The sequence below is a fragment of the Vigna unguiculata genome, chromosome 6 (genome assembly GCF_037176805.1).
Source record: "Vigna unguiculata cultivar grain cowpea cultivar isolate G323 ecotype 2 chromosome 6, ASM3717680v1, whole genome shotgun sequence".
Taxonomy (NCBI): domain Eukaryota; kingdom Viridiplantae; phylum Streptophyta; class Magnoliopsida; order Fabales; family Fabaceae; genus Vigna; species Vigna unguiculata.
This window is the reverse complement of record NC_140797.1, coordinates 44086885-44147832: the sequence shown is the minus strand read 5'-3', so window position 1 is coordinate 44147832 and position 60948 is coordinate 44086885. Positions and strand designations below refer to the sequence as shown.

The 60948-nt window shown below is 30.2% G+C and overlaps 3 protein-coding genes across 3 annotated transcripts in view; 2 read left to right on the top strand and 1 right to left on the bottom strand.

The window, feature by feature from the left end:
* Positions 1–12732: 12732 nt before the first annotated feature.
* IPT5 (isopentenyltransferase 5) lies at positions 12733–14432 on the bottom strand. Its single transcript, XM_028075480.2, has 2 exons — positions 14185–14432; positions 12733–13928 (listed from the first exon to the last, which is right to left on the bottom strand). The coding sequence occupies exon 2, from the start codon at positions 13912–13914 to the stop codon at positions 12928–12930; it is 987 nt and encodes a 328-aa protein (XP_027931281.2). The 5' UTR covers positions 13915–13928; positions 14185–14432; the 3' UTR covers positions 12733–12927.
* A 34052-nt stretch (positions 14433–48484) lies between these two features.
* Positions 48485–51495, top strand: LOC114189146 (uncharacterized). The gene has a single exon (XM_028077852.2). It carries the CDS (start codon positions 49368–49370, stop codon positions 51225–51227), a length of 1860 nt encoding a protein of 619 aa, XP_027933653.2. The 5' UTR covers positions 48485–49367; the 3' UTR covers positions 51228–51495.
* A 4677-nt stretch (positions 51496–56172) lies between these two features.
* Positions 56173–60948, top strand: part of LOC114188949 (uncharacterized) — a 7166-nt gene continuing 2390 nt past the window's right edge. Inside the window, exons 1-6 of the mRNA XM_028077628.2 lie at positions 56173–56621; positions 56707–56768; positions 56873–56927; positions 59156–59254; positions 59507–59593; positions 60426–60542. Coding sequence (XP_027933429.1) covers positions 56526–56621; positions 56707–56768; positions 56873–56927; positions 59156–59254; positions 59507–59593; positions 60426–60542 — 516 coding nt within the window. The 5' untranslated portion in view covers positions 56173–56525. The remainder of the gene's footprint in view (positions 56622–56706; positions 56769–56872; positions 56928–59155; positions 59255–59506; positions 59594–60425; positions 60543–60948) is intronic.

Genomic DNA, 60948 nt, shown 5'->3' with positions numbered 1-60948 from the left:
GGAGAAGAAGCTCATGCAAAAAAAAAAAATTCCTTTAAGAATCAGAGACGAGAGAAGTAAAAAAAAAAGGAAAAGAAATTGTTGTATTTTTTAATTATATTTCACGTTAAAATAACGTCATAATTAACGGACTTTAAAAAAATTGTTCACATATTCTTGAAATAGTGAATAGTATAAATAATAAAAATCAAATAAAATATTATTATTTTAAAAAGAAATTCCTCATATACTTTTTTTTAACTAAACAACGTTTTTTTCTACTCTTCTCATATTTTTCTTTGTATTTGTTTGTTCTTTATCAAACGGAACATTAATTTAATTTTATGTAGTTTCACCATTTTTTTCTTTTCTCAAAAGAAATGTAAAAGACTTTACTGTGTAGTTGATTACATATGTTGCCTTGAACGTCCCTGCCAACTTTATTTGACTGAAAAGTTTGTTATCTCATATAATCATGTCACTGCATACGTCGGTATTATTAGCCGTTTCTGTTGTCATTTGAATTTGGAGCGTAGAGTTGTAGATTCTAGTGCCTCCAAAAGCGTGAATTTTTTTTTCTCTCTGATCTCGTAGAATCTGAGGCTAAAAGCTTACGCGCTTATTATTTGGTAGGGAAATGAATCAACTAATGTGGACTACAAATATCAGCCTCACCCACTTGAGACACATGCTAGGAAGAAGCCCTAGCAAAACGCCAGAAAGCTACCCCAAAGTGTGGGGTAGAGAGAGAACAGCACCTAAAGTATGGTTTGGTTTGGATAGAGTCATTATTGAATATATAGAAGAAACGAAAGAAGTACAGAAGGATATACCAAGCTGCAATGGAATGCTGCATCAAGTTACTCAAAATAGAGACGAACACATGACCCGAATTGGAAGTTCCTAGACACACTTTTTGACTTTTTAATCTGTTTCTTTTTGTGTAAGCATCCACACGTGTAGTAGTGGTAGTATTTTTCTGGTTGATGTATTATGATGTTACGGGGTGGTTGGAGGGTCAGATCCACATCCAAGTATGCATTTTGAACAGGCTATTAAATTATGTATAACTAGCATGCACATACTTAGAACCTGCTCCATAATCGACTCTCTCATCACATCCTCGTGCCAAAAATGCAACAAAAACTGTCCTCTCATCTGCCCAAATTCTATACTCAATTATTGCACTCACGGCTTATAGGCTGCGAAAATTATTGCAATTATAGGGATCCAGATTTATTTTAATGAAATGGCAGTGTCAAATCCACATTACATCACAAATGAGATTGTTGATTGTGTTGGGAGACATCGAAGGCCGTGTTTCATTTTCAAAACAAAAACCGTACGATTCCGTTAGTTGGGTTTTTTGACCTATTTCGCTGATAGAAAATATTGTGTTTTAGTGACAAGTTGAGATTGTGAATTCAGGCACGCTTCTGCCTTCGTATCATTATCATCAGTCATGTACATAAACTACTGCAGATGCTTTATATTATGTATATTTTATCTTACTGCAACATCGATCACTCGTTGCAGACATTTTCATCGCTTCAAAGTTTACGAAAGAGAACAACTTAACCTATATACAAAACCAGGATATCTCAATATACAAGCCAAGGATACACCCTAGTCTTGTGTAGGTTGATTAGCCCTTGTAAAAAAAACTTCCTGTGAGACTTTTCTTGTTCTCAACAGTATTATCCCAAGATCATCAAGAGCTGGATCCAGAAGACAAAACTAGTCTCCCAAAATATCTTAAATTAGGTTTCGAACTTCTGTTGAAAGAGATATATACCTACATTTCTAATAAATTTGTTTTTAAGAATGATATATTGGTTGTTGAGGGAAAAAAACAGTGCCTGAACTTAGACAAGAATATCCCGTAACACGTTTCTTGTTTTCTTAATATTGGCCAAGAATCTTATAGCGAAGAGTACATAAGTTAATAGTACTTTTAAGGTTGAATGTTAATGGACTTCATGGGGAGGGCTTTGGTGACTGATATAGATAGGTTATGCTATTGAAATGTCTTTAGGGCTAAAGGTTGATAATTAATTCGAAAGTAGTTTGGTTGATTTTCATCTGCGTGGCCATTCTTACTTACTCCATGCTGCTACCTACGATTCTAATTTAACGTTGGGGTGTTTCGTTGAAGAAGTTAGGTCTTTCTACAGAAAACATATCCAAAACTTCTACTGCAAAATAGTGCAGAAACACAACTTTATCATTCTCGTCAATGTTGATCATACTTATCTCCCAGTTCACTTCCTCTCCTTTATCAAAGCACTAGGGTATAATGGATTCTCCAGATATCATAAAATTCAGTGGCGCTAGTTTAATGCGGAGAGAAGAAACAAAGAAAAACTCATTGGTTGGATGAGATGTACTGTGGCAGAAGGATTCGGGTGGTGATGGTGGTACACAAACACCCCATTTTTTTCTCAATCTCCATATAACATAAAAAAAAAATAACACTTTTATATTAAAAAAATTAAAATCAAGATGAAACTCCTCAAAAGTACAAAAAGTTGTTTTTCTTTTTAAATTAATGTTGGATGGGTGTAAAAAAATTAAGAGTACTACATAATTTTTTTTTCCAAACAATTCAGGCGAAATTAAATACTATAGGGAAATGGAAATTGAAAAGGGCTAGAAACTCTGGAAGAGATGCAAGGATCAAAATCTAGAGGAGTGTGAGTGGTAAAGAAGATTTTTTTGAGGGAATTTACTTTTTTTTTGACAATCGATCTTTTACAAATGACAATATTATTATTTTATTTGTATAAAACATTATATTAAAGAAACACAGCAAGCATATTAATAAGAAAATATATTATTTAAAATTTAAATTAGTTGTATAGAATAAATTAGAATATCATACTCTTTTATTTTATTTTACTTTATTGGTGAACATAATAAGGATGTCTGTATATTTAAGAAGTAAACAAAAATGGTGGGTTAAGCAAGAGTAGTAAAAGAAACCCAAATCTCTTTTCGGGAGGAAGATGGGTAAATCTCTTTTTGCATGCATGAATTTGTCTTAAGTAGACTTGTTTATTTTCTATAGAGACGTTTGTATAGATAGACTTTTAAAGGAATTTTTGGCTTTTAAATATTGTTGTATTTCTTTTAACAACTTTTTCTTTTTTATATGTGTTGAAACATGTTAAAGTCTCGTATATACGTGTATATATATATATATATATATATATATATATATATATATATATATATATATATATATATATATATATATATATATATATATAGAAAACAGATATGGTTAATACTTTGAAGTTTAATTATTGGATTAAAAGGTACAAATCTTTAACATTTGTAATAATTCTATATAACAGATTTTCTAAATACATACTCCTTTTCTCTTTTATGCTTACAATAATTTGCTAACACTTTGTTACCTGATAGATGATATACCGATTGCTTAACTTTTTTTTTCTAAAAATTTAAACTTTTGTTAGATTTAATTATATTTTAATTTTTAGAAACATTAAATTATTAAAATGAAAGAGAAACGGTTAAAAAGAAATAGTATAACAATATTAAAATTATTTTAATATGTAATTATTTTTTAACTTTTTCTTTACGCATTAAATAAATTATCAATTGGTCTTTAAATTGTTACTAAAATAGTCACTACAAATATTGGTTACTAAAAGAGTCACCATTATGAATAAAAATTATAATTGATCTCTAAATTAGTTTTTAAACTTTAGCTACCAACGTTTTTAGCTACCAAAGGAGATTGATAACTAAACATTAGTGACTAAGGTTGTTGCTATCAAAGAAATTGGTTTCTAAATTAATCTCTAATTAACTAATGACAAATTTAGCGATCAATTATAATTTTTTATTTTGTAAATTAGTATATAAATTGGTCTTTATAGTGACTAACAACTTTTGAATACTAAAATTGATTATTAATGAGACATTTTCTCATAATAATTTAATGTCACAATTAACTATGAACTTGTATAAAATTGGATCTCTATTGATTATTCTTAACCAATATTCTAAGGAACCTTATTTTCTTTAAAAGGTAAAGATGTTTTCCATAGTTTATTTTAAACATTTTACATTAGTTTTCGAAAATAAGACGATATTTTTGCAAGTTCACCAAGATGGAAATGTAAAGGAAATAGAAAAGAAGGTTACATATCAGTCTTATATACTACAATTTTTTTCTTTATATACATTTTTTTTATTTTGTATGTGGATTAGAATATCTCAAATGTTCTCTTTATTTATTTATTTATTTATCATTATTGATAAAAGAAAAACAAAAACAAAATTTACATGTACTTTAAAATTGAAATATCAAAATAAGTAACTGAATAATAAAACTTTGGACTGCCACTAAGTAAACCAATATAATGTGTTTGCATGGTCCCAACACTTGTAGTGTCATTGGAAAAGGAAATAGGACATGTTTGATTGATTAAATGATATTTTGTATGAGTAATAGTAGAACGATTGATGTTATATATGTTAAATAATAGAAGTAAGTGAAAGATAAAGGTATATGTAAATATGACTAAGTAAACGGGAGGAACTTGGTAATAAATATAATTTTATTTGTATATTGGTTGGGATAATTCAATTATCTTTTAAATATACAAGTTTAAACACATGCGCTACCGCGTATGTGTGTATGCATTTTTTAAATGTGTGTGATATTATATTAGTAGTAATAATATTGTAATATTATTAAGTTAATATATAAAATAAAATTATATTTATTAAAAATAAAGTGAAATATATCATAAAAGATGAGAGAATAACTATTGATAAATAGAAAAAAAAAAGTAAAGATAGACAGTTTTATAAAAAATTTGTAAAAATAACGATCAATTTTTATAAATTTAATAAATAATTACATCTTAAAGAGTAAAATTGAAATTTTGAAAAGTGGACACAAAAGAGAAAATCTCTTTATATATTGTTATAAATTTATTTTTACTTATCTAAACAAAAATTACTTATGAAAAAAAAAAGTAGAAAGAGAGTAGAAATTTCACTTTTCATTCACAATTTTACATAGATTATTAGACAAAACTAGAAATATAAATATGTCAAACTATTTATGAATTATTGAGACATAACTGATTAATTATTCGTTTAAATCAAATGTTAAGTTGAATAATCAAGCACAAACTTTCTCTGTTTTTTAATAAGGTGATCGCACGTTATTTAAAAACTTGATTTTAATGGTTTATGAGTACGTTTTTCTATTTTGAAAGATCATGCAATATGTTTTATTTTTACACTTGTTCCAAAATTTATGTTGTATAACTTAATATTAAGATGCATTTTTGCAAAATACTAATTTAATTTTTAAGAAAAAAATTATTCATATCCTTTTATTGGTTAATTATTATTAAAATGACATTTAAATGCATTTTAATCAAATTAAAAATTAATTTAAGAAAAATAATATTATTGTAAGAAGTCAAAAGTTTGATTCCACTTTTATATATATTTTCTCTATTGTAGATGTTTCCTCTCATAAATAACAAAAATTCTCATACACCATGACAAACAATTCTAAATATAGATTTATATATACATGAAATCACTTCTAATATATCTAAGCCAATAAATACTAAAATTTAACAACACATTCTAACTTAAAAAAAATCCTAAACTCTGTGACATTCAAAATTGAATATTGAGGTTATGCAAAATGCTAAGTTATTTTTCTAAGAAAAAAAAACGTTTTTAACTGGTAGATTATTATTATTATTATATGATATTTAGATGCTACTTTAACCAAGTTGAAAATAACTTAAGAAAGTTTAATATTTTTTACCAAGTCTAGAGAGTCAAGCCTTTAGAAGGTTTAATTCAAGAATTAATTTTGATTTGCTGTAAATCCAATGCAGTTAGAGAAACACTTTATATTATTATATATATAGAATGTATCAGTTTTTGTGCATTATAGGTTTCGTTGTTGACCCTTTTATCTGCTCCTTTTTCCTTTAAGAAATGTTTGTTGTTGCTGGTTTTGTGTACAGCATTTTGTGTGGAATCTTTGCAGCAGTTGAGTCCAACACTTTATGTTGTTTTGCAGAAAATCACATAATAATAAATGATTTTGAAAGAAAGAGAGAAATACTGTGGTGGGTGAGACTTTTTAGAAGTATGGTAAGTGTGAAAGAGATGAGTGAGAGACACTGTGTTATGGAAGTGTTAGGAGCAATAAATTGGACAAGATCTTTGGTTGAAGAATTAGTAGGGAAAGTGTGGGTTTCTCCTTCGTGTGCTAACATTGGTTCGAAAGGAACAGTAATAATTGAAAAAAAAGTCTCCTCTTGATGAGCATTTGTATGACATTGAACGTAAGTAAGAATCTTTTGTGCACTGAGAAGATTAGGAATTGAGAGTGGTGGGATCATTGTCATAACTAGCTAGGATAATGTTTGAGCTTCTAGGGACATTGTTTGTCTATTACATTTCATACCTTTTCAACAAGTCATTTTCTCCTTTCATGCCCTTCCATTATTTCCTTACTTTTTCTTTCATTTCATCACAAGGTTGCATGTTTTCAGTTTCTATTTGCATTCCATTCTGCATTCTCATTAGCTACATCAAAACTTTTTTTTCAAATAACTATGGACCCGACAAGTTGATACTTAGGTTAATGTGAATGAACAAATAACTCTCCGGAGTCTTTTATTTAGGGTTAAATATATTTTTGTTCTTTTAATTTTTAGTGAAAATTGAAATTAGTCTTTATCGAAAACTTTAAACCAATTTAGTAAATACGTAAATTTAGTCTTTTAAACCAAATTTTATTAAGTTGATGTGACGTTCAAATACATTTCATAATAGTATTTTAGTTTGTTAAGACGGTTTGACACAAGTTCACTTCAATGTTAGATGAAAAATACGTTTAAAGCGTCAAATAAACTTTAAAAAATAGTTTAAAGACTAAATTTACGCATTTCTAAAAATGAAAGACTAAATTTGTTCAAAATTTTCAAAAAGAACTAATTCCAATTTTCACCAAAAAGTTGAAGAAAAAAAACATATTTAATCATATTTAACCATTTTTTTATAATGACATTAAATTCAAATAAATCCAAATATTCGGTTAGATTAACACATTAAATAATTTGTTTAATGCCGAGACAAACTAAATGACATGTATTCTGTTAATTGTGATTTATTAAGGACATCATCTAATCGAAGCTTCAAGATTTTCTTTAAGCAAATAATTAAGTGTTTTCTTCAAATGATATTGCAGAATTAATAATTTAGGTCTCAAGCGTTGTCAGTGCAATAAATGCATTTGAGACACTTGACATAGTTCCCTGAAAGTCCCTTTTATAGAACAAACAAAGCTTTTGTATTCTTCATGTTGTTGTTGTTTTTTAAAATGTATTTACAGTTATTATCAATTTTGCAGAAGCGAACCACAACGTGGTGGTTTTGAACTTTTAAACTAAAGTATATTATTATCATTTATGTTACTAATACTACTACCTTTTTAACAACAAATGAGCCTACTTAGTGTGACGTTTATTATTCTAAGAATTAAACTATGTATGTTGATGCTAGATGTAAAGTGTTGCACATAGAGACAAAATTGGTGGGATTGTTGTTTTTTTCAATATATATTTATTATGTTACATTTAATAAGTTTTACATCACTACATCACTTACGAATTGAGATTTAGGAGTTGAAGTCAAACGCAGTTTAAATATTTGTTTCTTCCTCCATTTTCTAACACGCTCTTGTTACTGACTTGGGTGGATCGACAACAATATTGTTGTTAAATTTTGTATTTTTTTAATTATCAAAAGCACATATATTAATAGGAGAAAATTGAGTTACATCTACATATATACAACAATAACCAAAAAAATAAAATAAAATACTACGATTTTCCTTTACCATTATTCACATAGAGCAGTATCTCACCACCCATATAAAAGCAAAGATATATACGTCCAAACAAAAAGCAAACCCTTCATGACTTTGATTTAAATACAAAACTTAAACATGCTATTAATCAATGATAAATTGATATTAATTTAAAAAAATTATATATAAATTGTTATATATTAACAATGATATATTGTTAAATTTACCTAACCAACCTTATTATTTTAAATTGTTAGTAGAGACCGAACATATGACATTTTCTTCTCTTCTTTTTCATTTAATAACTGAGTTACCTTATCACTCTCATACAATATTTATTAATGTATTATAGTTTTTATAGTATTTATTAATGATTTGTATTACTAACTAAGAGTAGTTATTTTAATGTATGTATTTCCGATGTAATACGTTTTTTCACTTTTCTCTGTTCATAATTAGACTTTTGAATCTCTCTCTTTTTCAGACACCAGTTCTATAAAAACTCATTACATATATAAAAAAAAAACCCTCAAATAACTACCCATTAGGCAATAATTGAGGATTACTCTTTTAATTTATCAAACTTTATTTTGTCTCTCTTTGTAATGTCTTCCAAATAGGTTGTCATAAGGAATACTTATTTCATGCACCGTATATTTATATATACTTTTATATTCTATTTAAAGCATTAATGTATATATATATATATATATATATATATATATATATATATATATATATATATATATATATATATATATATATATATATATATATATATATATATATATATATATATATATATATATATATATATGAGAAGGATCTATAATGTCAAACTGAAGTTGAATTTATGTTTAAAAAAATAAATTTAAAATAATACATGACTTTTTAAAAATAACTAAAAAAAAAAGAAACCAAGTCATCATCAAGTGAACTTTTTTTCTTAAATAAAATTTATAGTACTTTTTAAAAAAATAAAAAGATATCACCCTAAGAAACTTTAAATAGCTTATATAGTTACTTTTTTTTTTCGAAATGATATATAGTACAATGAGGCTTCTTAGAAGTTCCTTTCGGAACACTATGTCGGGTTGGCATAGGACAAAGGCGCCATAACATTTATTATACGATGAAGTTTCAGCGTTTTTCATGAACAGTAGAAAAATATATTGTGTCCTCTTGTGTATACTGGAATATGATTGCAATCACATGGATAGCGACTGATGGAGACTCTGTATTATGATTACATTATAGCCTTTGATTTTTATGCAGTGGAATGCCGTAAAAGTGTGATATATGGCTACGATATACACAAGTTCACTTCAACATATATACTTGTATACGCACCATAGAAATGCGAAACAACTCACTCGTCGATAATTCCGAGACAAATGGGATTTTTGGATATCCTATCTCAATCAAGCTTTAACTTTGTTATTTTGTGATCACTCCGGATAAGAGGACAAAATAAAAAACAACAACAACAACAACGGAGGGAGAAGGAGGACAAATTCATAGTACTCTCTTTTGTTTACCCTTCGTGGCTACCATTTTGTACCGTGTCGAACTCATGACCTGCAAAAAGATATATTCTATTTATCCATGCATATATTGCTTTCTGTTATTATGAAAAAAGTGCAATGGAACTGATTACTATACAAGATATATGCATATAGAATGGCTCGTCTATAATTACCAAGATTCATTCATTCCCCATTTTTTGATTCTTTAATAATGTCTTACTTCATTAGTCCTTTTGTGATGACAGATGGCAGAGATGAGCATGCATGAAAGCTGTAGGGCAGAAGTGTTTATATATCTTCTTTCTCCTTCATCTTTTACTTTGCTGATTCCCATCAAGCATCTTTCAAATCTGGGAGCACACTTGTTAAACACTAATTATTCTTCCCAAACAGAACGTGTATGCATGCATGTCAAAACTTTACTTTATTCATGCTCAACTTACTCGCATTCTATACAACACAAAACTTGAAAAAACACAAGTTATGTATTGTTAGGGTTTTTTGACGTTTATGGTTTGTCATATACACGTATGAAGGATATTGTTTGTCATTAAGTGGCTGGAAAATGATATTGGTTAATGCACCAAACCCTAGACAAGAAAAATACATTATCGATATCATATGATGCAGCACTAAAATGCAGGGTCGTCAGCATAGTTGTTCAGAAGAGTGACATATTCATAAGTTTTTAAAATCTCTGGTAATATACAATAAGAAGGTTGTTGGTGTATGGATAATATATTTTACATTTGGTTAATGATATTTTGAATTGACGTGAATATAGAGAAGTAATGATCGATCCACCGAGGGTTGTAAGAAACCCCCGTTGGCTGCGATGTTATATTGATTATATATACTACAACTTGTGTGCACTGCAGCATTTACAAATGTCAGGCAGAAGAAGTGTTATATAGTAACCTTATAAATTGATAATGATATCTATTAATTAAAATATAGATAATTTGATAGTGATGAAAGGCCTATAAATCACTTTCATACAGTTACTGAACTGATAAGAACTGATACTATACTTTTATATTATAACCTTTGGAAAATATATATTCTATGCATGCTTGATGTGGACCAAGATGCTCGTGGAAGCGTTGGAAAATCATTACTCATACTGTCTCTTTTCCCTTTTCTTTTTATATGGGATGCAAAGCCAAGACTTTACTAAAGGTGATTTTGACCATACAATTGAATTGTTAAACATATAAATATGTAACGTTTTCCTTTTGTCTAAATTTTCAAGGATTTCCCTGATATAGTACTAGCAAATTTTTTGTGAAATTCTCCATACTCCAAAGGGGAGGTAGGGGAATTAAAAGCAAAAGTGCTTAAGAACAAAGGATGTGTGTATATATATATATTTTAAATATGCCCTTAATATGGGTCCACTTTAACTTTTAAAATATGGGGTGGTGAGTGGGAGTATAAAGGCAAGCTGTGTGTTATATATTGGTTGGAATCATGTGAGATGAAGAAGACATAGAGGTTATTCAAGGGCATTGCCCCCACCTTTTTATTTTCTAACCCTTTTGTCTCTTTTTCTAGATTCCCAATAAACACTTAGCATAAGAATATGGTGGGTAATTGTTTGCTTAATTTTTTACTACCCAGAAAGTAGTGTTTGAGCAGTTAAGGTTTAATATTATATATAAAAAAACATGATAACTATGGAAATAAACGTGAATAATTAGATATTGGAGAGAGGAATTGTATGCCGCATTGAAAAGTTTAGTATCTATCTATCAACTTTAGAGGAATATTGTGGCCATGATTAGTTGAAAATGGTGAACACATCATGGCGTTGATCTGTGTATTAAGAAGAAGTAGGTTGAGTTGAATGAATGAAATGATGTGTTGGTGTTTGTTGAACTGGGGTTGGGGTTCCTCACCCGCTGGATCTTGAATAGACGGTGATTGAGAATTCATTAATTTATGTGAGTGAATGAATAATATTAATAATAATATAGTGGAGTACATGTTACGATGACTTTTTGATGGTGGGCTTAGCCAAGTCCAACACCAAATCCAATCCAAAGGGCCGTAATGAAAAGACGAAAAGGCCATTCTCTTGTCTGGCCCCCACCACCGGTAGTGGGGCATGGGACTTATACTCCCATTCTCATCACACATCAATCACTAACTGTGATCAAATTCAACCTTTTAAATTGGACCCACCAAATACCCCTACTTTCAAATCCATCATGCTCGCCCAGGCGCACCACAAACTATCAGTACGGAACACCACCAAAAAGTAAATAAGAATAAAACCCATTCATCTTTCATCTTCTTTCATCCTAGTTTACACTTACCCCACAACCCATCAACTTCAAACCGTTTTTCACCAATAATGCTTCTCCTCTATACTACGCACGCAGCTACTTCACACACTCCAACGTTCACCACAACATCATGGCTTTAGATTAAAACACCCATCTTTAAGAATGTAGCAAAAAACTTTTCCCCGTCGTCTTTCACTTCATTCACTTACTTAACTTCCTTCAGAGTCAATGTGAACTCTGAACTCTCTCACTCAGTGCCTTCCATCTCTTACTGTATGCTTCACTTATTCTCTTCCCTCCTTCTTCCAACAATATCGATCCCGGGATTAAAACAAAACCTGTTTCTCACCTTAAAATTTGTTTTAAAACTGTTTTCTCTTGAATGTCACACACAGTCAACTGTTTCAAAAACCACTAGTACTATTACAGAATCGGAGCTACTGTCACCAGCTAGAAACAAGATTTGAATGCAGAAAAGATAGCGCAACTTGCTAGTGTTTTCGTTCAGGCTATATACTACGACAGAATCGATAGGTACACTTCGTCAACTGTTTCTTGTCATGCTGCGTACACTTTTCAACAAAAATTTACTATCAACTAGCTAGACACAACAGAAGTAGAAAAAAGAAGATTTGTTATGCATTCTTTTTTTTTTTAACGTTGATAGTGACAGCAGCTTATCGCCCTAGCTAGCTTCAAATGTTATTTTTTTCTTCAGAATTTTTCCTAATGATTATTATTAATCACAGCGGCAGTGGCTGGCACAATATGTATGCAGTAAGAAGATCATAGTTTATGCGCCAAAATAAAAAATAAAATTCCGTCACATCAGTATCTAATTTAACAAGCATTTCCCGAGTGCAGCGGTTACACTGTAGGTCCACAACGTTAGCCAACAAAGCTAGGATCGTATATGCTATTCTCCATTAACAACATATTTAATTAATTTATACAGAATACACTTAAGTATTCTTGATACTGATGTAACCCTAAAGATTAAAGAACCCTCCAAATAAAGAAATACATTCATATTTCAATATAACCTGTCATGAAGTTAAACAGAATATATATTATATTATATATATATATTTTTTATATTCATATATATATATAGTAAAACATTTTCTACTACCAATGACATGACCTGAAATATATATATAAATAAAAAAGATATGGAATGCCACAGTGTGAAGCATGCGCCAATGGTGAGGCCTTTTGTGTATAGATTCTCTGGCCCTACTTCCTCCCCCTAATGGGTTGCTGCCATTGCTACCGACGGCGCAGAAACAGCTGCAATTACGTCTTTCGGGGACACGATTCCGGCGGGGACGTGCGTTTTCTTTTCCTCGAAAAGGAACTTGTGGAGGACGACCAAGCTCTTGGCGAGCACGTGGTCGTGCCAGGCGTCGGGGGAGCCGAGGAAAACCTCTGTGGCGTCGAGGCGGTGCATGTTCCGTTTCCACAACCCGTGGAGGCGGTGAATCTTTTGAATCTGGCGGTTGGCGAGCGTGCAGTTGTTGATCTTGATCCTGGCAATGGCAGCCTCCAGAAGTCTCTTTGTGGTTGTGTGGTCCTCGGTCCCAGAAGCTTCGGCGCGTAGGAAATCGTGGAATTCGGGCACCCCAATGGCCCTTCGGATCCCTCTGGTGTAATCGGCGCGGGGATCGAAGAAGTCGCGAACCTCGTTGACTTGACCGGCGTCGATCATGCGGTCCACACGTGCCTGAAGAGAGGAATGGAGCACGGGGAGAGAGACGTCAACCCAGAGGAAACAACACTGGTACCTTAACCTAAACTCGGCGTGGTGATTGACGAGCGCGTCCAAGTAAGAATTGGAGCCTCCAGCAATGATGGGTAAGCCATTCCTTTCCACAATGGAATCGATTGCGGAAGTGGCGTGGCGACAGAAGTCGCTGGCGGTGAAATTTATATTAGGGTCAACAGTGCCAAGCAAGTGATGTGGGACCCCGCCACACTCTTCTTCGGTGACCTTGTTCGTGGTGATGTCGAGGCCCTTGTACACTTGCATTTTGTCGGAGTTCACTATCTCCGCTGGTTGGAAGTGTTTTGCCACGTCGACGGCCAACTTCGTCTTGCCGGTACCCGTGGCCCCCATTATCACTACCACCTTGTCCTTATTCCGATGATGAAACAACGACTCCATCGTTAGCCCCTTTTGGAAACTTACTAGGGGCAGCTCTTGCTTGCAGGCACAGGCTGATATTGAGATCTTCATTTTTTAACCACAACCTGCAACAGTTGACAAAACCTTTCCTTCTTAATTCACTTCCACCTCATACTACCATTAATTTATAAACAAAATTCATTTTCAATTTAATCCACCACCAAATGGATAACTAACACAATTAAATTTATATCTTTGAGAAACAGAGTGGCTAAAGCAGGGGATAAGCAAAGTAACGAAGGGTATATAGTAAAAGGGGAAAAAATTAAAAATTACAGTAACCCAGATGAAATTTAGATGGACCACGGTAAGAGCACGTACCGTCAGTGTCAAAGACGCGGCGAGCGGGGGCAAAAAAAAAAAGGGTATAAAGGAGTAGTGTTGTGCACAGAGGTTTGGTTGTTGAAGAAGGAGGAGGAAGAGTAGTTTGTGTGTGGTGAATATGAAATGGTGTGGGAGGAATAGGAGGGTGGTGTTGTGTGAAAGGGGTTGAATAGAATTAGAATAGAAGGTTTTGTTTGGATGGATGGATGGATTAGTGAGTGGATTTTCTGGCATGAGAAACGAAGACACTGGTATTTATAACTTATAGAAGAGGCCCACATCGGGGCTTCGCATGAAAAGTTGAAGACCTTGGTATTTCAACAAATTAAAGTAATGAAAGAAGATAAGAAGTTAATAAGTCGTAAAAGGAACACGTAAGGAGCACTATTAGTATTAGTTTTAGTGTTAGTGTTATGCGTGAACTAAACTAACACTCACTCCTGGTCCACAGGGGAGGACCCAACCAAAAAGTGTCTGCGCCTCTCATCCAGTTTTCTCCAAAAAGGAAAAACAAATCACATCTTTATTTGTTCATTTCTCACACAACAAATTTTCATTTTTCTTTACAAATTAACATTATTCACTTTTTTTTAATTCTTTAATGCCTCATATTGCTCTCCATATTCATCAAAAATTTTAAACAATATTTTTCCTTCGTATATCACACCTGATATCACATTCTTACTCATTTTATATCTCACTCATCTTTCTTAATTTTACTTTAACAAAAATATTTTTTCAACTCATATTTATATTTTTAATAGCTTTTTCTATTTTTTTAAATTTTGAGCTTCACAACCATAAACTTTTTTTCAACTCATTTATACCGTTAACTGTTTCTGATTAAGTCTACGTTGGATTTTACCACCACACAACGGATATATCGAAGTTCTGATGCCATTATTATTATTTTCTTTACTAAAATAAATTCAAAAGATTTATTATTTCTAATATATGATTTGTCCCGATGAAAAACTATCTAAAAACTAAACATTTATATATATCACTTAACTTTTTTTTACTTCTATCCGTGAAATCCTTCCGAGCTACACATTACAACAGAATGTCATCCATGATTAAGGATGAGGGATGTTTATAGATAACAGATATGAGTATTTTTTTTATATTTGTAAAGTTAATGAGACGAGTACGAATATCATAATATCCATATCCGTAGATATTTGTATTTATTATATATATTTGTTAAGAATTTAAGTCTAAATCTAAGTCTAAGTCCCACTTTGATTAGAAATGAGAGAGTGAAGCACTATAAAAGGATAAAGACCCATAAATTCATTGTCTTAAGGTTTTGGGTTGAAAGTGGTGTCAATATCTTATATGGTTGGACTTTAGGTCTTATTGATATTGTATCTTCCTAGTAAAATTCCCTTTGTAGATCTAACAATACTCTCTCGTTTAAATTAAGAAAATATGATTAAACTTCAATACATTAATTTTTAATGAATTATGTTTTATCAATTAGTTTTAAAAAATCTTAATTTTTTTATAAACAGTCATTCAACATTATTTAAATAGGTTATTTGTATTTTATTTGAGATTTATAAATGTTATGCATTATATTTCTATTTGAATTTATAGTTAAAATATGTTGTTAATTAATATTTAATTTTCTTTTTGTAAATACTTGCGGGTACCGTGAATATTAAAAAAAGATGTGAATACTTACATGACAAATACTCGCATGTATATGGATATAGATACATATGCAGAATGAATATTTATCTAACAAGTAAAGCACAAAAGAGTTATTATTACCCACGTCTTATTCACATTCCTAGAAATTCAAAAATTTGAGCTAATATACATTAATATTTTCTCAAGAGAAACCATCGTGAAGTCATCAAACATAAATCATAGATAAAACCTGATAGGAAAAATATTAGTTCACACAGTAATTATCATTTAACAACTTTATGTATAATAAATGGACAAAAGTAAAAATTTTGTATTTTTAAAGTAAAAAAGAAACTAAAAAATAGTTAAATAATGTTAAATGGGGATAAAAAAAAAATGATGTCAAAGTAACATTGTTCAACCGGATATTGTGATAATTTTAACCAGTTCACGGGTCAAACAAGATATCAAAATTTTCCGATTATTCATAACTTAAAATTTTCACGTATTTTATTTTAGATTAATAGTTTGTTTAAATATTTTGTTTTTACACTTCATTTATAACTTTGAATATATTTTTTATTTCTTCATTATATTATAACACACGATATAATTTTATAATTAATTTTTCTCATTTTATTTGTCCTTAATTATTTATTAATACCACTATTTCTTTATATATATATATATATATATATATATATATATATATATATATATATATATATATATATATATATATATATATATATATATATATTTAACCTAGAATTTTAGTATCTAAATTTAATTTTTTTGAATAATTAATGTATTAAAGATCTTAGTAATAAATCTTGATTTTCTAAATTTTAACCTATTATTTTCTAAATATCCTCATATTAGTTAATACTAATTTCTCAGAATTTTTTTATATTTTATTTTATTTTCCACCCATTATAAGTAAACCCTATTATCAATCATTTAAAGTGTCTACTAAGAAAAATATATTGACATGACGTCAGGGAGGTAAAAAGTTTAACTTGATTTACATTTTGGTAAACCAAAATTGTTGTTTAACTCATGAATTAAATATGTATAATTCAATTTAATTCACATTTATAAAATTAAATATTTTCTAATTTAATCCGACTCAAATTTGTAATAAACTGAATTAACTTACGCACTTAATTCGTTTTAACATGTCTATATGCTGCTGCTAAGAGTATTAGGTTTCATTTAAAAAGTACAAAAAAAGAGTATAAGTTATTAGTTTTTGAGTGTATTTGACACTTTTTATACAATTAATCATTTGATAGATTATATACAACACCGAATAGGGAAATAATGAAATAAAATATTTTAGTTCTCAAATTAATTTTGTTTTTCTTTTGGCTATGCAGAGTAAATTCAGTTCCCTTTCCTTATTCATTTTGCTTACTGTATTTGAATTGATTTGATTTAAAAAAAACATGGAAATTTAATTCACAAGTATTTCGTTGCAAGAAAAAAGAATGCGATTGTAAATTTTTTACATACTAAAATGCATTTCAACTACGGTCAAAAAAGCCAAATATTCAAAATACAATCTATAATCATATTAATTATAATTAATTTTTTATTTCAAATTCAAATTTATACTTTTTATATTTTAAATTTAATCAAGTTAACTGAATTTAAATGAAATACCTTTTTAGATCTTTAAAATTTTGAAATTAATTTTCATCCTGAAATTTGTGTGATCAAGATAATTCTTTTATTAATCTAGATTGGGATAATTTTACGGATCGAGATGTTATCGGATTAACCTTAAATGGATATTTTGAATTAGTTTCATTTGAAATGCAATCAATTTGGTTAATAAGAAAATAATCTATTATATATATATATATATATATATATATATATATATATATATATATATATATATATATATATATGATAGAAAAGAAGAAAATAAATTAAAATCACCAAACACTCATATCCTAAAGAAAACAACTAAAATGTATTACATATAATAGTCTTGATTTTAATGTTAATTTTATCTAAATTAAATAGATATAGATGTGATATAATTTATTTTAAAAGTAGATTAAAGATATCAACATCCTTTATACGTAATTAAATGAATATATGTATTTTATTGAATTTAAATTTTAGAGTGGATAGTCAGATAATAGGAAATTCAAATTAACCCAATAGAAGCAATTGAATTAATTATGCTGAATTAACTGGATCCCACAATCAAAACAATATTCTCAAACACTTAAGTAATGAATATACTTGAATTGTGGCTTATATCATGTTTACAACAATTTTTTCCCGCAATATTAGCTGGTGTTTCAACATTACTTTACAGTTATGTTTTATTAAGTTGATTTTTGACATGACAATATATTCTCGTTGACTATTTGATCACAAGTTTTCCTATTTTTTTATTGGAATAATTGCTCAAAAGTATATTTCAGCCAAGCAATTAATTTCACAAATACCAAGTCTATTAAACTCTATAGCATTAGAACTTACTGAGAAGTATATAATAGATTTTATCCCAGTGACTAAAATTTGGTTAATCGAGTGTTTAATTAATATACTATTGGATTACTAGTGTTTTAATAAAAATGAAGTAGAACTATGGCTACTTTATTTTAATTGTCATTTGAAATTAAAAGTCGATATAAAAAACAGAGTAATTATAATTGACAAATCGCACATACATGCATGAGGGAGATAGATGGCTATCATGTGGATTTATGAAATAAAATTATAAATTAAAAACCCTACGACAAATTGTGCACATTTAGTTCACGGTGTGTTTAATTGGATTTGATAGAATTTTTATTTCATGGTCATTTTTAATATTTGAATATAATGGTTCGGTATGATCTAAAGTGTTAATAAATGAATCAAATTAGTTTCATCGATGTGGGCTCTTTTGCACAGCAAACTAATGTTTTTAATCTAAGATAGAGCTTTGGTAGTTATGAATCTACTATTAACACAAATTTTATGAATAATTTGCCTATATTATGAATTAATCTCATAAATATATTCAAATCATCAAATTCTCCCTTAATATATATTTCAAACAAGAATACCAGCATTTCTCTTCAACAACCATATTTCTTTTGTATTTAGAAATGAAATAATGGGCTGAGATATAAAAAAAGGTAAAAATGGAGAAGAAAATAAATAAAGATAAAGGTATGCATGGATGTAAATTGTCAAAAGTAAAACAAAAATTAGTAAAGAAAATTTATGAAAGTGGTGACTCAAATTGTTACAACCAATTTATCAGTTTTCTTCTTTACGGTGTTATCAGAATGTTTAAATTATATCTACAAATCGTCACCACTATTTTACATTAGTTTGAATAGTTAAAGTACAAATTTATAAGAAACAAATACATTAATGAAGTAAATGAACTTTCCACATTAGGCCATGTGTGCCAATTCTTTTTGTGTTTTGTAGCATCTATTATAAATAAATAACTCCTCTCTCAATCTAGTTTTAGTTATTGTCTCATTCGTACTTTTCTCGATGTCTTTTCTGTCTCAATCATGTTCTTTTATCTTGGTATATTTCTATTGATCTTTAGTAATAATTTCTTTTGATCCTCTCCTTAATCTTACTCGTTTTGGTACATCCCTCGTTTACTTCATCATTTCACTTCCTTCGATCTCCTTGTGTCAATTTGCTTCTTTATTCCTTTGTTTCAATTAACTTCTCGATCTTCTCAATAGATTTCAAACTACATGTACTAAGTCTAAAACCTTTATATTTATATTATTATTTAAGTGAACTTTTTATGTCAAAAAATTATAATATTAATTTAATTTTATACATAAATTATATATAAAAAGGTAGAAGGTATACATTTGAGAAAAATCCTATCCTTATTTAATTAAAAAAACTTGTAATATTTGTATCAACAAAAATCAGTATATACTATAAAAATATCTCTCTATATATAATTGAATCCGACTTATTTAGGATAAAATAAATTTTTACAATTTCTTTTATTATCTTTTATTATAATTATGGATCGAGTGAACCCTTTCTTGTTATATTATAATAACTTTAATTGAATTTACTATTTTAATTATTTTATATATGATAATGCATAGTGGACCACGCGGACCAGTTTACAAGAAAAAGTGTGGGACGGATTGAGTAAATTGGTCCACTGGTCCATTTTAGCCCACTCCATAGTCCATGCGGGCCAACAATGGTACTACTTAGGTAGTTCGCATTAATTTAAACTTCTATAATTTGATTTCTTCTTCAATCCATCTAAAATAAATTCTCTCTTTCACATTTCTTTCTTTATTTCAATCAAATTCAAATTCATTTTTATTTTCTATAAGTACTTTTAAATTAGAAATTATAAAATTGTGATCATTACTTATTTTAAAAAGTAGATTTATAATTTTTTTACTCTAATTTAATTAAATAAAAATAAAATTATTAAAATTAACATCCTAATATTTCATGTATAATAAAAAAAATTATAAAACAAATAATTTTTTTTGGGTCGCAAACCAGTTCACAAATCTCTGCAGACTAAAAAATATGGAGGATAAAACAAAAAATATAGAGGACACACCGAAAAAATGAGTCCATATTTTTTATGTACAATTGATAGACCCAATCCATTTTTTACTGGCCAAATACGGAACTAACCCACATTATCATGTACTACTTTATCATCTTTAATTATTTGTCATGTAGATATTAACAATTTAATATTTATTATTTTTCAAAATAATTTGACATAATGAATTTGTAAGTTTTTTTTTCATCAGCAATTTATATATATATATATATATATATATATATATATATATATATATATATATATATATATATATATATATATAATGAAACACTTGAAATGCTCTAATCGTATGTAAAAAATATTTAGATAATTTTTGAAAGCATATCTCACACTACAATATTGTAAATAAAATATAGGAAGTCTGACCCCAAATAACAAATAGGTAAACTTTCTAAATTTTCTGCCAAATTTAATTTTGTATATCAATTATTTCATTTTTCTAGACAACGTTGACTTGAATGTTGATTTTTGATGCATGTTAAATAGCTATTTCTTTTGTAATGTTTGTTAAAAAACAATATGAAACAACTTTAACAAAATAAAGTTTACACATAAATACTGTGATATTTGTTTGATTTTTTAATTTGTTCAGCATATTATTTTTAACAAAACAGTGCCTATTTTTTTGGATGGAAAATGTTGATTTTTGATCCATGTTAAATAGTTATTTTTTTTTTCACCAATATTGTGACTATCATTATTTTATTTTTGTCAATTATTATGATTAGTACTATTTTTTTTTAAAAAAAAAACAGTCTACCATGCTGTAATTTGAGAAAAAAAGCTTGTAATAAACATTAAAAATCTGCCCATTCTAATGACCAATGTTCAAATTCATGAAAAAATAGAACATATTAATGTTGTCTTCTAAAGAAAAGAAGGCAACTACAGCAAATATACGAGAGAAAAAAAATTGTTACAAAAACATTATTAAATAACAATAAAATTTCAAGATAAAAAATAATTAATAATTTTACCGATTAAATTAGAGATATTTTATGAACTTAAAAAATATTAATATTTCAAATGATTTTTAATATTGATAAAAAAATATAATTGATTTATGGATTAAAGTTTAAATTAATTTCAAGCATTGGTAATTTTAAGTTAGCGTCTATTTTTAATTTCACATATTTTACCGAATTTTTAAAATTTAGCGATATTCAAAACCAACGCCGTTTCATAAAATTGGAAATAGAATCCTGTAGGTTACTCTAGTTTTTTTTTTTTTTAAAATATGTACGAAAGTCGAAAACGTTGATGGTAAAATATACGAAAAATACTGGAGTGATAAAATTCGTAAAATAATAATAGCCGAGTTGTATAATATGCATTAACCGGAAATGTATAATAATGGTCATAAAGTGATCACTGAGGACAGAAATTATTCAATGAGAGCTTAATATTGAAGCTGAAAACTTGAACAGTTTGATGAATCTTTCTCGAATTAACATGTCCACCCAGATCGTACATAAGTTTGTTATTCATCAAAATCACAATGTCCCTCTTCAACGTAAAAGTAATCTATTTTTTTAAATGGAGATTGAAATTGATCATAAAGAGGTAGGCAGAATAATTAATAAAAGATTATATCGTTAAGGAAAGCATACAAATCTCAAAGACAAGACAAGTCGGTGTTTGAACTTGTGCTTTACAAAATACTAAATATTGGTTTCATCTGTAAATCATTATAAATTATTCTAGTACACTTAAAATAGATCAGTGAAAATGTCGAATGAAATAAGAAAGATGAAAAAAAATATTATAAAATAGACATAATTTATCATTTTTTTTAAAAATAGTTATAATTTTTTTAAATTAAAATTCATCACTAACCAAAAATCCTTTCAATATTTAAATATTTTAAGGATTAAAAGTTATAGAAACTAAAGTCTAAGTTTGTTAAGATTTTGGATTAGAAGTGAAATAGGTGTGAGTCAAGAGCAGTGGCGGAACTTGAAGAAAAAATTTGGGGGTGCCAAATTATATTATATTATATATATATATATTAGTTAAAAAAACTCTTCATTTTCTTTTTTTATTTTTTTTATTTAAAACAAACACACATAATAATAAAATTCAGAAAAATATGACTATCATTCGTTATTATATCATAATACCAAACTATGAATATCATTTTAGATAAGTCCTTCGTACCTCATCAATTTTATTTGGTGAGTATTGTGAAATTTGAAGATACTTTTCTCGGATTGCGTTCTAATGAATTTTTAAATTCATTATATGTAACTTTAGGAACTTTAGAGATTTGTTTTTCACTGTCTTGAGTTTTTAGTTCTCATGAAATTTCTCAACGTAGATGCAATTTTTTTTCTCACCTTTATCACAAAACTTTACTCCGTTAAAAAAAAAGAATTAATTTTTTTACTCTTTACTATAATCTTTCTAATATAAATTTATCATCTCTCCTGTATAGATTCAAAACTTTACAAAATTTACCATAGGCAGGAAAACACAAAATCCCTAAATTTCATAATTAAATATTATACTAATTTGGAAAAAATTATAAGTAGGTTTCATACTAATTTCATAAAAGAATCCCTAAAATCATAATTAGGGTTTATACTAATTTGGATAAACATCCTAAGAAGAATCATAAATCTAACATACATAAATCATTATAAGATATTAAGTTTGATATGTTAGAGATCATCTATAAATGTATATTTCAATCTCAATCTATGTGTTCTCCAACCTCTATTTCCAATCTATCTCTTCATATTTTTGTCGCCCTCATACACTTTCATAATAACTTACATGGTAGAAAAATTTTATAGCAAAAACAAAACCCTAATCTCAACCCTAATCTCTTTTATAAATCAATGTTTTCATTACATTTGTTATTTTATTTTTTATTATTATTTTTCATAATATAAACTTAATAAATAATATATAATTATAATTTAAAATATATATATATATATATATATATATATATATATATATATATATATATATATATATAAATCCAAAAAGCTTCCCCCTGTCCCTATGATGGTTCGCCCCTGGTCAAGAGCATTGTTCTTTATAATATTTTATTAAAATTATTACTAAGTATATGAAAACAAGTAGGGTTAAATATGTTTTTAGTCCCTTAACTTTTACTTAATTTCAAGATTGTATTTAAGTTGTTTATATTGTTTTACACATTTTTGCTTTAATGTTAAGTCAAATACTATTATCAAATGCGGTTGAAATATCAAATAAATATAATAAAATTTGATTAAAATGACTAAATCCACATATTTCGAGAGATGAAGGACTAAATTAGTCAAAAATTTCAAAATATATTAATTATAGAATTCACGGAAAATTAAAGGACTAAAAACATATTTAACAAAAACATTATTTTATCTCTCTTAATCTTATATATTTATCTCCTAATTTTATTCTCTTAATTTTTTACTTTTACTTTATAAAATTGTTTGATTGAGATTCAAATAATTAGAAATTATTTTCATACTTCGAGTCTTAAATCCACTTATTAAGCTCATATCTGGATGACATTGTACTTTTCAGTAATTTTACTAAAAATTTAAACCATATAATTTCCTGTATATTTCACATAAAAAAAAAAATAGAGTGCAAAACTCATTTGTTCTTAACATTTTTATCAGATCAAACATGTTTTATATTTCATTTGTAACTTTTTTTTCTTCGCCCAATCACGTTAGTCAAACGCAATGAAAAAAACATGTTACAAATGAACCTAGTCGACATCAACACTTGATTGGCAATGATGAACAACAATTATAAGTCCGTAACCTCGTAATAAGAAGTAAAAAAAAAAAAAAAAAAGAATAGGCACGTGTTGTACGTTGTAACCTCGTACTGTCGTACAGAAAATAAATTACAACAGTTTTCATTAACTGCTAAGAGGGACATGAATTTAGCAATAGAGGAAGAACCATGTCTCACTTTAGAGTTAATATTTATGGCATTCATCTTCATCATCCTTTTCTTTTATTTCTTCAGAAGTGACATATACTACTCATGACGATTGAATTCTTGGATCCACTCATGCCGAGGCAGAGTCTTCAAATGCTGCTATGGCTAATAGTAGCAAGCATGAACCTCCGCAAAAAAAGGTAGGTTCAACATTTTCTGCCCAACAATTATGATATAAACTATTCAATGGTTCTTTCTTCCGAAAAGAAAAGAAAAGTATTATGGATCAAAGATAGAAACAAGTTGTGTCATCAATAAAGCAATTATGTGCATGCTGGGATAACGGAGTCTAGGTTAAATTCATGACCTTATCTTAACGATATGACACATTATTTTTTAGTCACACTTATCCTCATAATTTAATGCTTGGAGTTGCAATCTTGTTTTGACAACGCACTTTTACGTAGTCAACTTCTTTAGTGCGAGATTAGAAACTTCAGAAAAAGGGAAAATTTTTATCTATACTTTATTTTGTTGTTGAGTGTATAATTATTTGAAACTTGTGGAGGTGGCAAATTAAGTGGCTAGTAATTTAGCTATGCACGTACAGCAGTACATGTGACTTAGAAAATTTCCGGATAAGAAAAGTTTGTGTTGACATTAAATTCCGATTCAGTGCTAATTGAAAATAATCATTTGATTATTGTGTGTAAAGAAAATAGAGGCATCCGTATTCCTTGAAAGTTTCTTATAGAAAACAAATACTTCAAAATTTTAAGAAAAAAATAATAAAAATAACATTTTTTATTTAAGAATTCGTTGATCTTCTTTCAACTAATTATTGGTAAGTTCTTGACTGATTTTCTCTGCTGTTTTTTTTTTCCTCTTTAGTTTTTGGTCAGTTCAGTTTAATTCGGGGTCATTTTATTATTTTAATAAATTAGAGACTAAGTTTGTTCATTATTTTTTAGTTAAATTGACTAGTTTAATCAAAATTTTCAGTTAAACCTATCGATCTGACCTAATTTGACCTAAGAGTGGAACTTACTCATTCACAATCATAGCTAAATAGATGGATATTTCCTCCTCCATCAACTGGGAAGGGAGTACATGAGACCACGTGAGCTTGAAATGTTGAAGAAAATTTTCCCACATGATATGTCAATGTTCACCTAACTATCAATGATTTGACTTGGAAACTTACTTCTATTTTTTTAAAACATACAAATTCGAAGTTATATAAAATTAATGGTTGAAGTAATGACATTATACTCTCCTCTTGATAGGTTCTCCGGTTATATATTATAATTTGTGGTAGTTTTTTTATATAAGAGTACAATCTTCATAGTCATTTTGCTTAAACTGCAAACTTATCTATAGAGCTGTCAAAGTGGGTCAGAATCAGTGGGCCAATTCGGTTCATCATGAATTTGGGCCGGGTTGGGTTGACATTTTGTACAAATGTCAGTACGAGTCAATTTTTGACCCAATCTACCAAGAATCCGGCTCACTCGGGTTGAACCCGTGGTAAGCCAGGTTAGCCTACCAACCCGTATAGTCACACACATTTATGTTGGGCTGTTTTGTTAACCAAACACATTAGTGAGTTGACAAATGAAAACATATCTTCAACTTCAAATAGATAGGGATAAAGAAGATGCTTCAAAGAGATGAAAATGTTATGAAATTATCCATTCAAGACTCTAATATTATAGTTGGATAAGTGACAATAATGTTTTGATCTTATATAGTAATTTGTTTTTCTTTTTTTTAATTTGGGTTTGTATTGGAGTTTAACATCATATTGGAGTTTAATCCGAATTATAATTTATGACAAGAAAAAAATTATATTTTATTTTAATTAAGTGGGCTAGTGAGTCAACCCGTTTAACTCACCAACCCATGGTAGGCCGAGTCGAATTCGAAGTTTTTTTAACTCGTTTATAAGTGAGCTGAATTGGGTTGACTCACTAAATGATCAACCCGTGGTGGATCAGATCGGGCCGAGCTACATTTGGATAATCTTGTAAATGTGTATAAGGGTTAGCATAATCTAAATATTCTATTATATATTTATACATGTTTTTACCGACAAAAAAATATATTAAAACTAAAACTTATTCTCCAAAATATTGAAGAAACTAAGGGAAATTACATTTAAACAAAATAAATTGGGTGTATTTTTTAATAAATTTAATATATATATATATATATTAAATAGATTTAAATTTATATAAATATATAAATTTTATAAACAAAAGGAAATATAAAATATAAATGACTATATGTGATAGTTGAAATAAATATTTTTCACTACTTTATGATAGATAATATTATTTTGTAAAAATAAATAAACATATTAAATAGAGGCAATTATTGTCCCAACACAAATATATCAAAATATATATTTATTATAAGAAAATGTCTTATTAATAATCAATTTTAGTGATCGAAAAGTTTTAGTAACTATAGTGACCAATTTAAATTCTAATTTACAAAATATAAAATTATTGGTTAAAATAGTTACTATGAATAAAAAATTATAATTAGTTTCTAAATTGATTTATAAAATTTAGCTACCAAAGGAATTTGACTACTAAAAATTTAACTACCAAAGTTTTTGTTATCAAAAGAATTGATTTTTAAATTAATCTCTAATTAATTAATAACTAATTTAACGACAAATTATATTTTTTTATTCATAATAATAGTGATTATTTTAGTAATCAATAATTTTTTATTATCTAAATTGATATATAAATTAATTATTATAATAAGATATTTTCCTTAGTGTTAAAAAGTAGAAAAGTGTTCTTGTAGACTTATTAGTCATCTTCAACTCAAACCTCTATTCTATATAAGTCGGAATAACGTTGCACATAAAAGGTCCTATCCTTTTGTCCAAAAACAAAGGCAACATATATACATTCAAAAGAAGAATTATACCATGCTTTCTTCCATCCATCACAACCCTGATTCAAGAGATCAACCAATTGTTTGTGCCTTGGATCATGTGACCCATTTGATAAATCTGCACCCAAAAATGAAAAAAAAAAAAAAAAACACAGCCACCATCCACACAACAAAAAATAGACCTGTTTATAATTATGAAATTGTGAAATTCTTTTTAAAATATGAGTATAACCACACATAAATACAAAAAATAGCGAAAAGTATATTTTTCATTTAATTAATGAATATGGGTAAAGAACGGGTAATTTTGAAACGCCAACAATTTCTTAAACTATGATCAAAAGAATTTTAAAATAATTACAGAGTAAATTATTACCTTAACAAAAGACATAAGAAACAATTAAGTCTATGTTTTCAAATCACAACATCTAAAATTGAAGAATCGGTACTAAAAATTCTCATATATTTCATGAGATTTGTTTTTTAAATTTGTCTTAATATTTTGTAAGAAAAAACTATTTTTTTTGTTATTTTATCTAAAAATTTTAATTGATAAATAATTTTTTTATGAATAATCATTTTCTACAAAATTATAAAATTCACAAGTATTTTTAAATCAAATTTGTTGCAAAAAGTGTTTTAAACAAAACTTTTTGTAAATTATTATTCATAACAAAATTTTTAAGTTTTACCTAAGAAAAATTTTCCAAAGAAAATTGACCGGGAATACGTGTCTTTTAGCAGTGAATATGAAAAATAACTTTATATTTCTCAACTACCGATAAAAATAAAAATAAATTATGAAACATTTTTAAAGAGTCTCAACAATATTTTAGAGAGATTCAATAATTTGTTAAGTTATTTTCATTATGCGTATAAGTTCTTTATAAGTATTCAAAAAGTATTCTTTTAAGAGATGTTGACAAGATATAATGAGAATATGAAAAATTATTATTGTTCATTAAATAACATTTAAGCATTTTACAAATTTGCTTTTGAAATCTTACTTTGCGCAATGAATTGGCCCTAACAAAACATATATAACAATGATAGTTATAGTAGTTATAATTACGGGAGAAATAATTGGTGACAAAATAATTCAAATACTGATAATAAAATATATTTTGCTATTTATAACTAGTGAATTTGAAAAAAAGAAAAAGAAAAGAGTAGAGATAAAAAATTATCTACAAAAAATTGTTCTTAGATGAATTCCTTTTATTTATTTAGATATATATACGTGCTTCTTATATATTCAAGTTGCATGAAACCCCTTTTGTTATGTGCAAATTGAGCACTATAAGCTGGATCGAGGACAAAATTCTATGCAATTGTATTTTACTCAAAAATAACAAAGCAACTACCACTAACAATTGTCCATGCATTTTCTTTTTTCTTTTTATGTTTCTTAATCCCTATTACTTATCATAAAAAAAACCAACATCATGTAGTAAAATCATGATTCTTTAACTGGTATATAATGAAAAGTAAAGCACTCAAATGAATTGGTCATGATACCATTTTGATAATCATTAAAAGATAGAATAATTTATGTTATCTGGAGGTACCAACTTGTTGTAAACTTTGATAAATTTTTAGTCAAGTAATTGAATTATCAAGCCCATGCGAGAATTTAGTTTAAAGACAGAATATCTTGCACAACAGAGTAACATAGAAAGACGATATTTAATGATTAAATAGATTATGTGCGCATAATCTTTTCTAAAATTAATACAACTTCATATATTCATAAATATAATTATATATTTAATGAGTGTAGACCAGAAAAAAATGTTTGCCCACTTAATATTTTTCCAATTGGCCATTTGAGCGAGAGTGGACAAAAATAACTTTGTTCCATTTCAAATTCAAATCACTTTCATATATTCAAATACAAAAGGACATATCAATCACTAATTATGTGATTATTTATTTATTTATTTGTGTTGAGTTTGTTTGATATATCTATGTTTCTCTCCCGAAACCCTAGGTTAATTGTTATCAAGGGTTGCTTTTGAATATTCCGACTCATGAACCAAAGAAACTAAATCGTCAATCATAAACTCAGTTGGGGGCGTGAAAATTATATATTACATTATCTCATTATAGAATCCCAGTTAGATGCTTTCTTTTCCTGCTGATTGATGTGCATTTCTTTTCATGGCTTGCATCATATCTACTGCTATAGACAGAGACATATATAATATGTGAGAAGTTTTTCCTCCAAAAACCACAAAAATAATTTAAACTCTCTCAATTATATTTTGTATGAAATTTCTCATTCACTAATCCATTCATAGAACTAATAACTCCCAGAATTTTAAACTTAAGTCAACTTCATACAATTATTTTGTAAGATTTACATTTATTTTCAATATCTTTACATCTAGACACCTTTCAACATTTTTAAACATATTTAAACATAAGAAATGGTTTGACAGTGGATAATATAATAGGTTTAATACACAACAAATTTAATTACGATAGACTCAAATTTATAATTTTGATACTATGTTAAAGAGTGAATGATACGATAAGTTTAATACAAAACAAATCTTACTAGGATAAACTCAAACTCATAACTTTGATATAATGTTAAAGAGTGAATGACACAATAAGTTTAATACAGAACAAATCTTACTAGGATAAACTCGAACTCATAACTTTGATACCATATTAAAGAGTGAACGTTAAATCTAATCTAAAACTAATTTGTAAGATAAGATTTGCATACACTTGTATATTTTAAACTCGCCTTATTTTTAGTTAATATGAGATTTTCAACACAAACTGTTGTTATATGCCGAAGAATGAAAAGAACTAATTATTTAAAATTATTATACTTAAATGAATCTTGTCAGATCTCTAATATAAGTATTTAAAAAAAAAGACCATATTTATCAATTAAATTTTTTAAAAGAATTATACATTTATTTTCATCTTTTGACTCTCATATTTTATTTTCTAACATGACTTAATATGAGTCATTAATTCGTTTAAAGAAAAAAATAATAATACATTAATCAATTATCTATTAGGTCAGGAAAGTAAAATACATAGTCATGGAAATTACAGTATGATTGTATTTTTTTAAATCGTGGTTAATTTCAAATGATTTATAATGAAAGGTAACTGTTGGCAGCATTAATGTCATAATTGGTGAATACACATGTGAGAAAAGAGTGGTGAGTGGTGAGAAATTTGTAGTTGTGTGTAAATGCAATTGCGTCTGGCATAATTAATCTTGCAATCTGCATAAGGCAATGATTTCCATTTGTGGTCTTTTCAGCAGTTCACATCCACCAAATCAAAAAGCAATACAGTCATCTCTGGAGTCTACTTTTGAGATTTAGTAACAATAAATATATATAGATATATAGATAGATATAGCATGTAAAAGATGACCAATTCATGGTATCTTAGCTAATAATCAATATGCGGCTGAAGTGAAAGGCAATCATGGGAATTGTAGAGTCAATAATGGTATTTTCATCAATCATTTTTAAATTTGTAACTCATGATAACCCCAAAGGCTCTACCCGTGCAAAACCCCATTATATTCATTTAAATTCTGAATGACTTAAAGCAGAGGGCATATTCATATCAATGCATACTTTAATCAAGGGTCGTTTCTTCACACTTCACTCACTTTCTTCTGATTCTTCACGACCCCACAATTTTTCAGTGTATTCTTCCCAGCTAGACTTCCATTTTTGTATTCTCTCTCACTCTCTCTCTCTTATGTTATTATCTTCATGCTACTTAAATAGTTGCAGAACCTGGTTTAACCTTAAAAAGTATGCATTTCAATGACAACAAGATATTTGTGCCTATTTCGCCAGATTCCCCAGACTTTTGCTACTTCTCTCCCTTAAATACTTGTACAAACTTCTTTGGCTACTCATTAAAATAACTCAAAATCAATAAATCTCTGCTCTAGGGCATGTCAATATGTGCAGATTCCTCACTCTTTACCTTCTCTACTTGTCTAATTTTATGCTGCTATCTATATAACAATATTATCACAACACAACTATTCAATTGAGTTAAAAATATACAAAACAAAAGTTAATTGCGATTACGTTTTATTTAATTCTAATACTAACCCTTTCGGCAACCGTTTAACTGTACAATTAAAGATTCACTTCTCTTATTTTTCATATTTTTTCCTCAGACATGTCGCTGTCATCAACACTCTTGATCGTGTATGGGTTTTATTCTTATATATCAGTTAAGATTAGTGAGTATTTTATGCAGCTTTCGCTTCCTTGTATCTGCCACAATTTCTTTAAAAGGCATGTGTTATCATGATCAGAGTATGCATGTCAAATTGCGTGTTAACATTATGCGTATAATTAATTAGCAAACTAATGATGATTAGTTACATCATGCGCATGCAGCAACAAGCGATGGTATCATGATTTATCACACGTATCAATCAGATGCATGTTACAGCACGTACTAATCTAATCTATAAGTAAATTCACATTAACTTTTATTACCTTTAGTTTATAGAAATTCATTCTCAGATCCAAAGTTAACTAAATAGGATTTCATATAAACCCTAAAAGTAATTCACCACGTTAAAATCTCCAATTAAACTACCATGGACTCAAAATCAATCGTAATACACCAAAATTCCTTCCTAATTTTGTGACATCTACTTACTTTTTTTCCATAAACATCCTATCCAAAAGTTTTTTGACTCTAAAAAAATATTCAATTGATATTTTTTTATATTGGTATATAATTTGAGCAAATATACCAACAATAATACTAGAGTAAAAAGGTTGACTTTTCCAATACTTATTTTAAAATTAATTTTAATATATAAAAATGATTAACTTAAGGTAAATAGCATAATGTTGAAACCCTCATTAAGCTTTTAACAATCATTTCAACTCATTTCTGAGTGATTAATTCGACTACAATTATTTGCGTAAAATATAAAGATAAGTATTGGAACTTAAATCATGGTCTTGGATAGTGTATAAAAATTCTAAATCAAATTTTTCATATTCTGATTGGTATTTGTGTCCAACCATGTGTTTATAATCTTTGTGCCTTTAACAGATATTAGGCTCTTTTGTTTAGGGTATCCTAATTATGCTTTGCATCGTGTTCTGTCAACGGATGATTTTTTGCTTATGATTCTTTGCAGGATCCAAACTGGTGGCAACAAGAGTGGTAGATCAAGTTCTTGTCCCAAATCTCCTTTTTTTTGGTTATTATTTTTTCTTGTAATTTGGTGGACAACAATTTTGGGAGAGAAAGATACGTGGTTTAGATTTGCTCTTGATGATATTTTTCTTTCTTTTTATTCCTTCTTTGTTTTATTTATTTGGGTTGGGTCAACCCTATTGTTTCTGTTAATATATTTGTTCTTGTTGATAAATTTTTTTTTTAAAAAAAAGACAAGTATAGTCTTTCTTATACTTTCATTTTTCTTACATATATAAAATTTAAAAATATAAAAATATGTTGTATATTTACACCCTTTTCCTACTTACAATAGTAGCCGAAGTTCCACAAAGATGAAGATATGGTATGAAAATTGTATTTTGATATTATTGGACGGTCCTATTTATAGGATACCCTAAGAAAATCAACGTCCATTTATAGGATACCCAATTTGGACCATGGACGTTGATTTTTTTAGGGTATCCTATAAATGTTTTGTGGGTTTGATAGGGGGTTAAGGTTGTACTTATATTTATTATTGTTCAATTGACCGATCAACTTGAAATGACTTTCTTGGATCTTGTAGGGGAAGATGTCCATGAAGCGGTAATCTTGTTTTTTTTTTCCGTTATTTTTCTTGTTTTCATCATCTCCTTTTCTATTTTGTATAAGCGTTGACAAAATATTATCTTATTTTAATATATTTGTTATTGTGGAAAAAAAAAAAACTCATTCATATTGTCTTTTTTTTTATTAACAAAAAACTATTACATATGAGCATAAGTAAAAGATATACATATATTAGCAAACACATTTTTAAAACATATTCAATCAACTTATAGATACCATGTTTATATTTAAGGCCTATATAAGACCCTATAGCTTCCATTGATCATTACCTAGTATTTCTTCGTTTCTCTTGTTTCCTTTGCTCCATTAATCTTAGATCCACCCAGTTTGTCATTTCTTATATTGAGATTATTGAGATATTGTCATTATGCTTATTTATTATCATTGTCGTTAGCCATTATATTTAGGAGATATCATTTCTTCTATACTAGGAGTGTAAATATTGTGAGATATTTTTAGTCTAATTATTTAGCCTAATTAGGGGCATGATTAGTGGCTGCAATTCTGTTGGCCTTAATAGGGTAACAGTTCCTTGTAAATGTGTATATATATATTGTTGTCTTGATGAATGAAAAGATACACATTTTTCCAGCAGTAAACCTTATTATGGTATCAGCAGCAAGGGAAAATCCTAGGGAGCATTAAAATACCATTTTTCTTACAGTACCATAAGAGATTATGGCTGAGAATAATGGTAATGGCGAGAAACATAGCGAGAAGAAAGTCGACTTGATATTTTTCCTAGGCCCCAGTGACAGTCCAGGCAACGTGATTACACCAATTCAATTACGTGGTCCGAATTATGATGAATGGGCGAGGGCAATTCGCACCTCATTGCAAGCGAAGAGAAAATACGGATTTGTCGAAGGGAAAGTCCCAAAACCAACCACACCTGAGAAAATGGAGGACTGGATCGCAGTGCATTCGATGCTCATAGCGTGGTTGCTCAACACTATCGAGCCATCACTACGCTCTACTCTTTCCTATTATGATGATGCGCAATCCTTGTGGACACATCTCAAGCAGCGTTTTTGCGTTGTGAACGGGACTCGTATATGCCAATTAAAGACATCTTTGGGAGAATGCAAGCAAGGCAAAGGGGAAGAGGTATCCGCCTACTTTGGTCGTCTATCTCGTTTATGGGATGAACTTATGACTTATGTCAAAAAGCCGACTTGCGAATGTGGACAATGTACGTGTAATATTGCCCAACAAGTGGCTGATTTAAGTGCGGCAGACTACCTGCATCATTTTCTTATTGGTCTAGATGGTGTTTATGCAACGATACGCTCAAATTTGCTTTCTCAAGATCCATTACCAACCATTGATCAAGCCTATCAGCGAGTCATACAGGATGAAAGGCTGCTGCGGGAACAGTCTTCACCTCATCTGAACAGTGACAATGTCATGGCTTTTCGAGTTACACCTGATGCACGGGGTAAATCTAACCGTGTGGACAATTCTGACAAATTTTGTACTCACTGCAACAGAGAAGGCCACGATGCAAGCTCGTGTTTTCAGCTTCATGGGTTCCCCGACTGGTGGGGAGACCGTCCTCGGGGTGGTCGTGGACAGGGTCGTCATGGACCAATGAAAGGAGCAAGCCGTTCTGGAGGACGTGGTAGGGGCACAAACAACACATCTGTACATGCCCACAAAGCCACAGCAGGTACCAATAGCTACGGTGCTAAAGGTGGGCCGTCTCATGCACTACCGAACTTAGGTGAGTCAACAGGAATATCAGGCATCACTCCAGCACAATGGCAACAACTTCTTGACGCTTTGAATATTCCCAAAACCAAGGATCGCCTTCACGGTATGAATAAAATTTCTTGGATTATTGACACGGGAGCCTCTCATCATGTGACAGGCAATTTATCTTGTCTAATAAATGTGAAAAAGATTACAAACATACCGGTGGGATTGCCGGATGGGAAAGATGCCACTGCTACGAAGGAGGGTAGTGTGATTTTGGATGGTGGTTTGCAGCTTGATAATGTTCTCTTTGTGCCTCAATTAAATTGCAACTTAATTTCTGTCTCTCAATTAATAGATGCCTCCAATTGTATAGTTCAATTTACTAATGCATTGTGCGTAATCCAGGACCGGAGGACGAGGATGTTGATTGGAGCGGGTGAACGGACTGATGGACTTTACTTTTTTCGGGGTGTTCCGAAGGTTCATGCATTGACATTCAGAGATTCCTCAATAGATTTGTGGCATCACCGTTTGGGTCATCCGTCAGAAAAAGTGTTAAAATTCATTCCTCATGTAAGCCAATTTTATCGAAGCAATAATAACACAATCTGTGATGTCTGTCCACGCGCTAAACAGCATAGGGATCATTTTTCATTAAGTGAGCACAATGCCAGTAGCCTGTTTGAATTAGTCCATTGTGATTTATGGGGACCTTATCGCACTCCTTCATCATGTGGGGCACAATATTACTTGACAATTGTTGATGATTATTCGCGTGCAGTTTGGATTTATTTGTTACGCAATAAAAATGAAGTTGAGTCTATGTTTATGAACTTTGTTGCTTTTGTTGATAGACAATTTGATAAGAAAATCAAGAAAATACGCAGTGACAATGGCACCGAATTTCATTGTTTGCGTGATTTTTCTTTAAAGCATGGGATTGTGTTTGAAACATCATGTGTGGGCACTCCACAACAAAATGGGAGGGTTGAACGCAAACATCAACATATTATGAATGTGGCACGAGCGCTCCGATTTCAAGGTAATTTATCCATACAATTTTGGGGTGAATGTGTGTTAGCGGCATGTTATTTAATTAATCGCACCCCATCCAATGTCCTTAATTATCTCACACCTTATGAAAAATTATTTGGTAAAGCTCCTAAATTTGATAACATGAGAGTTTTTGGTTGCTTATGTTATGCGCATCATCAACGCCGTGACGGGGATAAATTTGCAAGTCGCAGTCGCAAGTGTATATTTGTGGGGTACCCCTATGGAAAAAAGGGTTGGAAATTGTATGATTTGGAATCCCACGAATACTTTGTCTCTCGAGACGTGAAATTTTATGAACATGCATTTCCGTTTGCTGTGTCACCACACAACACTCTTTATACTCCTCCTATTACTTATGATATTGAGCATGTTGTTGATGATATTGGATGGGAGACTTCCGCTGCATTACCTACACCAGGGGGTGCATCCAAGGGGGTGCAAGAAGAGCAGTCACAGCCCCACGGGGGATTGTGTGGAAGTTGTGATGGACCTACTATGTTAACTGATGAGGATGTAAGTATGAGTGGTATGGATGGCGAGGTAGTATCTCCACACGGAGTTGATGGGGCTGAAGTTGTGGTGGTGCAAGAGGCTGTGGCGACCGAGGAAGACAATATGGAGACAGACATGGGAAGGGGGATGCGAAACAAAATCCCATCGACAAGATATAAGGATTTTGTCACTCATATCACTCGAAAAGTAAAGTCCTCGGAAAGTTCACCTGCTCAACAACATGCCTCAGGTACTCCTTACCCTATTACTTACTTTGTCAATTGTGAACGATTTTCTGCTAGACATCGAAATTTTGTTGCAGCTGTGACAGCAGGGAAAGAACCTAAGAATTTTAAGGAAGCCGTAAAGGATTCTGGTTGGCGCGCTGCAATGGCCAACGAGATACGAGCCTTGGAAGAGAATGAGACATGGGTGCTGCAGAAACTCCCTCCCGGAAAGAAAGCACTCGGAAGTAAATGGGTATACAAAATAAAATATCACTCAGATGGGAGCATAGAACGTTTGAAAGCCAGACTTGTTATATTCGGACATCATCAGAGAGAGGGAATAGACTATGATGAAACATTTGCACCGGTGGCAAAAATGGTGACTGTCCGTACTTTCTTGGCAGTGGCGGCAATTAAAAAGTGGGAAGTACATCAAATGGATGTGCATAACGCGTTTCTCCATGGTGACTTGGTTGAGGAGGTGTACATGAAAGTTCCTCCAGGATTTACAAACACTGACCCGAATTTGGTTTGCAGGTTGAAAAAGTCATTGTATGGCTTGAAACAAGCTCCTCGTTGTTGGTTTGCTAAGTTGGCCACGGCATTGAAGCGTTATGGATTTGTTCAATCTTATTCCGATTACTCCTTATTTACATTGCACAGGGGCGAAATACATCTCTATGTTCTGGCCTATGTGGATGACTTAATTATTGCAGGGAATGATATTTCAGCCATGAAAATTTTTAAAGCTTACTTAAGTGCTTGTTTTCATATGAAGGACTTGGGCGTCTTAAAGTATTTTTTGGGGCTGGAAGTTGCTCGTAATCCCGAAGGGTTTTATCTTTGCCAGCGAAAATATGCGTTGGAAATCATTGAAGATGCTGGTTTATTAGGTGCCAAGCCGGCGGATTTTCCAATGGAACAACACCATAAGCTAGCCTTGGCTTCTGGTACTCCGCTTGTAGATCCGGAACCCTATCGGCGACTTATTGGAAGATTAATTTATTTGTCTGTCACTAGACCTGATCTTGCTTACTCTGTACACATTTTGTCTCAGTTTATGCAGCAACCTCGTGAAGAGCATTGGGAGGCAGCCTTAAGGGTTATTAGATATTTGAAGAAACATCCGGGGCAGGGTATTCTACTACGGTCTGATAGTAAACTGAACCTAGAGGGATGGTGTGATTCGGATTGGGCGGGCTGCCCACTTACAAGACGTTCTTTGACTGGCTGGGTGGTGCTTCTTGGTCTTTCTCCCGTGTCCTGGAAAACTAAGAAACAATCAACCGTCTCTCGCTCTTCTGCAGAGGCTGAATATCGCTCTATGGCGGCAACTACATGTGAGTTAAAATGGCTCAAACAGTTACTTGGTGATTTGGGAGTCAGTCATTCTACAGGGATGCGATTGTATTGTGATAGTCAATCAGCATTACATATAGCTCAAAATCCTGTTTTTCATGAAAGAACGAAACATATTGAAGCTGATTGTCATTTTGTCCGTAATGCGGTGACGGCTGGCATCATTTGTCCCTCATACGTTCCAACAACGGTACAACTAGCAGACATTTTTACAAAGGCCTTGGGAAAAACACAATTTGAGTTCCTCCTTCGCAAGTTAGGCATTCGAGATCTCCATGCTCCAACTTGAGGGGGGATATTGAGATTATTGAGATATTGTCATTATGCTTATTTATTATCATTGTCGTTAGCCATTATATTTAGGAGATATCATTTCTTCTATACTAGGAGTGTAAATATTGTGAGATATTTTTAGTCTAATTATTTAGCCTAATTAGGGGCATGATTAGTGGCTGCAATTCTGTTGGCCTTAATAGGGTAACAGTTCCTTGTAAATGTGTATATATATATTGTTGTCTTGATGAATGAAAAGATACACATTTTTCCAGCAGTAAACCTTATTATCTTAATTTCTAAATTTGATGTTAAAAACCTGTCTCCAACACCACATTGGCTATCTCCTTCTTCAGATGAAAAACACCACAATGTCGTTCAATTGTGTGTGTTCATCAAGAAATCATAGTTAGTTAATCATCTATTATATATATATATATATATATATATATATATATATATATATATATTCCTGTATGAATTCTAGCATCCAAACACTCATCTTAATAAAATTATTTGTCGATAGAAACAAAGTACCAAACAACATATTCCGTTAATTGTAAATAATAGAGAGTTAGCAAGTGTAAGTATGAATGCCTAATTATGACGAATTAAAAAAGATAGAAATTAAAAATTGTATTTAAAGAGTACAGACATGAGTACGTTGAAAGAGAATTTTTAGTTTTTAAAACGGTAGCAATAGAAATAAGTGTTGTCTTACCCTAACTTTGGCGCCACACAAGTGTCATCCCTAGTTTTATATGATTCGCACCTTATTTGTATTCCTATCAAATATAAAACTTGTACCTGCATTCCACTTGCATTTAAATGCTAAGCAAATAATTTCTTCTGCGTATAAAACTTTAGTCATTGAGTTTATTAAGAATAGAAGAAGTGGTGGGGTTTTGAACAAAACCAGCATCACATCACATGCATACTTCAATACACCACCACCCTTGGTCTTTGTGCATGGTGTTAGGTTTCAACTAATTAAGAAACAATATATCCTACTTATACTCCAATCTTTCTATGCCAGGACTTCAATACTCTTACACATTTGACTCTCTTATAATAATAATCAATCTTTCCACAATAATGATATCCATCGAGAATGTCTTTTACTATGGGGCCAAACACTTTCCAAACAAATGCTTCTGCATTTTTCTAATCTTTAGTTTTCTTTCCTACGTTAATGTTATAGGTTCTTGTCTCCTCATTTTCATTTCTTAAATTAGTAATAATGACCACAACCCATTAGCAAGCAACTTGGTGTGTGTATTATTAATTTATATGTGACATATTTTTTACGAACCTAGACATAAATAGAATATGCATATTGACATAACTTTTGGGTGAGAACGGCCAAGGTACCTTTGGCCACCACTATATACACTTTTTATTTTGCACTCTCTTGCTTTATTCTCTCTTGTTCACACACCGTACCATCATCAATTACAGTTCGACAATAGTCAACAACAATGGCCATTCACATCGCTAGAGGAACCCTAAGTGCGCATCAAATCAATAAAACACTCCACTTCCACGTATTGCCACATTTTCAAAACTTATATTTTCCTATAAATTCTATTTTTTATCACAAAAACATTCCAGATAAATAAAGTTCCTCTTTTATTTTTAATAAATATAATATTAATAAAAGTAATTAACATTATTTTTATTATTTTCGGTTGATACGAAACTTTCAATACATTTTATTATATTTAAATATATATATATTTTGAACGTAAGACTAATCAAATGATAATCTGACTATAAATAGTGTAATAGATTCAATAACTAATAAATTTTGCTAAAATAAATTCTAAATCTGATAGGAGAAGTTTTATATTTAACTTAAACCGACAAAACGGTAATATTAGATTTATTCTCAGTTCATATATTATATATTAACATGATCTCCCGCTAGTTATCAATTTTATTCAAAATTGGTTTCCGTCAAAAAGAACAATTATTAATAACCATTCAATTGAACATGTCTTTTAATCATTCATAAAATTGTAGAGTTATTAAAATGAGTAATCCGGTTCGACCAGGCTCAACCCACTATGGGTTGATTATTTAGTGATTCAATCCAACCCGACTCACTTATTAGCGAGTCAAAAAAATTTGAACCTGACTTTGCCCACTACGGGTTGGTGAGTTAAACGGGTTGGCTCACGGGTTCACTTAATTAAAAAAATACAGATTTTTAATTTTTTTTCAGTCAAAACTAAATTATAATTCTAATTAAAATCTAAATAAACTTTAATACAATACATATACAAACCAAAATCACAAAAATACAAATTATCTGTGTTGGCTAAAAAAAATAACCTAACACGACTCAAATGCAAAATCCAACTTAACAAAAAATACTTGTTTGACCCTTTATTCCCGGCACCAATCCGACTCACCACAGGTTTAACCTGGGTGAGTCGGGTTCTAGGTGAGTTGGGTCAAAAATCAACCCGTATTAAAATTTGTAAAAAAATTTCAACCCAACCAAACCCGAATCCGTGGTGAGCCAGATTGATTCGTCGATTCTAACCCATTTTGACCGTTCTATAAAAATGAGTCTAATCAATGAAATCATTAAATGAAAAAAAAATATTAGTATAGAATGAAAACTTAAACTTTGGAAATGATTCGTTAAATTGAAAGATTCTGATGTGGTTATAGATTGTATTTGGAGGTTAATATGTCTCCATATAAAGAAAAGAATTTCTAAACTTTGTAATGGGTTGATTACGAGAAAGACTCGTGGTGAAGCTGCTTTGAGCTGGCACAGTAATGAATTTCCATAGACATGATAGCATTGAAGGAGAACAAGTTTGAAATGAATTTTTAAGCATCAGTCACAATTATAAACGTGACTGGTTTGACATGAAAGGATTTTACGCACCGGTCACAACTGGAAAAATTCACTGTTCAGTATTTGACGTGAAAGACATTTGATGGAATCACTTTAAACTCGGATCAAGCTGTATGAGTGTGTTACTTATTCACTACTAAAAAAGAAGTGAAAAATAAGAGAGATAGACATGTCGAACAATTATTCTTCTATTTTTAGTAAACCGGAGTTAGTTGAAAAGAAATATAAAAAAATGAAAGAAAATGTTTTTATTATAATCGTTTACTTTATTTTGTTATTATTTCATTCATTTATGTTTAAAAAAAAAGTAGACTTATACTCAACTATATGCTCTAAAAATTCATATTGACGCAATTTTAAACGTTAGGGGATGACAACTATAGTATGTTATATTATTGTGTATAAAATTAATTATATTTTTCATTAGCAATAAAAAATAAATATTATATAAGAAATATTTGAGTATGTCTCTTGATTATGATGATAAAATTGTGGACTTAACGCAATTCAAGAACACTGTATGTATATAGGTGTAAATGAGTTAGAGCCCTCAACTATTATGTTATAAATATTTTTTTTTATGAGAAAAATAATTATTGAATTACTAGTAGTTAAAAATAGGTTAAAGATAGTGGTCTTTTATATGAACTTGTTATTAACTCATAAAAATACTTTATATTATATTTTGATGAATTTGTACTATACATAAATGATATTTGATTAGATTGAGAAAGAGGATATTTTAAGGTCAAAAAAATTGTAGTGGAAAGAAAAGAGAAAAATATTAGTTTAGAACTTGTAAATTCAAAACCCAATATTACTGTAAAAAAAAAAAGTTAGAATTTAGTGGTATTTATCTTGTTATATATAGATCATCGTTATGTTTTAGTTTAATTAATCGTATAGTACCCAGTTTGGAGCTAGTGTGTCAAATAGGTATCCGATTTTAAAAAAGTGTCAATTGCATCCCAATTTTTGAAAATTGCTTCAATTAGGTCCCTTTTAGACAGAGTTGACTAACGCCGTTAGTCAACGTGCCACGCGTCAATCTGTGGTTTTTTTTTTAATTTTTAATTTTTTTTTAATTTTTAAACTTTTTTTGAATTTTTTTTTTAAATTAAAAATGCCACTTGTCAAGTCCCTGTGTGTGACACGTGGCATTGTCAGTGCCACGTGGCATTGTAATGCCACGTGTCAGTGTCAATATCATATGTCATTGCGTTGATTTCGATTTAGTCCCCATTTATGTTTTTTCTCAATTTAGTATCTACTTATGTGTATTTATTTTGACCTAATATTTTTTAATAATTAAAATATTTTTTTATAAAATTAAAAGTAATTAAGTATAAAAGTTTTAAAAAAATTAATTATTTGATATTTATATTAAAATTTAGTGGTAAAAGTCATTTTATTAAGTCATTTTTAATATAAAAAAAATTAGTATAACATTCATATCAATAGAAATTTTGATTTAAAATTAGTAAAAGACAATATTGTTCTATTTTGAAAAAAAAAATAACAAAACATGAGTACTTAATAAAAAAGTAATTAATAAAGTAATATGTTAAAAAGTCGTTTTTAATAAAAAATATTAGTATAACATTTATACAAATAATAAATTTGGTCTAAAATTGAGAGAAACATTATAAATATTAGTACTTAATTTTGTAAAAATATTTATACTTAATTATTTTTAATCTTATAAAAAATGGATTACAAAAATATTTTAATTATTAAAAAAAAATTGGGACAAAATTGAATCAGATACACATACTTAGGTACTAAATTGAAACAAAAAGACATATATGGGGACTAAATCGAAATCAACACAATGACATCTGATAGTGACACTGATACGTGGCATTACAATGCCATGTGGCACTGACAATGCCCCGTGTCACACACAGGGACTTGACACGTGGCATTTTAAATTTTTTTTAAAAAAAAATTTTAAAAAAAATTAAAATTTAAAAAAAAATCAAAAAAACCACAGATTGACACGTGGCACATTGACTAACGGCGTTAGTCAACTCTGTCTGAAAGGAACCTAATTGAAGCAATTTTCAAAAGTTGGGATGCAATTGACACTTTTTTAAAACCGGGTACCTATTTGACACACTAGTCCCAAACTGGGTACTATACGATTAATTATTAGTATTTAAATAAGATTAGTGGATCTTCAGCATGTGATGTGAGACTTCTAACACACTCTCCTCATATCAAAGTATGACTCTGATACTATATTAAGAAATAAATTTTAAGTTTATCTCAGTCCCACAAAACTAGGTTATAAGGTGAAGTTTGCACCCCATGTATATACTGTGAGATTGTCTTATCTTTAGTCGATGTGAGACTTTTAACGGTGTGACTTAAAACTACTAAAGGTAACATTTAATAAACAATTAATTATTTAAGCAATATTTTTTTAAATGTTGTCCATAAAAAATGTGGACAAAACAATATAATTGTGGCATTATGTCGTTTCTTTCTCAATTATACTATACACTATAAACCTTCTTCATACTTTATAGATTAGGCAATTCTTACATGGTAACAAGTGGAATACCTTTGCATAAAATAGGAATAAGCCACAATTTTTTATTGTTGGTTATATAGTGAGTTTCATTTACCTTAAACCTTAAGAGCATGCAAAAAATGTTGCTTACTTGTTTTAAACAATATGCTAAAGTATGTTGATAGTTAAAAGCAACATTTGTTAAAATGTGGGTAATGTAGATCACATTTTTAAAATGGTAATTTAACTTCAAATATTTTTAAATTACCTTCATATGACCCAATAATAATTAAATTGTTGTAAAATGCATAAATTTTCTTATGGTGGATGATAAGTCAATCACAATCAAATCATGACACTTTAGTTACTACAATCTTAAGTAAAAAGGGTTGCATTTTAAGCTAAAGTCACGAGCTCACTTTCTTATGAGACAATTGTTCATAAGTCATGGTTTTTCACTTTAGACAACATTTTTAAGTTGTTGTTTAAAATAAAAAAAATGGTATAATATACATCTCAGTCATCCTAAAATTTACAAAACATAACCAAAAGTCACTGAGCCAAAAAACTGTCCTCTTTTCATATACTTTTGTGATATATATCCATACAATTTCTCTCCACTCCCCATTGTCCTCAATTATATAATTAATTTGGTTTGAACTCTTCATAAAGCATGATTAAAGTAAGAAGTTATCTATTTATACTGTGAAATCAGTGTCATAAATGAAACACATAAAGCATTTTATATTGAATTGGGATAAGTGAGGAGGGTGCGTAGAAATGAAAGTGATATAGTGTGTAGGGTGTTGAATGTAGATGATGCACAAATAATGGATATTTGAAATGAAGTTGATCTGAGAAGGTAGGTATAAAGGTGGTGAAAATGAAGGATGAAAGTGTTAGGTTAAAAGATGTTTGTTGGGGGAAAAGGGTAGGTTAAAAGCTTGTTACTGAGCATGTGTGAGGATGTGGTGGGAAAGGTTTGCATAGCATAATAATAGCATGCTAGAATTTAAATTGATATACGTTTAGCTACTTCACCAAGAAAAAAAATTAGCTAAGTAGGGTTTAGATACAGTGATACTTTTATTATATCCGTTTTGGATAATGACATTTTAACTCACTTTTTTTTATCAATTTTTAATTCACTACTTCAATGATCGTTAGATTATTTATTTTGATTTTTTTAGTGATGTGATGTGTCATGTGATAATCTAATAATAAATTAAAAGTAAGTCAAAAAAGTGGATTAAAGTATTATTATCTTATAATTTTTAACTGTAGTTGAACTTAATCCAAGCCTATCATTATATAGCTACTTCACCAAGAAAAAAAAAACTAAGAAATGCACACTAATATTCGAATTTTACCTTTGGTAAAATATATAGAAAAATTTGCTGACGAGTAAAAAAAGGGTGAAGGTTACTACCTTTTTATGAGGACATCTCCAATATTTACATTACATGTACATCTTATGTATCTACTAAAAAATCATAAAAGCTTAAAATGAAAATTAAAAAACAAAACTTTAATTAAAATGAGTATGTTGCATTAAGCACCAAAGGTTGATAAAACTAACTATACTCACATTTTTTATCTTCTCAAAAGTAATGTCAAACGAGTTGGGTATTTCATTGAATTTCATGGGTGGTTTTTTCAGGCTACTTTTTATATTGTTAGGGGAATTGCTTCCTGCACCCTAACAATCAGGGAATTCACTATTAAAGAATTGAATTTTTCATTTGAATTTATGTGAAAGCATATTAAATAACTATAAAAGAAAAATGTTGTTCTTATGAGGGAATTCACTAAACATAGTGGATAATGATTGTCTAAGGAACTGCTTTAGTGGTTCACATGTGGAATTAAATTAATAAGCCCGTGAATTAAATATTAGCCCAGAGAAAATGATCCAATGCATCTCTTTCATTCTCCCTAAAACCAAATTCAAGTTCAAAACCAACCTTCTATTTACACTCCTTTCTCTTACTATGTACACTCTTTTATTTAAAATAACATACTTATCCTTACTTTCTCCTTTTATTTAAAATAACATACTTTCTCCTTTCTCTTACTCTTATGTTCTAAAAAAATAAATTTTTTTTGAACAATCTTTTATTTTCTTGTTCTATAACAAAATTTCCTGAATGTTAGGGAAATTAAATATGTAATAGGAAGTACGTTCCAAAATGAAAAAAAAAAGCTCCAACAATAATTTTAAAATGTTAAAAGATATAAAAATAAATAAATTCCAGAAACTAATTTTTTAAACACCTTTTTTACATCTTAACTTGGATGTGATTTTGAGAGGTGTAATGTTATGGAAAACACTTTAGAATATTAAGAATGTTTTGAAAAAGACTCCTATAACGCTGTTATCTCTTTTTACATACCAAAATGTACTTTGTATAATGTTTTTTTTATTTTGCTTTAACATTTTAAAAAACTATTTTTCAGAAAACATATTACTTTTTCAATATTCGAAAAAATACTTACTAAAACTTGAAACAAGAAAGGAAAAAAAAATGCCATTTTAAATAAAAGAATTAAAAGAGGAGTGGTTTATCAAAATAGAGTAGTGTAAATAACAAAAGCATGAGGTCCATGTACTCCAAGTTGAGCTCAATTACACAAGTGATTGTACATACATTCCTTCCCTCATCTTTCTTTTTTTTCTTCTTGCACCCCCATAGACTTGATCAAATGATCAAATGATCAAATTATGGGTTAAAAATAAATCCAAAAAAAAAATATGAAAATATTAATGTCGCAACCATATGAATGCTGCTAGAAGTTCTCCAAACTAAATCAAACACAAAAACTTCTTAATTTGGCTCTACCAATGAAACAAGCTTCTTGAGTTCATCAAGAGCTTTCTTTTGAACCTTCCAGAACTACAATTTAAAAAATATTTTTTTATACATTTCAAAATGGTACTCCCAAAGATATTTTTCGATCAAAATATATTTTTCGGAATATCTATTTCTAAAAATAAAAAAATATTTTAAAATAGGTGTTTACATTTAGAAATATTTTAGAAACATTCAATTTGTAATATATCAAAAAATACATTTTTGAATCTAGACATATCTTTCGAATTATCTATTCTGAAATATATTAAAAAAAGGAAAGGCAGATACATTTTGCACTATGAAATTTCCATATAATTACTAAAAGTTGCACTATGGACCTTAACTTTTAATCTATTTAAGTAGATTAAACTTTAAATACCCATTTAAAATGTACAATTTCTGGAAGAATGAATGGTACTTGGATAAATTAATCCTCTACTCTTTCACTAAACATATGCTCTCCATTATTTAACAATTATTAAAACTGAGTGTCATCTACTTCTTTTAATATAATAATTATAATTTTATTCTAGTCTTATCTTAAATAAATATTCATACTGATATAGACAAGAGAGGAATTTAACATCTTAATTTTTCATAAAAATATGTATAGATAATTATACTTGTAGAAAAAAATAAACAATTGAACAGAGGAGATTACAAAAATATTTTAGAAAATTTGATATATATTTTTTTCTTTGGGAGGAAATCTGAAACTTGAAAATAAATTGAAATGGTATTTCGGTTTAAAAATAATGGCTTGGCCGACACAACGATTTGAGAATCCCATGTGCACAATTTGACTGTCTCATGATTTCGAGGGACACCTGGTAGACAAATATTTGGCCATCTACTCCAACTACCAATAAGCAAAAGCACATAATTATTTTATTTAAATTATCAAAATGTGACATTTTAAAAAAACTATATAAAAATGAATAAGTCCCATAATGTGAGATGACTTTATTATAAAGAATTTATGTCAGAATGACTTTAGCTCATATTTCGACTCAAATTAAGTTTATCCGTATGGATATAATGACCGTATTTTCAACTATTGCAAATATAGAGCTTTATCATAATTTTAATTTTAAAAAACGCATTAGAATATGAAGAGAAAAAAGAAAAATTTCTAAGTGAAGTTAGACCTATTAAATATATCAAAATACAGTAATTGTTATTAATAATGTTATCGAACGATCTTGAATCGCATCGAAATGGTTAAAAATATTTTAAAAGTTAAGATTGGCATAATTTAATTTTAAATTAAAATTATGTTAACTTAACACGATTTTTTATAAAATTGAACTAAATTCGTATTAATTTAAATTTAAAACTATTTAGAACCGAGATTTTGATACAAGTCGTATTACATTAATACACTATCTACCCATTTTTGTATAATTTTTAAAATCTATCTAACTTTTAGTAATTTAAAATTACACCATTTTAATACTTTACACCATATTTATCGTCTACTATAAAATATATCTTTATTTAACTTCCTATTCATTTAAGTTTGTATCCCATATAAATACATATTTAAAAAGAAAAAATTCTCAAATCAATAATTTTGTGACTTTATTTTTCAGAAAAAATCACATAAAGTCATTTGACGATTATTTTTTATTTATTGATGTATGATTATAGATTGACCATTTTGTAAAATGCGACGAAGGATAAAGAGCGCACTCTTAAATTGTTATATAGTTAAATAAAATAATTTTCCATAGTACTCACGCTAATCATTATCTAACAATAAAATATAACTAAAAGTAAAAAAATACTATGTTCCAAGTTCTATCATATTTCAAATTTGGACTAGTATACGAGGTTAATTTAAATTACATTAAGATTGTATGATGGCGTGTCTTGTTTATTTCAACCATGTAAATTTACGGTGATTCTTTTCTTAGAAATGGTCAATAATTAGTTTTGATGGAGAAACGTACTTTGGCAAGAGAAATTAAAACCGATAAATTTTAAGTATATTACATAAATATAGAAAATTAAAATGTGAGGATGAGGCACATTTACGTTATGTATAAATACTTTGTACAAGAGGTTTATTATGCATTTCAACAAGAGAAAAATAGAGGAGAGAGAAAAAAAAAGTTATAAATAATTTTATTTTTCAAATAAAAGATCTGTCGCAAGGCGAAGACAAGACATGGAGAACTTCGTCACCAATTCTATGTGATTATTCCATATTATATTGTTTATGATCATAGGATATGTGTTATTTCCTAACATCTTTATTCTTCCACACATATATTACTTTTATCTGTTTTTTACAAAAATTCAAAAATTTAGAAAAAGATAAGTGGACGACTCATTCCAAAGTAAGAAAAAAATACGACCGAGTAATTCCACATTTTAAAATTATTTATTTTTATTTGTAGTTATAGGTGTGGAATGTAATAATGTAATTAATTAATATCCTTAACCTAAAAAAGAGGTAACTACAACTCATTCAATAATGAGTATCTTCATATTGGATTTGTGATGAATCCAACTTCAACAGAGACCGTAACAAACTAGATAACTACAGTACACAGTGGTTGGTCCATATTCAGCAAGCTCCAAAGAAGAAGAAAAAGAAAAACTAAAAAACAAAACGAGTTAGGAACAAAAGTAGATGAAGAATTAAAGGCACCGCAGCTAGGTGTGTCCAACTTTACAAAAATCTGAGAACTGTCAGGGTTATTGAGTGGCTTCACAATCTTGTTTCACTGCTCACATGACATTAAAACCTACCTCCTGAGTAGCTCCACAGATTTTTTGTTTCATTCTGGAGAAAATTCACATCTTTCTGCTTAGGACACCCTTTGGAGTGTTGTCACAAAGGAAAACAGCTTTGGTCTTTGTTATTGTGTTGAGTGTTGTTGGGTATCTTGAATTTCGTTTTGGCATCTTTTGATAGCGTGGCTTGGTTTGGTTTGTTGCTGTTCTGTGTTGCTGATCTGGGAAGTTTGTGATGCCAGAAAAGGTGGCTCCTTTGTTGTCTATTAATTGGCGTTTTGGGTTGCTCACTGCTCTGGTTTTGGGTGGCATGGTTCTGGTTTGGACCGTTGATGGATTCACTGTTAGGAGCGTTGTTGAAGCTTGGAGCTTGAGGTATGGTCAAGATTCTTTCTCTCTGATGAGCTCCCATTTTTCTAATTCCACTCTTTCCCTTGATCAAAATCTCAGCTTTAGTGATTGTAGCTCTCCATGTAGTCCACTTAGTTTGGATCAAAATCAAACCAATGTTACTACCCTCTTTGATTCCCACAGTGATGTGAACATCACATTTTCTGAATTTAGTAAAACAGTTTCTGCTGAGAATTCTAATAGTAGTAGCAGTGTGGTGTCTGATGAGCTTGACAAGAAAACCCCAGAGAAGCCCGAACTTAAGGAGCTTTCGACTTGGCTTTCGAGTGAATTGGAGCCAAACTTGACTTCAAATCTTCTAGCAAGATGGTTAGCTCCAGGGGGAGAACCTTGTAAAGATTCTAAGACAGATAAAATATCAATGCCTGGGTTGGATGATGGGAAGCTGATAGAGCTATCAGCTGGGGAAGTGCACGAGTTTCTTTTTCAGGCGTTGGATGAATCGGGAAAGCCTCGTTGTTTAGGTGGGGATTACTTTGAGACTGATCTTTCGGGGGACTCATGGAAATCTAGGCCTCTGGTGAAAGATTTCAGTAATGGTTCTTACTCAATTTCTCTTCAAGTTCATCCTGATTTTGTTGGGGTTTACAATCTCACCGTAATTCTACTTTATAGACACTTTGAAGGTCTGAAGTTGACTCCATGGAGATTTGTACAGGATCGAGTGGTTTTGAGTGTTGCAATCAGGTTCTACAGTAGCATTGCTCAGTTACCAGAACTTGAGACTTGTAAAGCTTCTGATTTTGGTAAGGATGTGTGGTGTGGAAGGTGGACAAGGCCTGCCAAGAATGATGACTGCAAAATAGGTGATGATGGTAGGTACAGATGCTTGGCACCAGATTTTCCCTGTAAAGAACCATGGTGTGATGGTTCCTTGGGAGTTCTAGAGAGCAACGGTTGGGTTTACTCAACTCACTGCTCGTTCAAGATGTATTCACCCGAGTCTGCTTGGAAGTGCTTGAAGAATAGGTGGATTTTCTTCTGGGGTGATTCAAATCATGTTGACACAATACGTAACATGCTCAATTTTGTTCTAGATTTGCCTGAGATACATTCTGTCCCCAGGAGATTTGACATGAACTTTTCAAACCCGAAGGACCCTTCTGAAACAGTTAGGATCACAAGCATTTTCAACGGGCATTGGAATGAAACACAGAACTATCTAGGATTGGATTCTCTGAGGGATGAAGGGTTTCAGAATCTGTTGAAGAAGTACTTCTCAGAAGGCACAATCCCAGACACTGTGATCATGAACTCAGGATTGCACGACGGTGTTCACTGGCTTAATATAAGAGCGTTTTCTGCTGGAGCAGACTATGCAGCATCGTTCTGGAGAGAAGTTATGTTGTCAGTGAAGCAAAGAGGGTTAGCTTGGCCTAAAGTGTTTTATCGTTCCACGGTTGCAACCGGTGGATATGCAAGATCACTAGCATTTAATCCTTACAAAATGGAGGTGTTCAATGGAGTGGTAATAGAGAAATTGAAGAAAGCTGGCATCATCTATGGGGTGATTGATGACTTTGATATGACATTTCCATGGCATTTTGATAACCGGTGTAACGATGGTGTTCATTATGGAAGAGCTCCTTTAAAGATGAAGTGGCGTGATGACAAAATTGGTCATCAGTATTTTGTGGATCTCATGTTAGTTCATGTTCTGCTTAATGCATTATGTGCAAGGTAACCTGAGAGATTCAGTTGGAAGAGAAGGAACAATTGAAACAGTGGATATGGTTGGAAATGTAGCCATTTCTTACAGAGATTAATATCATAACAAGTGCATGGATAAAACAGAGATTATTGAAGTACCTCCACTATAAAATTAGATTAAGCATTCTTTCGTTCATTGATTTGTAAGCACTGAGTTCTGTATTCATAAACTCCATTTTGGCAGAGGATTTATATCCTCAAAACACATTTTCTATGGATAATAAAAAGCAAAATTTATAGGATATGCTTGATTTGCAAACATAGTTACTAAGTAATTGTTTTATGACTTGCATGCATCTAAACATGAGCGTAGTTGCTTGAGCTACCAAGTTTTATATTTTCTTTTTCCACATTGTTTCTGTTAGTGTTTATTCATTAAATCCTAAAATTGTTATTTGATAATTTTTTTTTAAATAAAATAAAAGTAACCATTTGTAATACTAAATATTTACGTTTTAAAAATGTGGTTTATTTCTGGTTAGGAATGAGGTCTTAGTTGAATTGTATTCCTGTGCCGCAAACTTAGGTCTGATTTAAGATATAGCTGGACCTATATTTGGAATTTTATGTGTGGGCAAAAAGATTAATTGCACAAATTTGGTAATATCTTGACCTTTTTAAAACAATGCTTATTTGTTATCAATTAAAAGTATTGTGATGTAAAATAAAATAATTTAGTAATTATGCTTCGTAAATTTAAAAGAAGGAAAAAAGTTAACTTCATTCTTTACAACCATAGAAACTATTTCCTTAAAAACAGTTTTTTAACTTCTGATTTTTTTTTCCTCAAAAACTTCTTTTTTTTTTTTTTAAATACTGGTAACAAATGGGACCTAAGTTATGACAAGTATAATTGGGTTGGAGAATAAATAATAATAATTCTATGATTGAATAAAACTGATATTTTAGCTTTCAGGTTGTGCAACATGAATTATTATTTAATAATAAAGAAATTTACAACAAATGAATATTTTTAAATGTATAAATTATATAATGATTATATAGTGATTACATAGTAATTTCCAACGAATATTTTACCTACGCAAGTGAACATATATACAAATTTTATCATTGAATTTGTATTTTTGCTATTTTTATCACCGAATTTTCAATGTCATGAATGGTACCACAAGCTTTTAATTTTACGCAATTTACCATCTGAATTATTATTTAAATTTAGTTCTTCCATCAATTGAATGTCTAAGTTGTTAAATGCGTTATGATGAAAATAATAAACAAGGTAGAAAAATAAAGACATGACATGACCAATAATTAAGTGAAATATTTTATCTGCATTAACTAGAAATAATGTAACTACCCTACTCATAAGTATTAAACTAAACTAGTTATTTAATTTATCTGTATTTTATTCTAGAAAATCAATTTAAAAATCTTTAAATCGTGATTACCCATAGTCATCCTCAAAATCCTATTTAATTTAGGTCTTTAATATGTTATTCAATTCTACCAATAGACAACGGTGAAAGAACTGATATTATTGTAACAACCCAAATCTTTTGAAAATTACAAGCTCTTAGGAGATTACATGATAGTAAACAGAGTGTATAACATTCATATGACAAGGATAATTACAGTCCATTGAAATTGTATTTCAAAAAAAGTATTTAAAAACAATTACAAGCAACTTTGTTGAAAGTTTCACATCGATTAGAGATAAGACATTTCATAATATATAAGTGAGGTGTAAATCTTACCTTACAAGCCAGTTTTGTGAAATTGAGTTAGACTTGAAACTCACTTCTAAAAAACTTCAATACAATTGATACATTATCATCCAAACTAACAGATAAAACCAAACAAACACAAAAAAAAGTTAATGCATTTAAAAGAAAAAACTTAGTATAAAAGCAATAATAATATATAATAAAGATCATCAAAATATCCATTCAGTCAAATCAACAATCTCACTTCAACCCATAAGACTTTAAATAAACTCTTAAACAGTTCAAATCAATTAAGTATATATAAACATTGTTTATGAGAAACTATTGTACTAATCAGACTTGTGAGATCTTGCACCTGTCATACTTACTACCAAATTTTTCATATTATAACTATATCAACACTTTGTTCTTCATTAAGTTATGACAATATTAACTTCACTAACTTCGTAACTTCTTTCGTATTATATTATCTACTCTATGAACCTTCTTTCAACTTTTTCCACTCAAATATTTTTTTCCTCTGTGAATTAAATAGTAGTAGAGTCAAAATATTGTGATTCACTAAATTTGAAGACACTTTGACACAATAATAATATTTTCCCTTGAAATAACTACTTGAACTCATTTTCCTCACTATCAAACTAAGTATAATTCACGAAATTTAATATTCTCAGACAATCATCGTTAGAATGACGCACCACAATAGATTTATTACCTAGTGTCAACGGATAACTCTCCATGTAAATTCTGCCAACCTGCCAACGATACAAAAAGCCCGTCTGATTAGAGCTGTCAAAATAGGTTGGAACCCGTGAGCCAATCTGGCTCACCACGGGTTCGGGCCGGGTTGGGTTAAATTTTTTTTACAAATTTCAATACGGGTTGATTTTTGACCCGGCTCATTTAGAACCCGACTCATCCGAGTTGAATCCATGGTGAGCTGGGTTGGCTCACCAACCTGCAGTAAAAGGGTGACACAAGTGTTTTTATTTTATTTTTATTAAGTTGGGCTTTATATTTAGGTCATGTTAGGTTGCTTTTTTATCCAACACATAAATAATTTGTATTTTTTTTATTTTGGTTTGTATTTGGACTGCATTAAAGTTTATTTAGATTTTAATTAGAATTACAATTTAGTTTTGACTGAAAAAAATAAAAAAATAATATTTTTTTTAATTAAGTGAACCTGTAAGCCAACCCGTTTAACCCGTCAACCTATGATGGGTCGGGTCAGGTTCGAATTTTGTTGACTCGCTAAAAAGTGAGCCGAATTGAGTTAGCTTACTAAATAATCAACCCGTGATAGGTCAAGCCGGATCAGGCCAGATTACCCATTTTAACAACCCTACGTCCGATGCAACCAATACTGTCTAAATGGTACACACAAAAAGGCCTAAAATCTTAAATTTCTAGACTTTAAAAATCACAAAAACAATCATCTCTAAATCTATCTCGATTTAGATTAAGAGACAATATCAAATCAATTCATTCACGTATACGAAAGAATTTTCTGCCAATTATACATCATCACACAAAAATCAATTTAAAACTATTTAGTAGATAAAACACATTAACCCAATTCTCTTTCTAGTGTAATTATCTCATAGAAATTTAATTACATCAGATATGTTCCATTCAAATTGATTAATAGGATTTGTAATACTCTTCTCAAATATCACTCCTAAAATTGTAGATTTGTTAAAAAAAAGGAAGATAGGAATTAGATAACTGTTTTGAGAAATACCGAATTTTTAATACTTTTGCTAATAAAATAATAGAGTATATTTTAAAATCCTCCACTCTTAAATTTATTTTTTAGGTTCCCACAATTATTATATAAAACTAAATAATAAAGGAAAACTAGACAAATACATCGATAAATTTAAAAATTATTTTAAAACAATTATTATTATATAAATAGTTATTTATAATTATAACCTTTTAAAAAGATGAGAAAGAAAATATGTTAAAATAGAGTAAAAATAAAAATGATTTAATTAAAGACAAGTAGAGAGTATAACTATAACGGATGAGTTATTTGTTGAAAGAAAAATAGAGAAAGCTGATAACTTTTTATTTAAATTATCTAATAACCTTATATATCAATAGAGTATTTTTTAGTAAATTATTAATAACTATAATTGATCACACAATTACGACATCATCTAGATCAAAATGTAATGTGATTGATTATGTGTTGGGTATAATCAATCCATGATATTATCAACCAATATCCACTGTTAGTCCATAAACAACTTAAAAACCGTCACAAAAGGACACTATAATTAATTATGATTATGCATACAGCATCCTCAATTAAGTTAAATTTGTATAGTGACTATGCGTGTAAGTATAATTTGTTATTCTTAAATCATAATTAGTTAGGTATTGTGCAATCCAAGATCCTCATTTTCAATGGAAAAAAAAAAAGCAGCAGAGAGGGGGAGCTTGGGGCGGTGGAGTAAGGAAGAAAACAACTCGAGGGAGTCAAACCTTTGACTTACTAATTTTACCCTGAAAGGTAAGGGGCAATTTAGGTAAACATTTATTTATTCGCATTTTTGGTTGTCCTTTAACTGATTTTTTTTATTATTAGGAACAATTTTTTTATTAGAAAATAATTTGTTCACAAACACTTTCTTAAAAATATATAAAGAGAAAATATTTTCTTATAAAATAGCACTAAGTTATTTATAAGCTAATTTGTTAATCTGTTCTTATATAAGTTAATTTAAAATATACTTTTTAATTAACTTGGAAACTAATTTTTGTTTAGGAATAAAATATTTTGTTTTCATTTGTAAAAAAAATACCCAAATACACCGATATTATTCAAAGTAGATTCACTCAAATCTTTTAAAAATTAATCAAATTTTATTTTATTCTTCTTTTCTATTTCTATTTCTATTTCTATACACTAATATTTACTATTGTAGAAGAGCCTCTCTAAATTATTTTAAAAGACATTGTATTAAATTATTGTTACAGCAAATTTGACAAATATCATAATTCATGCGATTTTCTATAGTTTATTCAAGCGTTAATATTAATACAGAGGATATCATATAAACTCATTTTTATTTTTATTTTCTTTGCGAAGATAATTTAGATGATACATAAATTCACTGCAGCAGTAAAATAAATAGAAAGGACTAATTCTGTGATTAAAGACGTAAAGGTGTCGGTTATGGCAATGGTGCTTATAAAGCGCGCAGAGGCATAACAGTGATAGGAGTAGAAGCAACGCATGGTGTGTGTGAGAATTTACAAAACTACCCAGCCAACAGCAATATCCGATATTCGCCTCACCAGCACCCTTTGTTTCTCTCTTTCTTTGTTGCCAACAACCGTTTCTATTCCATCGAAACAAGATACAAGAATAGGATTGGCGAAAGAAAGAAAGGTGAATGTGAATCGGAGCGTTTGATGGTCTAAAGTTGTGTGGTGGTGGCAGAGAGAGAGAGAAAATCAATCGAATAAATCTGGCAAATCTTGTGGGGTTGAGGGCTCGGTCTTCCTCCAAGCAAGCTTCCCCTGATTTGCAAGACGAGGAGGAGGAGTGCAGACCTTGGCGTCGCCGCTTAACCATGTCTTTCTCTTGGGCCTCCGCCCTCAGGATCACCATCCTCCTCCTCCTCCTTGCGGCCGTCATCACCGCGTGCTTCACTCTACCAATCGAGAAGGTTCCCCTTCCCTACTATCTTCTTTCTTCCGTTCCATATTTGCCAACGCCGCTTCACTAATCCTTTTCCCATTTCGCCGATGCAGATGATGAAGGATTTCTTATTATGGGTCGATCACGATCTTGGGCCCTGGGGCCCAATCGTTCTGTAATCCATTCTTCTTCTTCTTCATTTTCTTTATCCCTGAATTATTGTTTTCTCACCCTCCGTCTTATTGATTCTAATTTCTGAATTTGTTTCATGATTTTCAGGGCTGTTGCTTACATTCCTTTGACTGTCTTGGCAGTTCCAGCTTCGGTGCTTACTGTAAGAGCCGTTCCCACCCCCCTCTTCTTTTATTTCTTGTACGTGCTAATGATGAATCTTGCCAGCCAATGTCAGTAGGAATTATGATGAGTTTTTCTTTTGTATGAAATCACAAAAGAAATAGATTCCAACAAGAGCTCTGTCTCCATTTTAATATAATGTTATATCAGGGCGTTTCTGGTGTGTCCGAGCCAACATTTTTTTTTTAAATTAGAAACTAGGTGAACTCTGTTCATTACTTATGAAGGCTGCACTTCAAAGCTCTTACTGCCCAAACGCCCATAATTGTCTGAAAAAAAATCAGATTGAAATAGGAAATGTTCCCTGACAAAAGATATTATCTATCCTGAAATGCAACGAAGACAATACTAAATTATGAATTGATTCAAACTAGTAGGGAATGGTAACCCTCTGTGCTAAAACTCCCACTAGGTAGGGTTGTGATGGGTAGATGTACGCAGCACCCTCATAAGCGGATAGGTTCTTTCTAGGAATACATTCAAAGTAGTATCTGTTAAAATAATGAATATTGTAGCTCAATACATTGAGCTCCATTTCAACTTGGAATCGAATGTTGAGTATGCTTTGTCTGTTCCAATAGTTACTTCCTTCAATGTTGTGGTGTGCAAATATAAGGAAATTTGAGGAATAGAGCTGAAATACTGGACAGAAATGACAGACTGTGCTAGATGGCACTATTGAAGTGATATGGTAGGGAGAAGGAATATCAATGTGTGATATAGGTTGAGCATTAATTGTAGCTCCGAGACTGGAAGTAGACAACAATATATAGGGAGAAGGAATTTAGGGTTTGAAGAACAGAAGAAAAGTTTGGGGAGGCTATTTGGGAAAGGTAATATTGTTGATAGAATGTGAGTTAGGGTTAAGTTAGGATATGTTTGGTTTGCATTATAAAAAATAATGCAATTTGCTAACGTACAGAATACGTTACCAAGCTACAGATTGGATTTATTTTAAGAAAATCAAAGTCATTGTTAAGGTAAACTCGCTTTTTTAAGGAGCGAGTTAGCAAACTAAATAAGTTGGATGTATTTTAAGAAGATCTTGGTTAGACTTCCTAAGGTACTCCTTTTTAAAAAACAACTGTATGTTAGCGAATCTAATGGATAATGATATTAAATAATAAGTAAAAGACTAATGTGGCACTTGCAAATAAATGTGGAAAGTATAGTTTTGTAATTTCTTAGTGGTCGGAAATTTGTGGGGCATCCTTGTCCCAAATCTGCCTTAAGGCGATTCTTACCTTTGTCTCATTCCCCGTGTGAAAACATCCCAGAATAGGCCTATTAGAAATGTATTGACACTAACTCCTGAAAGCTAATTCAAGGTTAGGTGATTGCTTAGTTTACAGATTTCCCTTGCACACCAAATTCCCAGGAATCTTATCCGCTTGATCCTCCTCCCTTATGTTGGGACTAGACATTTGGTTTGTGAAGTTTGCACAGATGAACATCTGCAAGTGGGTCCTACATTAAGATTGGGTAAGCTTGAATTCCACTTAAACAGTGGCCAGGCCGAGCTTACTCCCATGCTAGCTTAAAGGTGGAGGGTTATCCAAGTCTTATAAGGACTTTGTGGCCATTCTTAGTCAATGTAGGACATCTTAGCAGTAGTACCAAAAGCCAATGTGGTAGTCCATGCAGGATTCGTGAATGTAGTGAAAAATTTGCCATGCATTGGAAAGGCTCTGTTCAGGGTAAAGGAATCGTGCGTCATTTTGGGATATAAGCCTTTTGTGTTTTTTCTTCTTGCTTATGATGTTTTGTATGCAATCTTTGTTTTCTCCCCTCTTCCATTTCATTGCTTTACAGTATGTTTGGTAGGAACTGGGAAGGAAAAAAAAAGATGGAAATAAAGAAGGGAGAAATAAAGTGAATGGAATTAAAGAAGAGAGAAGTAAAGTGAATGGAAATAAGTGAGACATAGAGCTGTTTGGTTTATGAGAAGTGAATAAGTTGAAAAGAGAAATAGAAAAAAGAGAGAAGTAACAAAGGTGCCGGTCACATACTTTTTATTTCTCTACTACCAAACATACATCATTTCCTCTCTGTCCTCTCTATTTTCTCTCACATGTCTTCTGTACTAAATAGTCCTTTTTTAGATCTCCATTACAATACCTGCTATAGAAGAAGATAATTTGGTTGGAAAATCAAATCCGAGGTTATATTTGTTGAGAGACACATTACCTAATATGTCTTTTTTTTCAGCTTGGCGGTGGTTATCTTTTTGGGCTTCCAGTGGGTTTTGTTGCTGATTCTATAGGTGCAACCATTGGTGCCGGAGCTGCATTTCTCCTTGGCAGAACAGTAAGTTTTTCAAGTTTTACACTTATAATTAGTTGTCAAAGAAAAAAAATTTTCATCGCTACTTGCTACTCAACAGTTGATTTATGCTATGTTTTTCTTATTACTACAAGGCGTTCTGTGTCTTCATATGTACATGATTTCTGCAATGTCATTAGCATTTCATTTAGGTTCATTTCAATCTGTGTTTCCAAACATAGTATATAATTATCTCTACCTGAGGTTACTTACGCATTTCTTTGTCAATTTGGTCAGATTGGGAGATCGTTTGTTGTTTCTAGGTTGAAGGATTATCCACAATTCAAATCAGTGGCAATTGCGATTAGAAGATCAGGCTTTAAGGTTTGCAGACTTCATATTTTTAATACTGGAGTGGAAATCTTGATTCTTTTGTTAAACTTTCTAATATTACTCTAGTTTTTTTATCCTTTTTCTGGGTTTCTTATGTCCAAGCGTTCGTGTTGAAGTGAGTGGGTCATGAAGTTATGAAATACAATTACTTTAAAAAATATCACTAATTTTGAGGTATTGAAGTAGAATTGTGTTTGATTACTTGTTAATTCTACAAATTACCAAGTACTAAACCTTGCACTAAGTGGGATCAGCTTTCTGGATCAGTGATACATCAAACACTCCTACACTTTGATGATTACTTGTTCAAATGAGCAAGTATGCTTTCTAATGTTCGGTCATCTTGGTATGTTGGTTAATGTTACCAAGCACATTAAACCAGAGATCATCTTTAAGATGGTCGTCTCTTCTTAGTGGCAACAGCTAATGTGCTGTGTTCAGTGTGTTCTGTGCATTCACCTTCTAGTTTTCTACGAGGGTGATGTGCATAATAGCACTCCATTCCTTGTTTTAATTATATTACTCATGTTATTTATTAATCTTGTTTCTGTATGTATCAGTGAAAAGATCCTTTTGGAGCAAAACAATAACATGTATATGTATTTGATGCAACATGAACCAACCTTTGTTTTGATAAGAATCTGTCTTCTTTTAAGTGTTCTATCATCCCTGTTGATTTACCAATGGTGTTTCTGTCGTGGTTTTTTTAGCTATCGCTAGAAGTCTATTATTGTGATATTTCTATGCTCAATTTTGTTTCCACATCTGATTTGGTATTTTTTTCTGTTTTGGTTGTGTCTGACTTCCTGAGCTGTCTGTACAGATTGTATTTCTGCTTCGGCTTGTTCCACTTCTACCATTTAACATGTTAAATTATCTCTTATCGGTGACTCCTGTTTCGGTGGGGGAATACATGCTGGCTTCCTGGTTAGGAATGATGGTACGTTCTTTGCCAATAATTATATTCAGTTAGTATAGTAAGAAATTTCTATTGTGTTATGATTCTAATAATTGTTTAATTTTAGAGTTTCTTACAGTAACGACTCTCCATTGCTGTAAATTAATTTTTTTATAAGGTTTCTAATAAAAAGATGCACAGACTTGATGAGAATCAGAATGAAATCTTTAAATGCAGTCCGAATTGTTTCTTTTTGTTTCATACCCAGAGGAAGATGAAAAAGGGTCTTTCTTTTTTATTGTCCATAGTGCCACATAAGAAACAAAATTCTTCATAGATGTGCATAACATAGATGTTAAATAATGAATTGAAATAAGGCTTAAAGACTAATTTCCAAATATAGTACTGCAAGAGTTGTAACCCAATCTTAATAATGGCATAATATAAT

Bases quoted from the DNA above. Each gene is read 5' to 3' on its own strand.
- IPT5 (XM_028075480.2), bottom strand. From the start codon at position 13,914: ATGAAGATCTCAATATCAGCCTGTGCCTGCAAGCAAGAGCTGCCCCTA.
- LOC114189146 (XM_028077852.2), top strand. From the start codon at position 49,368: ATGCCAGAAAAGGTGGCTCCTTTGTTGTCTATTAATTGGCGTTTTGGG.